This window comes from Bos grunniens, chromosome 3, assembly GCF_055505025.1.
Source record: "Bos grunniens cultivar Pamir isolate PY7600 chromosome 3, Bosgru_T2T1.0, whole genome shotgun sequence".
NCBI classification, from domain to species: Eukaryota; Metazoa; Chordata; class Mammalia; order Artiodactyla; family Bovidae; genus Bos; species Bos grunniens.
The window spans coordinates 501,633-572,141 of NC_141167.1; the positions used below are offsets into that span (position 1 = coordinate 501,633).

General features: G+C 49.9%; 2 protein-coding genes, 2 long non-coding RNA genes and 1 pseudogene across 5 annotated transcripts in view; 3 read left to right on the forward strand and 2 right to left on the reverse strand.

Moving 5' to 3' along the window:
* Positions 1-754: 754 nt before the first annotated feature.
* Positions 755-2,393, reverse strand: LOC147374750 (ubiquitin carboxyl-terminal hydrolase 17-like protein 6). Its single transcript, XM_086394020.1, has one exon. The coding sequence runs from the start codon at positions 2,391-2,393 to the stop codon at positions 792-794; it is 1,602 nt and encodes a 533-aa protein (XP_086250146.1). The 3' UTR covers positions 755-791.
* Positions 2,394-5,405: 3,012 nt separating this feature from the next.
* Positions 5,406-7,007, reverse strand: LOC147374751 (ubiquitin carboxyl-terminal hydrolase 17-like protein 6). Its single transcript, XM_086373837.1, has one exon. The coding sequence runs from the start codon at positions 7,005-7,007 to the stop codon at positions 5,406-5,408; it is 1,602 nt and encodes a 533-aa protein (XP_086229963.1).
* A 6,377-nt stretch (positions 7,008-13,384) lies between these two features.
* Positions 13,385-28,531, forward strand: LOC147374752 (small ribosomal subunit protein uS2 pseudogene; annotated as a pseudogene). Its single transcript, XR_015161693.1, has 4 exons — positions 13,385-13,588; positions 25,295-26,350; positions 28,320-28,410; positions 28,512-28,531. The product of XR_015161693.1 is annotated as a small ribosomal subunit protein uS2 pseudogene (transcript).
* An 891-nt stretch (positions 28,532-29,422) lies between these two features.
* On the forward strand, positions 29,423-38,603 carry LOC147374753 (uncharacterized). The gene is made up of 2 exons (XR_015154251.1): positions 29,423-29,528; positions 37,872-38,603. It is a non-coding gene; the product is annotated as an uncharacterized LOC147374753 (long non-coding RNA).
* Positions 38,604-66,431: 27,828 nt separating this feature from the next.
* LOC147374754 (uncharacterized) overlaps positions 66,432-70,509 on the forward strand; it is a 4,160-nt gene continuing 82 nt past the window's right edge. The window contains exons 1-2 of the long non-coding RNA XR_015154254.1: positions 66,432-67,795; positions 69,579-70,509. The exon at positions 69,579-70,509 is cut by the window's right edge and continues 82 nt beyond it. This is a non-coding gene — a long non-coding RNA (uncharacterized LOC147374754). The remainder of the gene's footprint in view (positions 67,796-69,578) is intronic.

A 70,509-nucleotide genomic window follows, 5' to 3' on the forward strand; every position in this document is an offset into this window, starting at 1 on the left:
GGTGGTGCTGGTGGCGGTGCTCATGGCCTTGTGGATCGCTTCTCCTGTTTGGCACTTGGAGCTTCTCCAGCGTACTCCTTGCACCGGACATGGAGCCCCAGGGACCTTTGCGGACGAGCGTCGTGCCGGGGACGCGCGCATCCCCGCCTCATTCCTGCCGGACCCTCCGCCAAGTAGCACGAGGCCTCCCAAGGACAGACACCCATAAAGGCTGCTTGCCCGTCTTCTCCCCGGACGCCTCTCGACGTCTGGGCCATTTTCGAGAGCCTGACCGGCCGGAAGGAGACGGTTCATGGACCTGCACCCGCTCTTCCCTGCCCCCCGAAGGGCTCCCGAGATCTTCTCCTTGCTCGGCGGGCTGTGAGCGCTCTGTGAGGCGTCTCCAGGCCGCGTCACTCACCCGAGGCCAGCGGTGCGGCCAGGGAACGGAGACGGGGAACGAAAGGCAAACCCACACCCAAAGTCCCATCCCGAGAGGACTCTCCCACCCTCGCAGAAGTGGGAGGCCCTCGGACCGTGCCCAGGCCCGCTCATGCACCCCATCACCCCATCCTCTCCAGCGACTTCCCAGCAGAGCCAGCCCTCGAGAGCTCAGCCGCTCAGGCACGAGCCCGTCCCAAGTGAACACCGAGACCCCGGGCACACTCCAGGCCCCGCTTCTTCCCAGGAGGCTGCATCACGCACACGGCCGAGAGGAACTCGCTCCTCGTCGGAACTCTTGGTGCGTCACACAGGGCGTGCCGCACACAGCGTGTGCCTGGGCGTCTGCACGCATGTGCGTCAGAGCCGACCTACCGCCACAGCCCCAGAGACGGCCGCGGCTTCTTGTTCTTCCCCTTGGTGGCTCTGGCCCTCCCGCTGGCACAAGGGCCGTTGCCCACGTTCTTCGGCCCCGGAGGCGGGGTGTCCGTGCTGGGACGGTCGAGCCGCTCGTGCTCCTGTTGGGGCGGCGTGCGGTTTCTCCCTCCTCCGTGTTTGGACTGGTGAATCACGACCGCGCCGGCAGGCAGGGCAGACTGGACCTTCCGCAGCTCCAAGGCCGGCTTCGGTCGGCTGTGTTCTTGCAGGCGTCTCCACTGCTCTAAGCTCATCCCTTCGACCTCTGTGTCCCCCGGGGACTCCTCCGACCCAGGAGCTCTGCCGCTGGCGTCTCCTGCAGGCTGCCCGGGGTCTGTGGGGTCAGCCCCGACGGGGGCCGCTGCCCCTCCCCCAGCGCCCCCTTCCCACGCACCCTCCCGGGCGTAGAACAGGACGTAGGCGCTCTGGCTCAGGGCAGCGGTCTCGTCACAGGCGGTCACCTTGGCATCGTCCATCTTATACCATTGGCCGTTGCCCGCTCGGACGTAACAGAAGTAGTGTCCTCGCTCACAGCTCCACCCGGAGTGCACCAGCACGGCATAGAGCACGTAGCCCAGTGGCCCTGCCTTCCGCTCAGACGTGTAGGGCTGCAGGTGCAAGCACTGGGGATAGCGCACCTCCTGAGCCCTTTTGGCCCCGCTCACCGGTGTGAACCGCTTCAGCACCAGCACCAGGACCTGGGAGGTGCTGTGCAAAGTCAACCTCTTGGTGGCAGGCACCTTCCGGAGACAGACGCCACAGTCATAGGCATTGTCCGCGTCCAGCTTCTCGGGCTTCACCAGCTCTCTCAGAGCTTGCTCCACACTCTGAGCCGCCGTGATATCCAGGCTGATGTCCAGATAAGGGTCGAACGTGTCCGAGACACCGAGGCAGCGGAGACACTGGATCTGAGACCTCCAGGTCCCGCCGAAGATCTGACGGATGACGGTGGTGTCCTCGGAGGCATGGCCCGACGGCTGGGATGCACTCAAGCACCCTTGCTGCATGGCATTCAGAGTGAACACCAGAAACTCGTGGGCATCTTCCTGCTGGTGTCTGTGGAAGCCCGCCAGCAGGTCCTTGCGGGGCCGGATCACCTCTCCCGCGTGAAGGAGGGCTCGGGTCACGTGAGCTCGCATGGCACAGAGCGTGCAGGCGCTGCGGGCCGGACAGAGGGTGGCGTGCTGCTGGGACACCATCCAGCTGGCCAGGGGCGGCGTGTGGCTCAGACACTGCAGCGCCGCATTCACGTAGCAGGTGTTCCCCAGGTTCTGAAGCCCAGCCCCCACCCCCCACGGCCCCTTCCAACTCAGGGCGCCTTTCTGGCCAGGCGTCAGCCCTGCTGACCCAGGAGCCAAGTCACCCCGCTGGGGACGCCCAAGCGCCGGCGACGGCCCCTCAGGCACAGAGGGTCCCCGAAGGGCATCCGCACCAGCGGCGCTGGGCCCACAACCTTGCCCTCCGGGGAAGACGTCGAAGGGAGACGGACACACACCTCCCCCGTGCTCAGAAGCAGCCCCCGGGGCTCTGCACACAAGGCCCACGAGGGTTTCCATCTCCTACCTGCAGCTGCACGCCGACGCCTCCTTCCCTCAGAGGGTCCGGCTCCAGAAAAGGGCCTGGGCCCCGCCCCCTCGGGCCTTTGGGGGCTTCCCCACAGCCCCACCCCCGCACGTGCAGGCTCCTCATTGGCTGAGGCGGCCGAGGGCGTGCCCACTCCCACTCCCGCCATCCAACCACCCACACTTTTCTCGGGGAATTCCCCTTGACGAGGCCCCACACGCACTTCCGACCTGACCCCCTGGACCAAAGGGCTCGGGATGCAAGTGATTCGGGGGCATTGGGCCTTCCAGCCTTGCCCGCTAGAGATTCACTGCGGGGCTTCCGAGTTCAGCACACAAATGCCGGCTGCACAGGACTTCCGTGGGCTCACCATTCACATCCTAACACACGTGTGGAAACATATGTCTGCCCACCGAACCTCTCCCCTTTAGGGGTCTCCCGACCCCAGACCCCTGCCTGAGGACAACCCCTCCCCGGACAACAATAAACCCTTGCCTCAACTTTGCGCTCCAGCGAGGTCCTCCCCAATTTCTATGCGTTCTCACTGGACACTCTTCTAGCGTTCAGGGTCCTAGCACCAAAAGATGCCAGCAGAGTGCCACATATGCTTTTCTCCCTTCAGGGCCGTTGCTCAAGACCCAAAGCGAGCTCATTTAGAAAGGCATAGGCTTCCTGCAACTTTGGATTCATTTCTGCAGCTCCTTTTCTCTCTCCGCTGCCCGTTTTTCTTCCTTTTCCTTCTTCCTTTATCATTTACTGTTTTTTTTTTTCCCTGCTTGGTGTTTTTGGGTTTTATGAGTGGTGTTTTTTTTTTTTTTTTTCCATTTATTTTTAAACTTTTTAAAAAAATTTTGTGTTCATTTTGTTATTTTTTTGTTGCTTTTATTCTCTTTCTCTCTTTTATATACACTAGTTGACTCATACAGTCGTCTTTCGAATTCCGGGGCTCAAAATGTGGTATAAATCAAGGTATAAAAAAGGTTTCCCTCCTGGAGGAGGATGACTGTTGCTTTCCTTCTCGGTGTGTGACATGTGTGTTTGTTTGCTCTCCCGTCCTGGACATTATGCTTGCCTTCCAGGACTATGGGGGTTTGACCGTCCACAGGTTTACCATAGCTGGAGTGTTGATTCCGTTGGTCCTTACTAGGAAAGAAGGGCCCTGACCCCGTTTTCTTCCTTAGCCTATTGCACCCCTCCCACCTCCCGCTCCCCCCATCCCATCCTAGGAGCCTACCGCTTTGTGCTTTATGATCCAAGTGCTCACACCCTTGCTGTCCTCTTACCTCCTTCCCATGGCACAGAGAAGCGAGATCAGCCAGGATTTTTCTCTCTTTTGCACGGATTTCGCCCAGCATAAGGCCACCTTCCCATTCCCTCTGTCCCGCCACCCCAATCGACATTCTCCTCCTCCTCCTCCTCCTCCTCCTCCTCCTCCTTCTTCAGAGGGTGTGGATGGGGCAAGCAGTAAGTCCATTTGAGACGATGGGGCGGAGGAAAGATGCGTGGTGATGATGAGGGCGGACTGTGGGTGGCTCCGCTTCCTCGTGCAGGGCACGCTTGTTCGTGTTCTCGGGGGAGGATACTGCTCATCATTCTTTGTCCTCTCTACGTGCGGAGGGCATGGTGCGGCGTAGGTAGCCATGCGGGGGAAACAAGCCATCGGAACGTTCTCTGTGCCTTGCCACGCCGACTAGCGCAGTCAGGAGCCAGAGTTGGCCCTCGAGGTCGGAGATGTTCCATCGCAAATTCCCGGTCTGCCAAAGTTTGATGGAGGGTTTGGGGTTTGAAGCCATCAGCCAAGCCAAAGAAAGAAAAACGCAAGAGGTGGTCGATAAGGGGCCTCAGGTGCCCCTCCAGCGGGTCACGGGCCCATGAGGCAGTCGAGAAAGCAGCTAGGGGAGGACAGCTTCCCCACCGCCCCAGGCACTTTGGAGGCCGGCCGCATCTCCTCGCGTCCAGAGGCGTTTGCCCGGGGCCCAGCTGGATGAGACTGCCAGACAGGACGGGCAGAGTCGGAAGTCCAGTTGTCTTGCTATCACAATCTAGGGTAGGCTCGGGTCTTTCCTCAGTGCGGGGAGGACCTTTGCTTTCAGAAATGAACGTGGCGCGACATATCTCCACTCAGGCACCGGTGCGATGCTGGTGGAGAAGTTTCTTTGGGACTGGTTGGGTTGCCTTTCTCCCCTTGGCCTTCGTGTTGGTGCTGGTGGTGCTGGTGGTGCTGGTGGCGGTGCTCATGGCCTTGTGGATCGCTTCTCCTGTTTGGCACTTGGAGCTTCTCCAGCGTACTCCTTGCACCGGACATGGAGCCCCAGGGACCTTTGCGGACGAGCGTCGTGCCGGGGACGCGCGCATCCCCGCCTCATTCCTGCCGGACCCTCCGCCAAGTAGCACGAGGCCTCCCAAGGACAGACACCCATAAAGGCTGCTTGCCCGTCTTCTCCCCGGACGCCTCTCGACGTCTGGGCCATTTTCGAGAGCCTGACCGGCCGGAAGGAGACGGTTCATGGACCTGCACCCGCTCTTCCCTGCCCCCCGAAGGGCTCCCGAGATCTTCTCCTTGCTCGGCGGGCTGTGAGCGCTCTGTGAGGCGTCTCCAGGCCGCGTCACTCACCCGAGGCCAGCGGTGCGGCCAGGGAACGGAGACGGGGAACGAAAGGCAAACCCACACCCAAAGTCCCATCCCGAGAGGACTCTCCCACCCTCGCAGAAGTGGGAGGCCCTCGGACCGTGCCCAGGCCCGCTCATGCACCCCATCACCCCATCCTCTCCAGCGACTTCCCAGCAGAGCCAGCCCTCGAGAGCTCAGCCGCTCAGGCACGAGCCCGTCCCAAGTGAACACCGAGACCCCGGGCACACTCCAGGCCCCGCTTCTTCCCAGGAGGCTGCATCACGCACACGGCCGAGAGGAACTCGCTCCTCGTCGGAACTCTTGGTGCGTCACACAGGGCGTGCCGCACACAGCGTGTGCCTGGGCGTCTGCACGCATGTGCGTCAGAGCCGACCTACCGCCACAGCCCCAGAGACGGCCGCGGCTTCTTGTTCTTCCCCTTGGTGGCTCTGGCCCTCCCGCTGGCACAAGGGCCGTTGCCGACGTTCTTCGGCCCCGGAGGCGGGGTGTCCGTGCTGGGACGGTCGAGCCGCTCGTGCTCCTGTTGGGGCGGCGTGCGGTTTCTCCCTCCTCCGTGTTTGGACTGGTGAATCACGACCGCGCCGGCAGGCAGGGCAGACTGGACCTTCCGCAGCTCCAAGGCCGGCTTCGGTCGGCTGTGTTCTTGCAGGCGTCTCCACTGCTCTAAGCTCATCCCTTCGACCTCTGTGTCCCCCGGGGACTCCTCCGACCCAGGAGCTCTGCCGCTGGCGTCTCCTGCAGGCTGCCCGGGGTCTGTGGGGTCAGCCCCGACGGGGGCCGCTGCCCCTCCCCCAGCGCCCCCTTCCCACGCACCCTCCCGGGCGTAGAACAGGACGTAGGCGCTCTGGCTCAGGGCAGCGGTCTCGTCACAGGCGGTCACCTTGGCATCGTCCATCTTATACCATTGGCCGTTGCCCGCTCGGACGTAACAGAAGTAGTGTCCTCGCTCACAGCTCCACCCGGAGTGCACCAGCACGGCATAGAGCACGTAGCCCAGTGGCCCTGCCTTCCGCTCAGACGTGTAGGGCTGCAGGTCCAAGCACTGGGGATAGCGCACCTCCTGAGCCCTTTTGGCCCCGCTCACCGGTGTGAACCGCTTCAGCACCAGCACCAGGACCTGGGAGGTGCTGTGCAAAGTCAACCTCTTGGTGGCAGGCACCTTCCGGAGACAGACGCCACAGTCATAGGCATTGTCCGCGTCCAGCTTCTCGGGCTTCACCAGCTCTCTCAGAGCTTGCTCCACACTCTGAGCCGCCGTGATATCCAGGCTGATGTCCAGATAAGGGTCGAACGTGTCTGAGACACCGAGGCAGCGGAGACACTGGATCTGAGACCTCCAGGTCCCGCCGAAGATCTGACGGATGACGGTGGTGTCCTCGGAGGCATGGCCCGACGGCTGGGATGCACTCAAGCACCCTTGCTGCATGGCATTCAGAGTGAACACCAGAAACTCGTGGGCATCTTCCTGCTGGTGTCTGTGGAAGCCCGCCAGCAGGTCCTTGCGGGGCCGGATCACCTCTCCCGCGTGAAGGAGGGCTCGGGTCACGTGAGCTCGCATGGCACAGAGCGTGCAGGCGCTGCGGGCCGGACAGAGGGTGGCGTGCTGCTGGGACACCATCCAGCTGGCCAGGGGCGGCGTGTGGCTCAGACACTGCAGCGCCGCATTCACGTAGCAGGTGTTCCCCAGGTTCTGAAGCCCAGCCCCCACCCCCCACGGCCCCTTCCAACTCAGGGCGCCTTTCTGGCCAGGCGTCAGCCCTGCTGACCCAGGAGCCAAGTCACCCCGCTGGGGACGCCCAAGCACCGGCGACGGCCCCTCAGGCACAGAGGGTCCCCGAAGGGCATCCGCACCAGCGGCGCTGGGCCCACAACCTTGCCCTCCGGGGAAGACGTCGAAGGGAGACGGACACACACCTCCCCCGTGCTCAGAAGCAGCCCCCGGGGCTCTGCACACAAGGCCCACGAGGGTTTCCATCTCCTACCTGCAGCTGCACGCCGACGCCTCCTTCCCTCAGACGGTCCGGCTCCAGAAAAGGGCCTGGGCCCCGCCCCCTCGGGCCTTTGGGGGCTTCCCCACAGCCCCACCCCCGCACGTGCAGGCTCCTCATTGGCTGAGGCGGCCGAGGGCGTGCCCACTCCCACTCCCGCCATCCAACCACCCACACTTTTCTCGGGGAATTCCCCTTGACGAGGCCCCACACGCACTTCCGACCTGACCCCCTGGACCAAAGGGCTCGGGATGCAAGTGATTCGGGGGCATTGGGCCTTCCAGCCTTGCCCGCTAGAGATTCACTGCGGGGCTTCCGAGTTCAGCACACAAATGCCGGCTGCACAGGACTTCCGTGGGCTCACCATTCACATCCTAACACACGTGTGGAAACATATGTCTGCCCACCGAACCTCTCCCCTTTAGGGGTCTCCCGACCCCAGACCCCTGCCTGAGGACAACCCCTCCCCGGACAACAATAAACCCTTGCCTCAACTTTGCGCTCCAGCGAGGTCCTCCCCAATTTCTATGCGTTCTCACTGGACACTCTTCTAGCGTTCAGGGTCCTAGCACCAAAAGATGCCAGCAGAGTGCCACATATGCTTTTCTCCCTTCAGGGCCGTTGCTCAAGACCCAAAGCGAGCTCATTTAGAAAGGCATAGGCTTCCTGCAACTTTGGATTCATTTCTGCAGCTCCTTTTCTCTCTCCGCTGCCCGTTTTTCTTCCTTTTCCTTCTTCCTTTATCATTTACTGTTTTTTTTTTTTCCCTGCTTGGTGTTTTTGGGTTTTATGAGTGGTGTTTTTTTTTTTTTTTCCATTTATTTTTAAACTTTTTAAAAAAATTTTGTGTTCATTTTGTTATTTTTTTGTTGCTTTTATTCTCTTTCTCTCTTTTATATACACTAGTTGACTCATACAGTCGTCTTTCGAATTCCGGGGCTCAAAATGTGGTATAAATCAAGGTATAAAAAAGGTTTCCCTCCTGGAGGAGGATGACTGTTGCTTTCCTTCTCGGTGTGTGACATGTGTGTTTGTTTGCTCTCCCGTCCTGGACATTATGCTTGCCTTCCAGGACTATGGGGGTTTGACCGTCCACAGGTTTACCATAGCTGGAGTGTTGATTCCGTTGGTCCTTACTAGGAAAGAAGGGCCCTGACCCCGTTTTCTTCCTTAGCCTATTGCACCCCTCCCACCTCCCGCTCCCCCCATCCCATCCTAGGAGCCTACCGCTTTGTGCTTTATGATCCAAGTGCTCACACCCTTGCTGTCCTCTTACCTCCTTCCCATGGCACAGAGAAGCGAGATCAGCCAGGATTTTTCTCTCTTTTGCACGGATTTCGCCCAGCATAAGGCCACCTTCCCATTCCCTCTGTCCCGCCACCCCAATCGACATTCTCCTCCTCCTCCTCCTCCTCCTCCTCCTCCTCCTTCTTCAGAGGGTGTGGATGGGGCAAGCAGTAAGTCCATTTGAGACGATGGGGCGGAGGAAAGATGCGTGGTGATGATGAGGGCGGACTGTGGGTGGCTCCGCTTCCTCGTGCAGGGCACGCTTGTTCGTGTTCTCGGGGGAGGATACTGCTCATCATTCTTTGTCCTCTCTACGTGCGGAGGGCATGGTGCGGCGTAGGTAGCCATGCGGGGGAAACAAGCCATCGGAACGTTCTCTGTGCCTTGCCACGCCGACTAGCGCAGTCAGGAGCCAGAGTTGGCCCTCGAGGTCGGAGATGTTCCATCGCAAATTCCCGGTCTGCCAAAGTTTGATGGAGGGTTTGGGGTTTGAAGCCATCAGCCAAGCCAAAGAAAGAAAAACGCAAGAGGTGGTCGATAAGGGGCCTCAGGTGCCCCTCCAGCGGGTCACGGGCCCATGAGGCAGTCGAGAAAGCAGCTAGGGGAGGACAGCTTCCCCACCGCCCCAGGCACTTTGGAGGCCGGCCGCATCTCCTCGCGTCCAGAGGCGTTTGCCCGGGGCCCAGCTGGATGAGACTGCCAGACAGGACGGGCAGAGTCGGAAGTCCAGTTGTCTTGCTATCACAATCTAGGGTAGGCTCGGGTCTTTCCTCAGTGCGGGGAGGACCTTTGCTTTCAGAAATGAACGTGGCGCGACATATCTCCACTCAGGCACCGGTGCGATGCTGGTGGAGAAGTTTCTTTGGGACTGGTTGGGTTGCCTTTCTCCCCTTGGCCTTCGTGTTGGTGCTGGTGGTGCTGGTGGTGCTGGTGGCGGTGCTCATGGCCTTGTGGATCGCTTCTCCTGTTTGGCACTTGGAGCTTCTCCAGCGTACTCCTTGCACCGGACATGGAGCCCCAGGGACCTTTGCGGACGAGCGTCGTGCCGGGGACGCGCGCATCCCCGCCTCATTCCTGCCGGACCCTCCGCCAAGTAGCACGAGGCCTCCCAAGGACAGACACCCATAAAGGCTGCTTGCCCGTCTTCTCCCCGGACGCCTCTCGACGTCTGGGCCATTTTCGAGAGCCTGACCGGCCGGAAGGAGACGGTTCATGGACCTGCACCCGCTCTTCCCTGCCCCCCGAAGGGCTCCCGAGATCTTCTCCTTGCTCGGCGGGCTGTGAGCGCTCTGTGAGGCGTCTCCAGGCCGCGTCACTCACCCGAGGCCAGCGGTGCGGCCAGGGAACGGAGACGGGGAACGAAAGGCAAACCCACACCCAAAGTCCCATCCCGAGAGGACTCTCCCACCCTCGCAGAAGTGGGAGGCCCTCGGACCGTGCCCAGGCCCGCTCATGCACCCCATCACCCCATCCTCTCCAGCGACTTCCCAGCAGAGCCAGCCCTCGAGAGCTCAGCCGCTCAGGCACGAGCCCGTCCCAAGTGAACACCGAGACCCCGGGCACACTCCAGGCCCCGCTTCTTCCCAGGAGGCTGCATCACGCACACGGCCGAGAGGAACTCGCTCCTCGTCGGAACTCTTGGTGCGTCACACAGGGCGTGCCGCACACAGCGTGTGCCTGGGCGTCTGCACGCATGTGCGTCAGAGCCGACCTACCGCCACAGCCCCAGAGACGGCCGCGGCTTCTTGTTCTTCCCCTTGGTGGCTCTGGCCCTCCCGCTGGCACAAGGGCCGTTGCCCACGTTCTTCGGCCCCGGAGGCGGGGTGTCCGTGCTGGGACGGTCGAGCCGCTCGTGCTCCTGTTGGGGCGGCGTGCGGTTTCTCCCTCCTCCGGGTTTGGACTGGTGAATCACGACCGCGCCGGCAGGCAGGGCAGACTGGACCTTCCGCAGCTCCAAGGCCGGCTTCGGTCGGCTGTGTCCTTGCAGGCGTCTCCACTGCTCTAAGCTCATCCCTTCGACCTCTGTGTCCCCCGGGGACTCCTCCGACCCAGGAGCTCTGCCGCTGGCGTCTCCTGCAGGCTGCCCGGGGTCTGTGGAGTCAGCCCTCAGGAGGGCCGCTGACCTTCCCCCAGCACCCCCTTTCCACGCACCCTCCCGGGAGTAGAACAGGACGTAGGCGCTCTGGCTCAGGGCAGCGGTCTCGTCACAGGCGTTCACCTTGCCATCGTCCATCTTATAACATTGGTCGTTGCCCTCTCAGACCTAACAAAAGTTGTGGCCTCGCTCACAGTTCCTCACAGGAACATAGTATTTTCAGTACTCTCTGCCTGAATTTTTCTTGAGAAATATAAAATTTTAGCAAATTTTTCCCAATGAAATAAATCTTTTTTAAGTAATATAAATCTGGCCATATTAGTCTCAATAATCTCAGAATAAACACAAGGACATCAAATATTTATTCATAATTAAAATTTTTTAAAGAATCAGGTCATTTACATGATATTACATCTGCATGACACATTGACATGTTTGATTCCAGAGTTGCATTTTCCCTTAGGATCAGGTGGTTGCTTTAGCCCCTCCTTTGTGTGTGTGTGTGTGTTTGTGTGGCTTGAATGATTTCATGCTTCCCTATTCTTGCCACCCTGGTGTTGCTTAGAGACCCTGGATATTTTATGAGAGCAATGGCCACACCACACTAAGAGGCCTAACCCTGTCTCTGTCTTGTGTCTTCAGGAGCTCAATGCATACAAAACGTGTATGAAAGGTCCAGATGTGAAAGCTCAGGCTTCCAGTTGATTCACACCTCCTATGTAAAGGGAATGGCCTTCTTCTACCCTCATGGGCATAATTGGGGCCAGATGTGAGGACAAAGTGTGCGATGGGTTCAGGTGCAAAAAGTCAGTTATCCCCTTGCTTCATACCTGTGGTGCAAAGGGAAAATCCTTCCTTTGGGAAAACAGCTCAGAGCTCATAGAGACAAGGGCTGCCCCCTGCAGAGTGGGGCCAGTAGCCTCTGGTGGGGAAGACTGGGGTGATGACTGACTGGCTGGGGGCTCCCAGGATGAGGCAAGAGGCTGAGGAGCCCAAGTCTGCAGAGCCAAGGTCATACAAACCCCTCCTTGGATTTGCTTCTGTCTGAGTGGAGCAGTGACTTTAAGGGGCTAGGATGCCAGCTGCCTGCCTGGAGGCCACAGGAGGAGGAGGCAGAAAAGCAGGCGGTGTGGCTCCTTTTGATTTCTGAAGACACTTCTTTCTGGCACCAGGTGCCAAGCTATGCGAAAGATTGTATTTTTTTATAAAACTGCTTTAGCTGTTCTAATTCATTTGCCTTTCCATCTCGGTTCATTTAAAGATAAATGTACAAATGTATATATTTTTTCTTTAACACCAGTGGAAATCCTATAACTTGGCTATTTTTATCCAACAATTCATCATACAGATCTTTCCAAGTCAGTACCGACACAAATTTCCTTCCTAGATCCCTCTTAATGGCTGTTTCCTGAATGTTCTGTTTTTATACTGAGTGATACTAATATCAACAATCTTAGTACACAGGTATTTGCACAAATGTCCCTCCCACGCTGAGTTGTTATCATTGGACCTTCCGTGTGGAATATGAAAAGGTGGATTTATGGCTGTTTATCATTCATTTCTTTGATAGCTTCTGGACTTTTTTTTTTTTTTAATGTTGTATCATGATTCCATTCTTTTTATTCCACAGAATAAAAATCATTCATACATGTTTTTACCCAATCATTTCGTGGTTTCAGTTTTACAGTCCCCACAGTCTAAGTTTCACTAAATTCCTAAGTCTGCCCGGGAGCAGGGATCTGCCCTCTGGGCCGCCTGGGTCCGAGCCTCGGGAATCGCTGAGGAGCGCGCCTTCTCCCGCAGCTGCCCGGGGAGGTCTTCCCAGCTCCCGTCCTCCCGTCTGTTGTCTGGGTCTCCGCGCCCTGCCGGGCCGCCGGGCCGCCGGGCCGGAAGCCGGCTCCCAGCCCGCCTGTCCCGGGCGTAAGAACGGCCCCCGCTGCGCTCTGGCGTCCCAAGGGTAGGGGTCCCCCCGGGGCCGTGTGCGCCGCCCGTCGGGAGCCACCCAGCGGCCGCCGTGAGCCGGTCCCTTCCTGGGGAACGTTGGCGACTCCCGCGAAGGCTGCGGTTCGGCCACCAAGCCCGGGGCAGAGCTCCAGAGGCCGGGGTGACAGCGGCAACGTTCCCGGTGTCATGAGACCCGGGAAGAGCCTGCTGTTGCCGGAGATTCGGGCTGCAGGTCGGCGGACAGGGCGGGCGGCGTCGGTCGGTGTCCGTCGGTGTCGGTCGGTGTCGCTGCCCGGCCCGGTGGACCAGCGCGCCGCGGGGTCCCTTCTGCCCGCGGGCACCGCCGGGGCAGCTGAGCGCGAGCAGGAAAGGGCATGGCGCCGGCGTCCGCGGGGTTACAGCCTCTCGATGTTTCCCACTCGCCCGGAGGTGCGGACCACACGGATGCACGCAGACATGTCCAGTCTTCCCAGCCTCCCCCATGGACACCGATAGTCCCGATTCACAAACGTGTGTCCTCTCCCCGGAGACGGCCGGCCCTGGTGTCCAGAACAGGAGGCACCGCAAGGGACCACGGGCCGCCCGTCCTCCTCCCCAAAGGGCGCCCGGAAGCGCTTCCTTGCCACCTTGGGGGAACGGTCGTCCCGCTGCCTTCGCGGCGCTGAGGCTGCTCCCAGGCGGCCTCGGTTCCCGGTGACGTGCTCAGGACTCCGCAGATGGGTTTCCTGCGGGTCGGGCTGCATCTATTCGAGGGGCGCCCGGCGTCCCTTCTATTCTCCTCGGGCTCAGGAGTGGAAAGGATGGTGTCTGTGTGGAGGCGCTGTGTTTCCCGGGTATGAGACGCGGATACATCTGTGTGAGGATCACAAAGCCGACAGATTGGTGGCTACTGTGGCGAGGTCGACCAGATGGCCTGATTCTTGTTAATATATGTACTGTAATGTAGGTATTCAATGAGAAATCTCGAAATTAATTCTAATGAAAATTACCATTATCATTGTAACTCAACAATAATGTAATTATTACCTTTGTTTGCAGTTAATTTAAGAAACAGTTTCAAGTTTATCCACAGAGTATCCAATTGAAGACGACCAGAGAAGGATATTGAAATGAAGAACTTTCTTCATACACTGTGAAGTTGGGGAACCTCTCCTTCCAGCCATGAGGCCCTGCCCTGCAACAGCCGACCTGGAAAGCCAGACCCCAGCCCCTGCAGCAATGGGCTCCAGGATTCAGTGCGTGGTCAGTGACTGCCACCTTTCTTATTTTCCTTCCTTTCAATTTAGTACCAAATGGGGGAAACCAAATCTGTCATCTAAGCAGTCACCTGGGACGGCCCTCTTCCTCCCAGCCTGTCTCCGGCTTCCCCACATTACACGCCCTGAGTAGGACATGCTTTCCCTCTTTCCCACCAGAGCGCGTCCCACTCCTCTGTGTGTCCTGAGTCTCAGCCTAGGCGAGTGGTGGTGGCTGACTCCTTGCTCTGGAGACAAATTCTGAAGAAACAGTGAAGGATCGGGAAAATATCCTGGAGTAGGAAACAGCCACCGCTCCAGTATTCTTGCCTGGAAAATTCCATGAAAAGAGGAGCCTGGCCATCTGCAGGCCGTGGGGTCACAAGGAGTCAAACACGACTGAGCATGCACACACAGACACAGGCACCTTTGTTTATGTCTACAGAGCTTAGAGTGAGAACCAAATAAAGCACTGAGGATAATATGTGGGTTTTGTTATTTTTGAAAAAAATCTAATTAATCATTTTAAGTTGAGATATATATCATATACCAAAAAATTCTCCTTTGAGAACTATATTTTAGTGATTGCCTATCTCTATAGTTGTGTAGCCATCATCACTATCTAACCCAGAATATTTTATATTTTATCTCCCTACAAAGACACCTAGTGTTCCTTAATCAGTCACTTTTAATTCCACATTCCTCACTCTTTCATCCTCATGGAATTGCCTATTCGGTGTATTTCAAGCACATGGGTTTGTACAACTGTGGCCATTTAGGTCCGGTTTCTTACACAGTGTCATGTTTTTGAAGCTTATTCATATTTTATCATGTGATCCAATTTTTTGTTTGGCTTCAGAATTTTCCTAAGTCTTTAACACATGCACACACACACACACACACACAGACATGCTACAGTTCTTTTAATGTGGAAAATACACAGAGGTCCAATGTTGCCATGAGAACCATTTTATGCAGACAGTTCCATGGCATAAAGTACTGCCTTCCTGTAGGCACTCAACCTGCCCACCAACCCACAGTGGCCAGCAAGCACAGAGGATGCCAGCCCAACTGTGTTGCCCATTGTCAGAACTCCCAACAGCACCCACCCAGGCCAAGACTCAACAATAGGTGCAGCTCCCTGTGGCCAAAGGAGAGCCCAACTGTGCTGGGGGGTGGGGGGGGGGGGCGGTGGTGGCAAAGGGAGTGAGAGATGAAAGGAGAGACAAGTGGGAAAGTCCACAGCACCTGGTCTTTCCAGGTGGTCTTGCAACCAAGTACTAATCAGGCTCAACCTTGCTTTAGCTTCTGAGCTCAGAAATTAACAGGGCCCTTCATGGTGGCATGGCCCTAGATGATGGCAGCCCCGACCAGGCACCCCAATACCCTGTGCTGTGGGGCCCTGCCATGCCAGCCTCACCAGCCCCTGTCAGAGCCCTGGGGTGCCCAGCATCTGTGGACAAACCGCTCCTGACACATCCTTCAGCCCTGTGGAGGCCCAGCCATCAGGCTGTGACTTGGAGTTCCCAGGAGATGGTTATCACTCAGGGTATGTGGCCAGTGGCAATAGGGCCTGACCCTCTGGAAGTGAGTGGAGAAAAGCCCAGTGCTCTAATTCAATGCTGTCCTGGCACCAACTGAGTGTCCCTCACTGACATCTTCACTGCTTCATCCAGATATTGCACGTACCACTCGTGTTCTGGCTGGGATTCTAGCGGCAGCCTTCACGGGGCTGCAGCCTTTCAGTGACCAATCCCAAGTGCTGATGCCTCTGCCTGTGGGCCTCACACAGGGAGTACCGCTGTCAATGCTTAGGGATAAAAACAGCAGATCTAAGACGCTGAAGGCTTGTCCTAGGTCTTGCAAACAGCTCAGAACTGAGGTCTGGTGGCCTTAATGCTGTGACCTAAGACCACACCATCTGCCAGCAGACATGTCAATCTCCAGATAATCAGGATCAGATTGATTAAGTACAAAGAGGGACAAGTGTGTCATGTTGGGAGGAGGGAGGAGGAAGGAGGAAACAACACCCCTCTGCCTTTGTCTCCCTCCTTCCAGCTGCCCAGGGGGCCCAGCCACCTCCTCAATATCCTGTGTTCATGTAGTGTTCTGTTTTGACTCAGACAACATGGAGGGTCCCTGCCCCTCAAGTAGTGATTCTCTCAGTTTTGAGGGGTACAGTCATGAAATGTCTTCCAGTGTAAAAATAAAGAAAAGATAAAATTCACCCAGACCACTGGAGTTCCTTATGAGGTGAGGGTGATATAAGGTCCCTTGAACTTCTGTTCTGGAAAGAGGGAGGGAGGAGGAAGAAAAAGCTGATCTTCAGTGAATGTAACCTTCTCATGGACTCTGTGTAGTCATTTTATCTGTACAGCTATTCAGTCATCATAACATTTACTCAAGGTCTTTTCTCTTTCTGGCCTGATGTTCTCATGGAGCTCACAGGCTGAAGAGGTGCTCAAAGTGAGAGAGTCAGTTACTAGGCAGGTTGATAAGAAGTCCTGGGGAAGCCGAGGAGAGAGGGGTCTGGAGTTTTCAAGGAGGAGGAAAAGACAAACATCTTTTTTTCTCTACATTCTTTGTCTTAGTTACTTAAGACATTTGTTTTGTTTTGTTTTGTTTCTTTCTTTAGGCCCAGAACTGATGATTACACAACTCAGTTTAAACTCTGAAAGAAAGTGAAGTTGCTCGGTCATGCCTGACTCTTTGCAACCCCATGGACTGTAGCCTACCAGGCTCCTCTATCCATGGGATTTTCCAGGCAAGAGTACTGGAGTGCGTTGCCATTTCTTTCTCCAGAGGATCTTCCCAACCCAGGGATCCAGCCCAGGTCTCCCACATTGTAGGCAGATGCTTTACCATCTGAGCCACTTAAACTCTGTACTAAGGATCATATAAGAACAATGTATCTTGCTTGAGGACAGTTTCTCCTTTCTGAAAACATTCTGATTAATCCTGACATCTTAGAATGTATATTATGGGAATGGGTCTGCTAGGATCTTTCTGTTAAAATCTAATCCTGTTATCCTAAAATGCTAATTGTGGGAGTGGGTCTGGTAAAACTTTCACAAACTTGAGACATTCTTTTGATTTATTGTAGTAACTAATTTAAAAAGTATATACCTCCCTTGCTAACACTAGCAAGGGGGGCACTCTCTACCCACTTCTGCTGTCCATGTCAGAAGCTTTCTATGACTTTTTTCCACTGTCATAAAACTCTGCTACACAAACGCTCTTGAGTGATCAATCCTGGTCCCTTGCCCTGAAGCTAAATCATCTTTGGAGATCCTGAATCTGACATTATTCACTGTAAGCTCGATTGAATCTATAACAATCTCTTAAAAGCCAAATATAATCCTAAAATAAGCTATGCTGCTGCTAAGTCACTTCAGTCGTGTCCAACTCTGTGCGATGCCATAGAAGGCAGCACACCAGGCTCCCCCATCCCTGGGATTCTCCAGGCAATAGCACTGGAGTGGGGTGCCATTGCCATCTCCAAAATAAGCTATATGCCCTATTAAAATAAAATTCAACTGAGTAAAATTTAAAAATCTTAGCGCCTTTATTTAAAGATTAATGAATCAGGCAGCATCCAACTTAGCAGTTAGAAACTCTGAGGAGTTGCACAAAATAAAAGACTTTTATAGGCATAAGGGATCGGGAACAAGGACGTTGTACTGGGCAAAGAATCCAAGTGATTACTTCGAGGTTACTTTCCATTAGAGGCTGGAAAGCTTTCTCAGGCAGATGACTTAACTAGTGATAATCAGAAGATTCCTGGCTGACTGGTTCAAGATTTCATTTCTAGAAGAGCCAAAACTGCATTTATGTCGTCTATTTTGCTAGCATGGTTCCTAACTAAGCAACTCCTTTGGGGCTGTTGTTTTGTTTGTAACAGTTTCCCGGGGGCAGCAACAGGCTTACCACTGCTGGTTCTTGCCCCAAATGCTGAGAGCGAATGTGCTCTGTGCCAGGCCTGTGCTGGGGGCAGGGATCCAGCCACAACACCTCACAGTCTTTGACACTCAAGAGGAGAGTAAGACAGAAAACCACCACACTTTAAAAAGAAAGGATTCTGCTGCTCCCACAGAGCTGACACTGTGGAGCGAGACAAGGAATAAACAGAACAGCTTGTAGAAGAGTCAGCTCCATGGAGTGAAGGGCGGGACACGGCACAGCGGGAAGGGGGGAGCTGGGGTGGTGGGAGGGTGGGGAGGAAAGGAGTCCTGGGACAGAGGACGGATGGGTGACGAGCCCCAGCGGGTGCAGACAGGGCCAGCCCTGGTGCCGTGAAGGACCGAGGTGGTAAGGGCAGGAGACATGGGGGAGCTGTCACCACAGATGCACATGGGGACATGTCTCTGAGGAGGTGACATTTAAGCTGCGCTCTGAGCCACTGTCCCCTTCCCTTGTTACCCAGAGGCAGACACTGAGAATGGCCGCTAACATCATGCGCACCAGCCAGTCCTGAACCTACGCACCCAGCTCACTGTTCCTCCTGAGGAGTCACAGTAAAGGCCCCTGTACCTAATTCCCCTCCCTCAATCTGCGGACAAGTCCGGTCCTTTCCTGTGTGGCCCAATGGTGTGACCTGTCCCTCCTCTTGGGAACTGTAAGTCATCAACTCTTTTTGAGGACAGTTATCTCCTGATCTGTTTGCCTTATTATGCCTGCAATTTCCTACTAATACACTATATTTTAAATTAGCCAAGAATGACAGCACACTCTAGACACAGAGTGTCTTAACTGAGCACACTCAATTAAGTGTGGACAAATGGCAAATGATCTAGGACACTTCCCGCAATGTCCTCAATCAGTTTAATGTTTGATTGTGTGTTAAGTGGTGTTTTGTGTTTTCCCGCCTGGTTAGTTTCCTCTGGGTCAGCTGTGCTTTCTTTCACCAACTCTTTCTCCTGGCAAAATTACTTGCAAGCACAACTGAAATTCAGAATATGTTCAAATTGTTCCCTACAGGGCAAGCATCTTAGAGCAAAACTTAATGCAGCACTGATAAGGCGTCATGTCTTTCTCCAAGTTGGCTAAGAACGAGCAGAGTAGGACTTGTGTGGTTAGTCCCTCTGTTGTGTCCAGCTCCTTGTGACCTGTCCTTTGAGAGGAGCCTGGCAGGCTACAGGCCCTGGAGTCCCAAAGAGTTGGACACGACTGAGCAACTATATATTCTTCCGGATTCTTTCCCATTACAGGTCGTCACAAGATACTGAGTACAGCTCCCTCACTACACAGCAGCTCCTTATGTCACCTGGTGTACATACAGAAGTGTGTGGGTACTGACCCCAAACTCCTAACTCACCTCTCCCCACACCCCCGTTTCCTCTTAGGTAACCATAAGCGTGTTTTCTATGTCTGTGACTCTACCTCTGCTTTGTAAATAAGTTCATCTGTATCATTCTTCAATATTCCACATATGTGATGTCATATGATGCCTGTCTCTTTCTGTCTGACTTCACTTAAAGTGAAATCACCATGTTCATCCATGTTGCTGCAAATGGCGTTATTTCATTTGATTTTATGACTGAGTAAATTTCCATTGTATATATATTCCACATCTTCTGGAGCAAGCACTTCTTAGACTGTACAGCTTGACTTACTTTAAAGGAACAAAAACTGTGAGTAAACCTAAGTTTTTTTAGAGATGGGGAATTTCTCTGCAATGATTCATATGTCATTAATTAGCATTTAATGGATTAGGAGACCAAGAATAGTAGGTAAAATTGGTGTGTGGTTTTGTTTTATGTCACTTATGTCAAGTTCTCATGCTGCTGCTGCTGCTGCTAAGTGGCTTCAGTCGTGTCCGGCTCTGTGCGATCCCATAGATGGCAGCCCACCAGGCTCCCCTGCCCCTAGGATTCTCCAGGCAGGAACACTGGAGGGGGTTGCCATTTCCTTCTCCAATGCACACAAGTGAAAAGTGGAAGTGAAGTCACTCAGTTGTGTCCGACTCCTATCAGGGTTAAATTATGTTCACAAAATACAGATTTCTTCTGTTCCTCTATTCTTGATTCTCTAAAATTATGTGGTACTTTTGTAGTCAGTTGTTCTTTGTTTGCATAGCCTTCACATGATTTTCAGAACTAATTCTTGAAAAAAAAATTATTTTATAGCCTTCCTTGCTTATTTTTCTTTTGTTACAACTGCTTTAAATATTGGTCTTGAGAATTCATATTTTTCCAGAAAGTAGTCAATTTCTTGAATATTCTTGTATATTTGCAGTGTATATAAAGGGGTTTATATTCATTTTTGTGGGTGGGTATGAGGTAATATGAAATATACATCAGACCTCTTGTTTGACACAGGACCCCTAAGTGTCTTGAAGTTTCCTGGGTGATAGAAATGTCTTTTGGCTTGTTTTCTTTGTATGATTCCTGAAAGTGTTAATTTTGTTTTTTCCTGGTAGGAAATGATTACCTTCATAACAGACACATTTGAGGATTATTGCTAAGGTTTGTTAGTACAATTCTATGTGCCCTTTATTTTAAGGCTTGTGATTAGTTTCATCTCTCTCTCTCTTTTTTTTTTTTTTTTTTTAGTTTCACCTCTAATATATGCATTTTCTGTCTCAGTTGAATGCCCCATATATTCAAGGAGGTTTCTTCACTCTGGCTGGTGAGGATTCTCAGCCCCACATGAATGTTGCACATTATTCAATGCATTCAGTTCAGTTCATTTCAGTTGCTCAGTCGTGTCCAACTCTTTGCAACCCCATGAACCACAGTGCACCAGGCTCCCTGAGTTCACCCAAACTCATGTTCATTGAATCAGTGATGCCATCCAACCATCTCATCCTCTGTCATCCCCTTGTCTTCCTGCCCCCAATCCCTCCCAGCATCAGAGTCTTTTCCAATGAGTCAGCTCTTCACATCAGGTGGCCAAAGTATTGGAGTTTCAGCTTCAGCATCAGTCCTTCCAGTGAACACCCAGGACTGATCTCCTTTAGAATGGACTGGTTGGATCTCCTTGCTGTCCAAGGGACTTTCAAGAGTCTTCTCCAACCCCAGAGTCCAAAAGCATCAATTCTTCTCTGCTAAGTTTTCTTTATAGTCCAACTCTCACATCCATACATGACTACTGGAAAAACCATAGCTTTGACTAGATGGAATTTTGTTAGCAAAGTACTGTCTCTGCTTTTTAATATGCTGTCTAGTTTGGTCATAACTTTCCTTTCAAGCAGTAAGCATCTTTGAATTCCATGGATGCAATCACCATCTGCGGTGATTTGTGAGCCCCCCAAAATAAAGTCAGCCACTGTTTCCAATGTTTCCCCATCTATTTGTTGAGCTATTTCAAATCCTAAAAGATGATTCTGTGAAAGTGTTGCACTCAATATGTCAGAAAATTTGGAAAACTCAGCAGTGGCCACAGGAATGGAAAAGGTCAGCGTTCATTCCAATCCCAAAGAAAGGCAATGTCAAAGAATGCTCAAACAACTGCACAATTGCACTCATCTCACACGCTAGTAAAGTAATGCTCAAAATTCTCCAAGCCAGGCTTCAGCAATACGTGAACCATGAACTTCCTGATGTTCAAGCTGGTTTTAGAAAAGGCAGAGGAACCAGAGACCAAATTGCCAACATCCACTGGATCATCAAAAAAGCAAGAGAGTTCCAGAAAAATATCTATTTCTGATTTATTGACTATGCCAAAGCCTTTGACTGTGTGGATCACAACAAGCTGTGGAAAATTCTGAAAAAGAATACCAGACCACCAGACCTGCCGCTTGAGAAACCTGTAGGAAGCAACAGTTAGAACTGGACATAGAACAACAGACTGGTTCCAAATAGGAAAAGGAGTATGTCAAGGCTGTATATTGTCACCCTGCTTATTTAACTTATATGCGGAGTACATCATGAGAAACGCTGGGCTGGAAGAAGCACAAGCTGGGATCAAGATTGCCAGGAGAAATATCGATAACCTCGGATATGCAGATGACACCACTCTTATGGCAGAAAGTAAAGAGGAACTGAAGAGCCTCTTGATGAAAGTGAAAGAGAAGAGTGAAAAAGTTGGCTTAAAGCTCAACATTCAGAAAACTAAGATCATGGCATCTGGTCCCACTCAATGCATAGCTCTCCAGTAATAATTCTTTCCTCAAAAGTTGTTCCTGCCCAGCCTTGTGGAATTTCACCTGCGTGTGATCAGATGACAGAGACTCAGTGGGCTCATTAGGCACTTGTAATCATTCTTTCTGTCTGAGTAGCTCTCTCTTTTAGATGCCCTGCCCCACACATATCACCTTCTGCACCTCCCTGGCTCACTTGTGTTCTCAGATCAGGGCTTTGCTGGGCTGCATCTGGGTTCCCCTCCCTGTACCTGCAACATGGAAATTGCCTGAAGGCAGACAGCCAGGAGTTTTCAGATGGATTTGTGCATCCATCTTCACTCTAGGAACTTAGTCCTGCATGGCCTGCTGTCCAGGATCTGAAAACAGTTGTTCCCAGTATTTTGTTCAGCTTTCTAATTACCAGTGCCAGGTGAGGAAGTTCAGATACTGTTCCTCTTAAAGCTGGGAGTGGAAGTCACATTTTATTTTTACAGACACTCTTTGAATCAGTAATTCTAAATCAGTTAACCATATATGTTTAAAAGTATCCTTTGCTTCATTTTCTCTGTTTTGTTCTTGCAAATGTAAAAACAAAACCAAATATCAAGAGACACATTAAAACAGGTTTTGTTTTCTGCTTTTCCTGGTTGAACTTTATGCCAACAAATCCTAGGTAAGAACTTAGGAAGCTGCAGTAAGTCAAGGCACCAGCAAGATCACAGGATCCGCAATCAACAGGGATATTAATGGTACCAGAGAGCCTTTTTTTTTGCCATGCCATAGGAGGTGGATGCAGTAGTTGAGGGGCTAGAGGGATCCCAGGACCTTAATGACACCAGTGAGCCAACTAAAATACAGGAGGCTGAGGCCAGGTACAGCACGTTTGGCCAATGTGAGCTGACACATATTTAATTCTGAATTTCCAGATCAATTACCTCAAACAAAATGTTCACCTTCTTCTGATATTCACATAGAAAGATTGCATAGAATTTTTTGCCTAGAAATTCTACTTCCATGGAAGAAAGCCACCAGGAAGATTGCTTGGAGAATATAAGGGATGTGTGGTTTTTAGGTGGAGAAAGAGGAAGTGAGTAAATGGCAAGTGTGGTTCAAAAATGGAAAGGGGTCTGTGCAAACCCAGCAGGCTCTCTTTGGTGGAAGGCAGGCCATGCACTCACTGCTCCTTCCCCCTTTTGCTGAGATCACTTTTATCATGTTTTAGGTAGCTCCAATGAAAACTTCAAGTACAGGGGCTTCCCTGGTGGTCCAGTGGTTAAGAATCTACCTTGCAGTGCAGGGGACACCGGTTCGATCTCTGGTCCCCAGAAGATCCCACATGTCACAGAGAAATTAAGTCTGTACACCGCCAATACTGAGCCGAGGCATCCTAGAGCCCAGCACTCCACAGCAAGAGAAGCCACCAAAGCGGGAAGCCCAACCACCCAACTAGAGCACAGGCCCTGCTCGCTACAAGTGGAGAGAGCCTGCAGGCAGCAAAGAACACCCAGGGCAGCCAAAAAGAAATAAAAATTATATTTAAACAAAAACCCCTTCAAGTACAGTGACTCTCAATGGCTCAAGTAACTCCTGCTCGATGTTCTCAGCACACCGGCATGTGGGGTCTACAGGAACCCCCTCCACCCATGAAGGCCCAGAGTCTCCATAGACCACGTGTCTCCACCACTGTGCTGTGCCGTCTCCCCGTTCTCCTCTGCACAGAACTGCTTCTGATGGTGTCACTCTTTAGGCAGGGGAGTCATTCTTGTGAATCATCATCTAAGAATTAATATCATCTCACCTGCAATTTTATTTCTGTATTCCTTAAAAGCAGTTCCTTAAAATCCCAATTGTATTCCTTAAAAGAGTGTTTTAACAAAATCTTGATTTGAACACGTATGTTTTTATTTATCAACTTTCATGTCTCCTTCATTGTGTCCTGTGCTCTGGCTCAGCCTCTCTTGGCCTCTGCTCTTGGCCTCTCAGGAAACAGCGTACAGGATGTGTTAGTTGCATCCACCCTCCCTCTCACTGGCTCTTTTCCATACTCCCTCATCTCTGTGATACGTGTAACTCTGTGCACATCACTATCACCGTGACACCCTCCCTCCCTTGGAAAGCCTGTTATCACCTTCCTGCTCCTTTCTCTGCTGCCCCGTGTGTGTCCCTGCCTGACACTCACAGCAGCCTCACAGCAGGCACTCTCCCTCACTCTTCTCTCCAGAGTTCCTGCTGGAATTTCTGGACACCACCTCCCAAGTATTTACCTCTGACTCTGACTTCTCCTTCCCTGGTGGGCCCTGTAGCATCTTCCCCTGAGTGAAGAACACAGATAAAACCTAAATTCTCCTTCTTCCCCAGCTACCTTACACTCCCCTGTGGATGTCTCCTCATCCAGGCTCAGTGATTCAGTATCATCCATAAACCATTTTTCTATACTCAACCATCTATCTGGCCGTATTGATACCATCTCCAGGGGAGTGGGTGGAGCAATGATGGGCAATGTTGAGATGGCAGGTAGAGTCCAGACCAGGCAATGAGGGTGTGAGAATGAAGGACAGTGCTAAGAAGAGGAGCAGATTGTAGAGAAGTCACAAGGGCAGAAGAGGTTGGAGAATGTTTTTGAAAACAGATCAGGGAGAAATCTGGGAGAGGAGAGGTTGAGTCTTAAGGAAAGAGAAATGATCATTGCATAGCTCCTCAGGGGGATGGGGTGGGGGTGGGGGGTGAAATCCAGCAACGTGCTAGTTTATCAGCAGAATCCTATCAGATGCTACATTTCAGTTAGAAATACTTCAGGCTACAAATCCATTAGATTTGTAGAAATTCCATATGCATTAGAAATTGATACATTTTCCTGCAATGGAATAAATTAGGCTAAGGTTATGCATTACATAGTTTTTTGTGATGTCAAGATGTCATTTTATATTAGTGTTTAGTCCAATGTGGACCAGTATTATAGTACATCATCTATTCAGTGGACTGATTTGTGGAAAATAGTGTTCCAAGAGAGAATATTCCCCAAGATATTGTCAGCTGAATATAAGCAAGATACCATAGAACACTGTGCAGAGTATGTGACCATGTATGGTTTTAAATGTGGTTGTGCTCAGTCACTCAGTCATGTCCCACACTTTGTGACACTATGGACTGTAGCCCATTGGGCTCCTCTGCCCATGGCGATGCTCCAGGCAGGGATACTAGAGTGGGTTGCCATTTCCTGCTCCAGAGGATCTTCCAGACCCAGGGATTGAATCTGAGTCCCTTATGTCTCCTGCATAGGGAGGTGGGTTCTTTACCATTAGCACCACATGTGGAGTGAAGAAGAAATAGATAGTCATAGTTGCTTGTGTATCTATAAAATGACATTCTGGGCCTTCTCTCTTGATCCAGGGGCTAAGACTCTGCACTCTCATTGTAGGGGCCTGAGTTCAATCCCTTGTCAGGAAACTAGAACCCACATGCCATACCTAAGAGTTCCCATGGCAAAGGTCCCGCGGGCACAGCCAAATAAACACTTAGAAAAAATAAATAAACCTCCGGAAGCTATTCCTGAGAAACAAAACACGTGGCTGACTGTGGAAGCAGCAGGGCCTTGACAAGAAGGGAGGCGGTAGGAAGAACAATGTAATATGAAGTATTTTATATTTCTAGGTTCTTGAATCTTGTACATGTATTATAAGTTTCTCAGAAATGCCAAGACATTATAAAAGAATTTAAACCTCTAAAGAATAAAACTCACAGCGTTATTTCTACAAACTGAATTAAAGTCAAGTTTGTTTTATCAGAAAGATTATCTGGCTTCTCTAAAACATCTTCTCAGGCTTTTCCCAGCCACCCACACAGTGGTCCATAGGGCACTGTCTGGATTCTTGTCATAATGTGAAGTGAATCTTTTACACTATCCTCGGTCCCTGATGTCCAGCAAATGAAGGACGACGTCATCACGTTCCTTGCAGCAGGGGCCCACTTAGGTAGCACGGACCTTTACTTCCCAACGGAGCAGTACATCTACAGAAGGAAAAGTGACGGCATCTACACTAGGAATCCGAAGAGAACCTGGGAGAAGCTTCTGTAGGCAGCTCATGCCATCGTTGCCACTGAAAACCCAGCTGCTGTCCCTGCTGCGTCCTCCAGGAACCCTCGCCAGCGAGCTGAGCTGCAGTTTGCTGCCACCACTCCTCTGGTCAGCCGCTTCGCTCCTGGAGCCTCCACTAACCAGACCCAGGCAGCTTCCAGGAGCCAAGACTCCTGGTGGTTACGAGGCCAGGGCTGACCGCCAGCCTCTCCCAGAGGCATGTATGTGAACTTCTTACCATCGGTCTGTGTGACACGGACTCTCCTCTGCACTCTGGAAAGGACCCATTCCCGGCAACCAGGGAGCTCAGTCCGTGGGTCTGACTTGGCGGATGCTCACCTGGGAAGTTCTGCCTGTGCGCGGCATCGTTTCCTGTGAACACTCTTGGGAGGTCGTGCCTGATCTCTACATCTGCAGATTCTGAAGAGATTAAAAGGGAAGAGCAGGTGCCAGCTGAGCAAGCTCTGACCAAGAAGGACTTCACCATGAATGGGTCACTTCAGCAGCTGAGTGCAACGCTACTGGATCTGAGGTGCTGGCCTAGTCCACAGGTGGGCAGCGAGCTCACTGCCTACTCCGCAGTTTCCCCTGAAGGCTGGCCTGCAGTGCCCACTGCTCAGGCCACTGGACGGGTAGGCACAGCACTGGGTGCGCTTCAGCTGTTCTTTCACAGGCTCTTTTCTTGGGTGGGGGCTGTGCTGCGTCCTTGCTGCTGCACAGGTTTGCTCTGGTTGCGGTGAGCGGGGAGCACTCTGGTTGTGGTGCCTGGCCTTCTCGTTGCAGCAGCTTCTCTTGTTATGGAGCGTGGGTCCCAGGGCCCCCAGGCTTCAGTGGTGGCAGAGTGTGGGCTCAGGAGCTGTGGCCCCCAGGCTGTGGAGCACAGGCTTGATGGTTGTGGTGCATGGCCTTAGTTCCTCTGAGGCATGTGGGTTCTTCCTGGACCAGGGATTGAACTCATGTCTCCTGCATTGGCAGGATTCTTTACCATGAGCCATTATGGAAACCCCACAAACTCTTAAAATGGAAATTGGTTGACAGAAAATAAGCAGTTTCTAAATAAATAAATATGTCTACTCATGAGAAAGTTCTGTGGCTTTTGCTTTCTTCCTTTCACATAAGAGGAAAATTTCCTAATTCATAGTTCATTATGTTCTTCCCTCAAACAACATTTGCAACCGCTAATTTTATTAGCTAAGCTTGATCCAATTTTTAAAACACTTTTCTCCCACTTTCCCCTATGCACTGTACATTCATTATCAATTGAGATAATATTTTATCATTGTTCAGTCACTCAGTCATGTCCAACTCTTTCCGACCCCATGGACTGCAGCACACCAGGCTTCCCTGTCCTTCACCATCTCCCAGAGATTATATTTATATACTTCATATGGATAGGAGGATAATCAGTTGACTTCATCCTTGAATTATTTCTCTGAATCTGACATATTAATATGCTGCTGCTAAGTTGCCTCAGTCGTGTCTGACTCTGTGCAACCCCGTAGACGGCAGCCCACCAGGCTCCCCTGTTCCTGGGATTCTCCAGGCAAGAACACTGGAGTGGGTTGCCATTTCCTTCTCCAATGCATGAAAGTGAAAAGTGAAAGTGAAGTCACTCAGTTGTGTCCGACTCTTTGCAACCCCATGGACTGCAGCCCACCAGGCTCCTTCGTCCATGGGATTTTCCAGGCAAGAGTACTGGAGTGTGGTGCCATCGCCTTCTCCGATTAAAATGCTAGTAAGATATAAGACACTTGATTGACTTCAGCATAATAAAAAATAACAGAATCAGGTGACCATATCTGAAGACTGATTATAAAAGCAGCAGCCATGTTTATGAGGAGCAGTGACACACGGGGGGACATTTTATGTGGTGAGAGAGGGGCGCTGGCCTCAGGGATTTAAAGGGCTGCTTGAAAACAGACGAACTCGGCTCAGTGGATGGACCTCCTGGGAGTCACTTCCCAGAGACACACGGGACAGAGTCCTGAGCATCCTGAGTGCCCACAAGGTGGTCTGAAGCGGTGGCCAGGGCACCCCTCTGGGTATCAGTGGAGATGGTAGCTGTGTTGTGTGTCTGTACGAGTCTGTATAAGGTGACCCTGCATGCAGAAAACCAAATTTGACTAAATGGCAGATGGCCTCAGCTCTAATAGTAAGATCTTTTCTTAAATCAATTTCTTTCTCCTCTCAGCTTCTCCATCTGAAAGGAGTTACTCTTCATGAGACCCATTCTCTTTTAATTCCCTTCTACAAAGCCTCAAATTTTGTAGCTTTTTTTCAGTATCTTTCCATGTTTTTCCTCAGACAAGATAAGCATATAGTGCCAGATTACAGGGCTGACAGCGCGGAAAAGACAGTTTATTGATGGTAAAAAAAAGATCTGCCTTCTGACCAGCAGCCGCCGCTCACGGTGAGGCAAACCGGAAGTGCCTGCAGACGCAGAGACGCGTGCACAGGGAGCGGGACGCTTTAGCCACAGCCCTTATCAGCGCAGCTGTCAGAAAGGGGTCCTTCCTTGACCTGACTCGTGCTTCCTGTTTCTTTAGCTCCCTGTGCTTCGGGGCTGCTCTGCTGAGTTGGACTCCCCTTTGCTTTTCCTAGATCTCCTTGGGGCCTTCTCACAAGGCCCGGCAGCAGGCAGGAAGCAGCAGCACCATTGGGCAGGTCTGCTCCTGTAACTCCTCTGGCAGCCGTGCGGCTGGGACAGCGCTGAGCGTCCACCGTCCCTCTCATGGGACCAGAGGTCGGAATGGGGAAGATGGAAGGGCTGCCTTTGCTTTCTTTCACTCCCAGGCCAGGAGCTCTTCACCTGAGGGATCTGGAGAGCCCAGGGAGCCTGTGGCCTCCCTGAAGTGATGCTTAAAATGTGTCTGTGCACAAGCTTTTGTTCAGATAAGAGTAAATGCCCTGGATTCACCCCTTCAGAATATTTTATCTTTGTTCCTAGTCTGTACAGATCCTGTGCTTTGAAGCGCAACACCGCTGCAGTGATTTCATCACACTTCCACTGCTGCCGGTCCCTAGGAAACCCAGCTTTCAGAATCAAGAGAAGCTGGTGGCTGACAAGGCTTAAAAACATCCTTTGAAGTACCTAGAATCAAGAGCACTTGACTGTACCGGAACATTTTAACGTCTAGTAGTTTGTTTTTCGCTTGTGAACAGCTAGGTCAAATTGTCCCCACACAAGAAAACCGAACTAAAGTCTATGTGTCTGACCAGGGTCACAGGACACAAACTACTTTAGGGCGGGTCCCAGGTCAGCCTGAGATTCTGTCATTACCAGGAATCAAGGTAGGAAAGAGCATCTGTGACACAAATGCTAAAAGCGTTTTATTACTGGATAATTTGGGTTGGGACGGTCCCCTAGAGAAGAGAATGGCAACTCACTCCAGTGTTCTTGCCTGAAGAATTCCATGGGCAGAGGAGCCTGGCGGGCTACAGTCTAAGGGATCCCAAAGAGTCGGACAGGACTGAGTGACTTTCACTTTCTGTTTTCAGTTTGAATCTACGGAGAGGTAAAGTCTTTTCTGTGGATATTTGTAAATGCTTCCTACAGATCCAGTTATATGGCTTTGTGTTCTTCTGGAATTGCTCCCATGACATTGATCTGGACTTCATACACTTATGTACCAAATTACTCTGTTTTCTGTGCAATGGTGGTAAAACAGTTAAAAAGCAAGTAAACAAGCCAAAGCCCGAGAACTGTTTCAAACAGGCTGAAAGCGCCACCTACTGTCCAATCTGCAGAGGTGCCCGAGGAATGTAGTCTGAGCCTTATGGACTGAGAGCCACAGGAACTAGGATATTAAGGTAAGTTAGACTCACATCTGACTATACTTTCTACTTATATGCTATTTATAACGAGTATGTAGTTATATTTATGCTCTCTCCTGAGCATTCTCAATCTTTTGTTACAGAAAGTAAGATATTGAAAATCACTGAACTGTGGCAGATGTAAGAAACAGTATCAGGCTATCATGTGCTTTCCATGGGTCCCGATTATCCCACACCAAAATGCCTTTAGAGTTCTGGAGCAAAAATGCTCTTTGCCACTTTTATTCCTAGTAAGGACTGAGGCCCAGAGCTCCCTGAGTAGCCCCTCCTGAGGGGACTTGACTGTATTTATTTTACATGTTTAAGAGATGACAGAAAAAGAGAAAGCTCTAAAATGGCAAAAGCTTTCAGGTACACCAAAAGGGTGGTTTTTAATGTTGGTTTGAGTGTTTTGTTTTTAATGGAACAATCCATTATAGAACGGGCCAAAATAAGTTTAGAGAATAACATTTTCTACCTCTGAGACCTACTAAATAAAAATTGTCTTTACTATGGGCCTGGCATCAATTCAGACTTGCCTTGGACAGGTGACTGACTTCCAGGCTGCCTTAAACCCAGCCAGTGTTCAGGGAATGACCCAGTGACTGGAGGGGACAGCAGCTTGCAGCCAGCATTTCACTGTTTGTGCTGCTCGTGTGCTCTTTCTGTCTCTAGCCCTTCAGCAGATATTCACTCTCTTCTACACAGCTTATCATTTGCTTGACTCTGAAATACATTGGTTCGGTTTTTATGATAAGCTGGTTCGGTACAATCGTATGTAAAGTATTTATTTAAATACAAACAATATACACTCTTGTTCAAGTTCCTCCTGAGTTAAAAGTACACACACACACACACAAAAACTGGATAATTTAGAGTAAAATAGAATTTCTCTCTCACCCTTATCAAAGTATCTGTGGTTCATTTGTATATATTCCTCCAGTTTTTTAAAAAAATTTTTTTCAAATATATATTTATTTACACACAGATAACATAGGTTCATTTTTAGTTCAGTTAGACAAATAATATGTGTGTTGTTTTACAACTTGGTTTTGTCATGTAACAGTATGACTTTGAGGTGTCACCATTTCCTGTTTGGGGGGTTTCCAGTGGTTTTCAATAGGAACATAAAAATCTTTCTTTAGAACAACATGATTCTGCTATAAGCAAACTAGGTTCATCTAGCATCCACCTTCAGGGAAATTCAGAAATGGCTTTAGTTGCCCTGCGCATCCCACCATCAGGAATGGAGGAAACTGCGAGCAAGGAAAGTCTCAGTAATGAACACCAGGCACCCCGTTAACCCAGCGCTAAAGGAGGAGGGTGGGGCGAGGACAGCTCATGGGCTGCAGGGAAGGTCTTGTGATGCCTGTGTCTCCAGCCTGGCCGGTAGCAGCCCAGAGAATCCAGGAAAGAGAGACGGTAGGCCGGGAACAGTGGAGGGCAGGAAATGGGCCTCCTGGCGGCAAAGCACACAGGTCGCAGCAGAGCCTGGGGAGGATGACCGGGTCCGCAGAGGACCTGGCGGAGAGACACCAGGAGGAGGCTCCCTCCCGCTCACCCCACCCCAGAAGGTGCCCATTACCTGGGTGCGGGGTCGCATCCGCTCCCCTCACTAAGACTGTGCACTTCAGGCTGGTCTTGGGAACACACTTCTTGTTGCACTTGAGTGATTTAATTATGCCTCCCTGTAATTTCAGGTTGGGTCTTCTCTGCCTGCCTTCCCCTCACTTTTCACTCTGGCCTCAGTCTTCATTTTTTTTCTGGCAAACAATATATGGTCAGCAGGCAGAGTTGACTGCATAAAAGTCAAAGATCTGCCTCTGAGGAGTAATATATACTCATATCACTATGCTAGTTTATTTATATTTATTAATTTAATTTAGTACAACATAATGCTACATAAATATATGCATATAATGTAAATAAATATTAAATGTTATGTATTATTGTTATTTTAATATAATATTTACTTATCAATAATATATGTTAATATTAAAAATATAGGCTGATTTAGTTAACAACACCCCTGGTGAGAAGACTAACGAAGACTAAAGAAGTCAGGAAAAAACAGAAATTTGAAGATCTTTGCAAAAACTCCATGCTCAGGATGTAAATGGCGAGATGTGCATGAAGGTTCTTGGCCAGGGCTCCTCACAGGCTTCTCCAGGGCCCTGTTATTGTCAGCAGTGAGAGAGGGAGTGAGGGTCCCGGCAAAGCCCCCAGGCCGAGGCTGGGCCGAGCCCCGTGCCAGTCTCCTTCCTTCTGTCACGTGCGACACCTCCTCACTTACACTAGTGTAAACGAGTGTTATCACTTCTCCCACAGAATGAAGGGTGTGTGTTGCAGGAAAGCTGGAGCGAGCTCACTGGTGACACGAATCTTAAAATGATAGAGAGAGGGAGTTGGAGGGAGGGAGACAGATAAATAGACATATGTGCCCTGGCTTTAGACTGTAGTGTGAAATTTATGATATTAAAACTGGTTAGCCTTTAGCTTGTATTTTTGTCAGTGTGTGTATTAAACAACTGATCAGTCACCTAAATATCATAGATTCTAAATCATAAACTAGGATTTTAAAATACTGTAGTTTTCTGTATTACCAAAATGCACTTTTGAAGCCAACGTTCAAGTCATTCAGTGTCTTCTCTTTGTGTTTGGTCACACGTTCTCTTTTTTAACTTTATTTTGTATTTGGGGTGTAGCCCGTTAACAAACAGTGTTGTGACAGTTTCAAGCGAACACCAAGGGGAACAGTTCAGCCAAACACACACACGCGTCCTTTCTCCCCCACACTCCCCTCCCTTCGAGGCTGCTACATAGCATTGACATCCGTGTGCCAAACAGGGAGTCCTTGTTGATTCCGAACCAAAGTGGACATTTGTTGCATCATCAGAGACTCTGTCAGAATGTTTCCCAGAGGTTAGTGAGGAGTTTCCTGGAAAACACTCAGCCCACCCCCTGTTGCCAGAGGAAGAGTGTTTATACACGGATGTTAGTTTCGGGAGAATTTGGTGAACTGGACCAGCTCGTACAGAGATGGAAACAGCTTGTCACCATGAACACTGTCACCACTCCCCAGTAGGTTCAGCCTCCCCCAAATGCGCCCCGAGTCCTGACTGCTGAGCAGGCCAAGCCCGCTCTCAGCTCGCAGCACCTCCTCCCACAGGGCCCAGCCCACTGGAGTCGGAGGGACTGACCGCTCATCCCCTCCTCCCCCTACGCAATCCTCCCCCTACCCAAGGGCCTGCCCGAGCCAGCTCCCTGCTCTGGTTGAAGGAGGAAGAAGGCCCAGCAGCAGCCCCAGAAGAAGTGCACAGAGGCCCCTCCATTCCCAGGAGTGCAGGCTCATTGTGCAGGGCCTAGGGGACATGGGGGTGGGAGGAACCTCAGCGCTGGACACTGTGGGAGCTTGTCCACTGAACAGACTCAGGGACTGTCTGTTGGCCATGGGATCTGAGGAACAGGAGAGATTTTCATGGACTGGGGCTAGCTGGGAGGGTTTGCCATGGTCTAAAGCACAGGCTGTGTCTCTCTGGGCTGAAAATGTTAACCACTGAGCACTAGCTCCCACCAAAAGAGGGTATTGGTTAGAGGTGTCCTGAGATGTAAGAGCTTCTTAGGGAGACAAGAGGAGATACTAGGAGGATGTGAAGTGCCTTATAGAGCCTGAACCACACGCCCAGCCTTCTGACCCCAGTTTTGGGAGGTAGCAGTTTCTTATACATGTCCCTGGTTGCTCAGATGGTAAAGAATACACCTGTAATGTAGGAGACTTGGGTTCGATCTCTGAGTCGAGAAGATCCCCTGGAGAAGGAAATGACACCCACTCCAGTATTCTTACCTGGAAAATCCCATGGACAAAGGAGCCTGGTGGGCTGCAGTCCATGGGGTCACAGGGACATGATTGAGAGACTAACACCCTTTCAGGTGAGGGCAGCTGGTTTGCTTGGACCTGATCAAGGAGGGGCACAGGTGAGTGTTGCTTCTGACAAGTGAAAGAATCTTTGGGCCTAGAAAAGGAAACAGCAGTCTCAAAGGCCCTTGCTGAGTCATCTAACTTTGGGGAAAACAAAACCAAACTTTAGGTCCTGCCCTGATGCTCCAGGCTGGTTGCATCCACCTGGGACTTATCACCCCTTGTCCAGAGGATTTATCACCCCCTGCCCAACTACAAGTGCCATCTCAACTAAAGAATACCCAAAACATCCCGCCTGACTAACATTTCCCTTATCACTTCCACAAACCTCCCTTTAAATATGAAGCCTCCCTGATCCCTCTCAGGCTCAGCCTGGTCACTAGGCCGACTGCCGCCCCTTCTTGCCTGAATAAAGGTCACCTACTTCTGTTGAGGTTGTCTCTCCTTTTCTGCCTCAGCCCAATCTATACCTTACAACAAGCACTGTCCGAGAGAAGAGGGCAAACAGGTGCCCCCCGGGAGTCAAGACACGGGCTGCTTAGTCAGCAAGATAGCTGTGAGGAAGTGGAGTGGGCACCCTGCGGAGCCTCTCCCGCTGTCCCTCGGTGGCCTGCAGTTCCAAGCTTTGGCCTGAAAACGTCATAGAGAAGGACCCTTTGTATCCTACCTATTAGGAGTTAACCACTAAAGGAATGTTGCCTATAAGCTTGTACATAAAGTCCCATCTCTGGGAGCCCTGCATCCCAGGTAATGAGCACCAAGCTAAAATAATAACTTTGTTTAATTCAAAGGAAACTTCATGACCAGACTCACCTGTGAATCATGACAGGGAGGCAGACATTAACACATCTCCTCTGGAGCCTGATGAGAATGAGGAAATATTTGACTTTCCTCCCCCACCACCTTTGAGAATTAATATAAAGGAAGCCTGAATTCTAACTCAGGCAAGATGTGTCCTGGGACAAGGGTCCTGGGCTTCTGAATAAAGTAACTATTCCTTGTCCCAAGAACTCATCTCTCAATTTATTGGCCTGTCATGAGGTGAGCAGGACAAGATTGAACTCAGTTACAGAAGAGCTGACAGTCTTGCTCTTTTTGGGGAAGATTTCCATTTTCATTCATTTAGTCATTCATCGTGTATTTAAGTCCTGCTCAGAGCCAGGCCCTGCCGAACTCACCCTTGGAGCTCAGACTCACCGGGTCCACGACACCTTTCTTGATACCATGCTCTGCCCGCACCATTTTCTGCCTTAAACAGGAGCCCTCAAGTCTTTAAGCACACTGCGGTGAGCTCTCCAGCTTGTGAGCCCTGTGAGGACCTCGAACAGATGCAGAACGGGGCTCAGGAAATGTGATGATGACCAATAATCAAATCAATGAGCTGGTCAAACACAAACCAGGCTTAGGTCACATTCACCAAAGGACATCTTCTTCTCCCTCCTTCCAGAGACAGAGTTTCAGAGGGACCTTTACCAGGAGCCCAAGGATCTTCTCTGACACTAACCTCATCCAAAACATTAATAGTCTGGGTGGATTTTATTTTCAATTTTATTTCTTTTTACACTTGAAGTCACTTCGTGACTATTCCACTGAACACTGAGTAACTTAATGATCACTTCTGTTGTGTCTGGGCCAAGAAAACCCAATACGTGGGTAGGACACTGAGGAGGAGAAAGTCAGGGGAAAGCGGGGGCCAGGGGGTGAAACAGCAGAGGCAGGAGGCCCCCACCCCCGTTCTCACTGCCCTCCCCACCCCCTTTGTACTTAACCAACCTGACTGTGATTACCGGGGTCCAGATGTCTCCTTGCTAGATGTTCTGTCCTTTAGAGCCAGCTGTAGAGGTCACAGTACAAATCTAAGTTCTGGGGCCCCTGAGTGATCCAGGAGCAGTCACCTGTGCCTTCAGAGAGTCAGTTTCTGACCCACAGTGATGCGCTTCCAGAGTCGGGCATGAGTTGGTGGCCGGCCCTGCTCACTGTGAGACGCTGCAGCTCTTGCTCTGCCCTAAAACCCCTCCCTGCAGCCTGGCTGTGTTCAGGGAACACCTGGACAAAACAGGCATGAGCGAGTAGGAGAGAGTGGGCACTTCAGGGGCAGAAGAGATGCAGAGAAACTTGATTTCACTCTGGCCACTTCCAACTGGTCCCAGCCTAATGCCACTTGTCATACACCCTGAGTGGACACGACCTCCTGGGAGCTCAGAGGACTCTCCTGAGAGCTGGGATGTGGAGCTCTGGAGGATGGGGCTGGGAAGCCCTCCACATGAGGCTGGGGCTCTGGGGTTCTGAAGCTGGCCCAGGGAGTGGAGCTGGGCCTGGCAGGTTTGCAGTGTAGACTGTCAGGTGTCTGGTTGAAGCTGCTGACATCCGTGGTCACAACTCCCTCAGCCATCTGACCATTTCTGATCCCAGCAGTTGAGCAGGGCTGGTCTGGCAGGCATGCAGCTGAGACAGGAGCTCAGTGTGGGCGGCTCCTCTGCCTGCCTCTGCTCTCCTCTCTCCTGGTCTCTCCCCTTCTCCACCTCTGCGCCACTCCACCCACCCCCCCCCCATGTAGTTCTCTTCTTAGGCTGCCATGGGGAGGCCCACGTGGAGTCTGGGTCGGGTGGGTGGTCCAGAGGGTCCCGAGAAGGGGTGTCATGGCTGGGCTGGTTTCTCTATGCTCGCTGGTGGCTCAGGGTCCATGAGGCAAAGAGGGTCCCTGCACAAAGACGGTTCCTAGTGAAGTAGACTGAGTGACAATGGTAATTTTATATGCTGTGAGTTTTTCACAATTAAAAAGAAAAGAACTCGGGGGTGTGTGTGTGTGTGTGTGTGTGTATTATAATGGCCTAGAAAGGAAAATTCTCAAGTCAAACAGAGGAATGAATCGTGTGCTAAACATAGATGAGTCTCAAAGACAGCACCACGTGTAAGAAACCAGCATACGTGGCCACAGTTGTACAAATCCATGTACTTTAGATATGCAGAATAGGCAAATCATTAGGGTCAAAGAGCACACAGACAATTGCTGAAAGCTGGGGGAAGGTGGAAGGGGAAGTGCCTGTTTGGTGGGTAGTGGCTTTCTCTGTGAGGAGATGAAGTGCTCTGATTTAGATAGCCATGATAGCAGCACAGCTTTGCACACAGATGATGAATCACTGAGCTGCACATTTTACAGAGTAAATTTTATGATATGTGAATTAGATTCCAACTTAAACATTGTGATTGATAGAGGATTGGTTGTTTTTTTTTTTTTTTTTTAAGAATTCACACAAGAAACACATCTTATCCTGAGTTTTGTTTGGTTCTTACCCTTCTAACGTCTGTAGGCAAACAAACATCTGGACAGGGATGAGGATTCAGGTTTCCTCCTTCAGGGACTGACTTCTCTGAGCTTCCCTTCATCACCAGACAATGAGGATCCTCAGCCTCTGCAGCAGCTGCTCTCCATGTTCCTACCATCCCCTCTCCTTCACCTCCCCCTGCTCTGACAGGCTTCCTCCCTCCAGCTCCGCCTCCTGAGTTCAGTCTGGGCTCCTCTCACCAGGGCTCTTGCTGGGCTCCTGACCCCCCTCTGACTGCAGCCTCTCTGCCCTCCTGTTCACTTTCTCCCTGTGATAACTGATCTGCTTTAACTGCAGTTCTGAACATGTGCGTTCTCTATTCACAGCATCTGAGTGGCTCCCACTTCCCAGGAAGGATAGTGGCATCCCAGGCCAGGTTCTAAATGCCTTTCACTCTCTCTCCCCTGCCCCCTTCCTCTGCCAGCCCTCACCCCCTGCGTCCACCCCGCAGTCCACACCAACTTTGACATCATCCAGGAGTTGAGATGAACGCTCTGCCTTCACATCTGCCTTTCTGGGGGAACTGGCTCTCTGTTGCACCTACCACTGGCCCCGGCTCTGGATTCCTGGCTGCTGAACTGCATTCCTCTGAGTCCTTGGCTTGAAAACCATCTGCTCTGCTGATTTTCCTGACTCCCTTGGGCTGTGTTGTAACTCCTTGTCTTTCTTCTGGTCCTGTGTGCCTCTTCTCGGTGAGCATGTGCCACATGGTGGGGCACTTCCATCTTGTCTGATGCCCCTCTTAGGCCCAGGGCTTCCTGAGGACAGGAATCCAGGCCCCACGACTCTCCACGACTCTCTGAGGCCCGGAGGTGCTCACTGCTCACCTGCACGGTGACTGGAGGCTGTGGCTCCCCCGTCAGGCTTGCAGGGCCATCTGGCTCTCATCTCAGGCACTGTCCGTGCTGTGGGGGAGCAGCTTTCACTCCAAGAAAGCCCCCCGCGCTCTTGTTGCAGAGACAGGCTCTGGGAGGCCCGGGCGTCAGGGGTTGCGGCTCCGGGCTCTACAGGAGCAATGGTCGTGGTGCGCGGACTTAGCTGCTCCACGGCGTGTGGGATCTTTCTGGATCGAACCTGTGTCTCTTGCGTTGGCAGGCAGATTCTTTACCGCTGAGTCAGCAGGGATGCCTGAGATTACACATTTCTGACTTCTGCCAATTTTGCTGAGGCCCAAGGACCGTTGAAGAATCAAGAAACACCCAAGAGCAGCCGGGCCACTCGTCTTACACACGTGGAAGCCGACACCAGCGGAGCGCACAGACGGTGTCCCTCGGCCCGTGGCGCACCTCGGGCCGGGGTCCTCACTCCACGTCCAGGGTCTCTCCTGAGCCCACCGCTTCCTCCCCCAGGTCAGAGGAGAGCACCGGGACCCACATCAGGCCTCCCAGGGCCTGTGAGCCCCGGGAGGCATGGCTGAGTGTCTGGGGGTCAGACAGAGCCTTTATCAGAGGGGCTGAGAGGGATGGGAGCTCGGCAGGCTCCTCTCTTGTGGCCCAGCTGTGTCTTCTACAGGCTCACTTTCTACTCCTCATGGTGACCAAGAATGTATAGCTTCCCAAGGAGGGCCCTTCCATATTTTAACAAGTGTAGTGAAGGGTCCTTCCTGTCATTGTATATTTTATTTGCCACCAGAGCTTTGAACAAGCAGTGACACACTCCGTCAAGCCCTCATGTAATTGTAGACACTTCCAAGAAGGGTTCAAGATAAAACTTAAAAAAAAAAAAGCTCCTAGGCAATTGAACCACTTGAGCTGTGACATAAAATCATTTCCTTTAATCTAGTTTATTCATTGTGGATAGCACTCCAAAATAATACTTTAAAAGTCACCATGGTCTTTTGGCCTTTATTTCTGAAGGTCTTTGCTGGTGGGCCCCATTTGTCTGAGGAGATCAGTATATGAACATGAAACAGCATCATTTCCAGTCTGATGAAAGTTGCCATTTTCCTCTTCTCTGCAAAGGAAACACCACCTCGGCTCACCCCACAGCATTTCACAGTGTCAGAAATGGAGACCAAAAAAGCCCCTGTGCTGTACTCATAAGTGTAACTGGATCCCTTAGAAACCAGCCAGCTAATCTCCACCCTCAGGAGCATTAATACCTTGCTACTCAAAGTGCAGCCAGGGGTCTGCAGGAATTGGCATTTCCTGGGAGCTTGTGAGAAATGCAGAGCCCCAGGCCTATCCCATCACTGCGTCCAAGGCCATAAGTATCCTTTACATCCCTGAGAGGAAGGGAGACTGCAGACCCTGAGGCAAGCTCAGTGCTTCACCTTTCTCAGCAAATGTGAGAGCGCATATCGTCCTTCCACCATTTTCTTTTTTTTAACTGATGCATAGTTGACATATCCCTTCATATTCATTTTGGATGTGCAACATAATGACTCAATATTTGTATGTACTGTGAAATCATCACCATGATGAGTCCATCTCATGCCCATCATCTCACATTGTTACATCTTGTGTGTGTGTGATGAGGACTTTGTAGATCCCCTCTTTTAGCAACTTTCAAATATACAAAATAATTTTTTAAAATAGTATTATTAGCTATAGTTGCCATGCTACACATTATGATCCCATGAGTTATTTTTCTGTAATTGGAAGTTTGTACCTTTTGACAACCTTCACCTACTTCACACACCCCCACAGCCCACCTTCTGCAGCCACCAAGCTGACCCTGTATTGAGGACCTTGGTGCTTTGCTTCTTATTTTATTTATTTATTTTTTTAAGATGCCACATGTAAGTGAGCTCACCCTTTTTCTGTGCACCTGTAGGACTAGTGCAGGTCTTAGTAGGTCCTGGATCTGTTACCCTCTCAACATTCCATGTGCAATCTTGGGCTGCTGTGTGAGAATGATCATTCAGTGGATGGTAAACTCGGTAAGATGGGAATGTGATCTCCTCCCACTGCCTGTCATGGGGCAGATTCTCCCAGCCCTGGTGTGTGGCTCTGGGGCACTTCCACTCCACATCAGTAAAGTGTGTGGTCATTCAGTAATGACTCTGTTTCCAACAATCGTGATAATGGACATCACCTTTGATAAACGCTTCATTAATTAGAACAACTGCTGTTTGGAAACACAAGTCCAGGCTTGAATCTCTCCCTTTGAAATATCAAACATCCAGCAGCAAAACTCTAAGGGGTGACTTGCTACAAGAGGGTGCAGCGAGAGCAAAAATGCGGTACAGGATGAAGATTACGTAGAATTAGGGGCTTCTGGTTACAGACACTACAGGTTAGTAACACTTCAAGTAAAACTAGGAGCGAATAACTCTGACCACCGGTCATGTTTCTTCTCTAGGCTTCGCTTGTTCTCAGGAGAGGAAACACTTCGTTTCTATTTTTGCTACAACAACCTCATCTGTGCGTCCCCAGCCTCCAGCAGGGAGTGAAGCTGTCCTGTCCCGTACCCCTTTCCTGCTGCGCGCTGGCACCCATCGAGTTTTGAGTAGCAGTTACTTGCTGGGCACAGTTCCTCGCCCATCAAGTCGTCAGTACCTACTGAGGCTCCCAGAGGGACAGAAGCCGCCTTTCCAGCCCCAGCCCTGGAGCTGGAGTCCAGTCCTGAGTGTCTGCCTCTCTGGCGGCTGATGACCAGCCAAGGCCGGCAGTCTTCTGTGCTCCGCGCGCCCACAGAGGGTCGGGCTCAGACCTGCCCTTCAGGCTCACCGCCAACAGTGCGGGTGACGGTGGCGTTTCAAATCATCAATCGGCTTATTTTGGCCGGGGAAAGAACGCCTTCTGCAAAATATTTATAAAGAACATTTCTTCCGCCCAGGGCGGGAGATCTGGGTTCTTCCACACCAGAGACATGGATCAAAGAAGCGGCGCGCATGCAGTTGACCCCAAGTCGTAGTTTCGGGGCCGCCCCTGCGCTCCGCGGGCAGACGGCGAAGCCACCTCGCTTGGTGTCCCCCAGCCCTCGGGCTGCAGACGGGGCGGCCGGCGGAGCCAGAAGCCCAGGCGGCCCCGTGTCCCCGTCCGACGGCGCCTCCAGCGGCTGCATCTCCCCAGCTGGGGCTGCCGCTCGGCCGGCCACTCCGGGAAGCCGCGCCCGCGGAGCAGGCGACGCGCACGGAGGGCCCGGGGCCGGGCGGGGTCTGGGGTCCCGTTCCCGCAGGAGCTCCGGGCCCCTGGCCGCCGCTGGAACCCGGGAGCCGGGTGCGCCCCGAGACGCCGGGAGGCGGCGAGGAGAGAGCGGGGCGGTCTCCGGGCCCCGGAGACGGTTCCGATACCCCGTAGGCCGGAGATGTGGAGGAACCGGTGACCCCGCCGGCGGCACAGCGGCCCCTCCGCCGGGCTAAGGGCTTCCGACCGACCGGGCTCGGCCCCGCGGGGAGAAACTGCGCCCGCTCCCCGCACGCGGCCACCGGCGGGGCCGCGCATCCCTGCCCGCTCGCCGCCCCGGGACCGACCCTGGCCCTCCGGCCGCTGCGGGAACCCGGAGAGGAGGACCGGGAGAAGGGGCGCGCACGGCACATCGGAGATCGGTCGCGGGGCCCAAGGCTCAGACTTGCGGGCGCCCGGGCCCCTCTCCAGAAGAGGACCCGAGCGGGAAGCTCCGGGGCTGGGGATCACCGACAGGGCGGGGCGGAAGGAGTCTCCCGGGGCTCCGGGCTCAGCAGCGCTGCTCTTTCTCAAGTGCTTCTTGATCTCAGCGGTCCGAACCGCCCTCTGCAGTCCTGCCACGCTGCTGTTACCACGCTGTGCTTTTGTGTTGAATGGACGCTGTAGATCAGGACATCACGGGGGAACTAGGAGTTAGGGAGGGTGGGCACTTGCACAAATAGGTGGTGAGAAGACGCGGCATCTCAGGGACCCCCACACACGCAGCCACATCCTGCCCACCCAGCTCCCACCCTAATGTCTGGGGCTGCTCCTGCCTGAACCCTGCAGAGGCCTAGCTGTCCCTTGGATTCTGTGCCTGTGTTCACCGGGACCTCTCCAAGCTCAGCCCTGTCTGTGCAGACCCCACCCACCCTCCCCGACCTCATGCTTCAGGAAACGACCCTGACAGGTGTCACCCAAATACAATCTGATCGTTGTTTCTCGCTGGTGAAAAATTAGGAAAGCATTCTTCTAGGCCTGTTTATTGTGATCCACATTATGACCCAATTGTTGTATTATCTATATATCATATTTTCGTAGGTGATTATACTCTGAGCTGTTGTGAAGGTACTTTGCAACTGTTTAAAGTAATTTTCTCTCAAGTTGTGCAGAAAGAGTAGTGTGACCAATAGTTTCCCTCCCCCAAAAGACATCCGGGTCCTAATCCCCAGGACCTGTGACTGTTAACTCACAGGACAAAAGGGACTTGTGTGGGTGTGGTTAAAGAAAGGATCTACACCCGGAGGCCCTCTGGGTTACTGGTGAGGGTGCAATGTAGTCCCAAGCATCCTCAGAAGTCAGAGAGGGAGTCAGGAGGGTCCCTCAGCTGGTGGGAGACATGAGGACATGAGCCACAGAGGGGCTGAAGTGGCTGCTGGGCCCACAAGCAAGCCGTGCAGCGACCCGTAGAAAGAACACCCCCAGATCCTGCAGAAGGAACACAGCCCCGCCGACACCTCCATGTCCGCACAGCGAGATCCACATTGGACTTCTCCAGATGGATGAGAAAGTGAACTTGTGCTCATTTGTTATACCAGCAGTAAGAAATGGATACAGGTAGGGAAATGTATCTTTTTTAAAGACACATGGGTCCCTACTGGTAGGAAGAATTTCTTTAACATTTAAAAGTGTTTTCTTTAAAAAATGTATCTTTTTAAAAGATACATGGCCCCCCTACTGGTAGGAAGAATTTCTTTGTATCAGGGAGTTAGAATGAGGAAAGGTAATTTGATAATATGTATCCTCTGAAAAGCAATTCAGAAGCCACTCTCCTGAGAAAGAGGGAAGGGAAAATGTGGGTAGATATGAAAGGCCCTCCCTGGGGGCAGAAAGGGACTGTGGGCAGAGGAGCCTCAGGGAAACAGCTGGGAGGGCTGGACTCAAGATCTTACTTAGATCTGGAGATGCTCTGGAGACAGCTGAGCTGAGAGAGGGTGATGCACAAGGGGCTCCTGGGGCCTTGCACCTGCATCTTGACCACCAGGTGAGCGCCGTCCCTCAGAGATGAGCATCCAGAACCGGGGAAGGTGGGGGGGGGGGGTCCCACTGGAGGGAAAGAGTAACCAGGGGAAAAAATGACCTTATATCACAACATGCCCCATGGAAACTTAGCTTTGCATCTTTCTCTTCTGACACCTAGCTGAAAGTGACAGCGATATGTTATCAAATGCTGAGGTAAGAAGCCAGGCATTCTCAGTGCACAAGCCTGAAGTAAACTGTGCTTGTGTGAGTCGGGGGAACACGAGTTGGCTGTGAGTCACACAAACATCCACATCCTATCGCTACCCCTGTCTACTTGTGTGATTTTGGACAGGACACCTAATGTCTTTAATCACCTGTTTCTTTACTTCTAGAGTAGAAATGACAATCCTATTGCATCATACAGCTGTGTGGAAAGTTACATGAGATAAGACATGTACTGACACTTATATGAGGGTAGCTCAGTTCAGTTCAGTCACGCAGTCGTGTCCAACTCTCTGTGACCCCGTGGACACCAGGCCTCCCTGTCCATCACCAACTCCCGGAGCTTACTCATGTCCATCAAGAAGGTGATGCCATCTAGCCACCCCATCCTCTGTCGTCCCCTTCTCCTGCTTTCAATCTTTCCCAGCATCAGAGTCTTTTCCAGTGAGTCAGTTCTTCACATCTGTGAGGGTAGCTAGCGATCCCCCCAGATCCCAGGGAATGACTCATGATACTGAGCACAGGGGAATCATGCTTAGCAGCCTCTGGATTCTGGTCCTGCTTTGGATTATTTCCATCCATCTGGCCTGTTTCTGCATTCCCCTTGGTTCAAAAGACCTTATTACTCTCAACTTTAAAAATCTACTTTTCACTGTACAAGTTTGGAGAAGTTGGTGAGAAGCAGCCCTTCTCTGTGCCCACTCTGAGCCCTTTGAGTTCAGGAAACAAGGTTCTGAGGCAGCTGAGAAAACTCAGACTTTGGTACTTTTAGAAAACCAGCCAAGATTAGAGCAAGTGAGAGTGACCATGATTCAAATGCAGAGGCGTCCTGTCCCTAGGTCTCAGACCCACAGGAGGTCCGCTTCCCATTCTACTCAGATCGCCTCAGCAATTGCTTTCATGTTTCTAACTTTATAGATTTCCTGAGCTTCCCTGGAGGCTCAGCTGTAATAAATCTGCCGGCAGTGCAGGAGATATGGGTTCCATCCCTGAGTCAGGAAGATCCCCTGGAGAAGGAAATGGCAACCCACTCCAGTATTCTTGCCTGGGAAATCCACGGACAGAGGAGCCTAGCAGGCTACAGTCCATGGGTTCACAAAGAGTCAGACACAACTTAGTGACGAAACCACCACCACATTATTATCAAAGTAATCTATCACAAATTTAATTTAATTTATCACAACTGAAATTGATCACATTTTAAATGTTCGTTGGACTTCCATGTTTCACCTTCCATGCAATGCCTGTTAACGTGTTTTTGACATCTACTTTAAAAAAAATATTTATTGGTGAAAGATCTTTACACTTGTTGCACATGTCACTTCCCACTCCCTGGCTTTTGCTTTCCTCATTTTGTGATGTCTTCTGATGAGCAGCAGTTGTTACTTGTAACATGATCATATTTATCCATCTTTTGCTTACCTGTTTGTTTGGCTTTTTAAAGAAGTTCTTCATCCCCCAGACATCATAATAGCATTCTGTTAGGTATTATCCAAAAGGTTTCATGTTTTTTGTCTTTCACACTTAATGTTTAATTTATTAATACCTTCAATTTAAGTTTCAATTTACCTGCAGTTTATATTCATGCCTTGTCTCTGAAGAAAAACAGCTTCTTCTCCAGCAAAGCCTGTGGAGAGAAGATAGCACCCTACCCTCTCCCCACATCTCCCTTCACCCACAGCCCCATCCCTAGAGGCTGTCAGAGATGCAAGAAATAAGAGAGAGAGAGAGAGCAGGACGAGTGGAAGAGAAGGATGGCGCTGATGCCCTCCATGTGAGGTGTGGGATCTCTCCCCCCGGAGGGAGCATTTAAGTAAAGGCCTGAAGCCAGTGAAGGAATGAGATGTCTGTCGCTGGAAGAGAAGTGTGTTTCAGGGGAATCAGAGAGAAGGGAAATGCTCTATGACTGAGGGGGTGTGGGGATTTCAAAGAACAGCCCTGGGTGCTGTGTGGTCCAGCACCTGAGAGGAGAAGGGGGGAATGAGGTTCATTTTCACAAACGTTCCCGTTCTTCACATGAGCTGCCTCCACCTCCAGGTAAAAAAGTCTCACTTTTAAAGACTCACCTGAACCTCCTCTGCCCTGTTGGACTGTCAGGGCCCCCAGACTCCTGGGCGGAGCGAGTGGACTCTCCACTGCCCTGTGATGGGGGTTACTTTCTGTATTACCAGCAGAGAATGAGCATCTCAAAGGGAGATTTTATTCTTTATCACTAGTGATAAAAATGTCCAGTAAATATTGGATGAATTTACAAATGAATGATGAAGGAATGACGCTAACATTTTCTTCCATCTTCACCTTGGCCCATTAGAAACTGGGTATAGTAGGAACCCTGGGCTTCTGTTAAAAAGAATCTAGTAACGATCAGGTCAGTCTTTAACCTTGTAGGTACGTCCTAGGAATGAGACTCAGGCCAAAGCTTCCCGCCCTCCCCTTACTGAGAGTTGGTGACCAGTCAGCATTTCTCTCTGTGTTCCGCCCAGTGGGTATCAAAGTCTGCAGGCTCCATGGGCCGATCTTCCTCCTGGCTTGGCTCTCCTTGGCCATCCCAGATTCACAAGTGCCCATGTGATACAGGGACCAAGACGCTGGTGTCATTACCTGCTGTGAGTCACAGCCCTGGGCCCCTGGCTGATTCGCATTTGCTTCTGGTGACAAGGGCGCCCGCCTGTCCCTGAACAGAGGGGCTGGCCATGCTGCCCTGGTCAGCTTCCTGCACAGACAGCCTCCTCTCGTTTCACCTTGATTCTGCCTGTCCCTTTGTCTTATTGGGACGTCCTGCCTGTCACAGCCACTGCTGTTTCTCACCCTGAGTGAGGAATTAGGTAAGTTCTTATGACCCCAAGAATCCCCGGGTGGTGAGTTATGTGGCCAGCCCTGGCCTTCACACCCCAGGATGATCACCGACCTAGCCCGCACTGAATGCAGTCGATTCGTTCTGCCTGAGAGAGAGGAGGAGAGGGTGGACTTGGGGTGAATCCTGAAGGTATTTACTGAGTCAGAGATGCTGAGATCAGGCCTGGTTTTCCTGATGGGGAGTCTGAATCATCATTGAAAGATGGCAGCCTTCTCCAGCAGTCTGGGGGCTCAGGAAGCCCAGCCAGCCTGTGGGTCCTCTGCTACCCCAGAGTGAGCCCGCAGACAGCTGCTCTGGGGTCCATGGGCTGCTCTCCTTTTGGGGTTTTCTGGTGGTTTTGGTTCATTGCTCCCCTCACATCTCCTTGGACTATTCAGCACAAGTGATGTGTGCCTGTTCCCTGAGATGCTGAACACTGGAAATTCCTCCTTTTCTGTGACCTGGAGTTTTGTAAGCATCCAAAATATCTAAGAGAATCAGGTACAAAATGTGAGAAGAATCAACATAAAGAGAAGTGAAATGTCATTCTCTCTCTCTCTCTCTTTTTTTTTTTTTTTTTTTTGCTGGACTCTGTCTTTTAAAAATTTAACTGATTGATTTCTTTGGGCTGCACCGGGCCGTCACTGCCGCACACCCACTGTCTGCAGTGTGGCCTGCAGAGGCTCCTCTACTGCGGCGCCTGGCTTCTCACCGTGGCGGCTTCCCTTGCTGTGGAGCAGCCGCTCCAGGGTGCGCACACTTCAGTGGTCGGGGTGCACAGGCTTCGTTGCTCTGTGGCTTGTGGGATCCCCCAGACCAGAGATCAAACCTGTGTCCCCTGCATTGGCAGGTGGATTCTTAACCACTGCAAGTCCAGGGAAGTCCCCGGACTCAATCTTTCTGAAAGAACTGAATTTAGTTTCAGGAGGGAAGTATAGCAGTGGTCAATGGTGGTTGGGGGATCTTTAAAGAACTACTCTAAAGGAAGTCCTAGGATGGCTGGAAAGAGCACTCGTGGTAAAAAAAAAAATGAAACCAGACCCAGAATTAGAGCTGCTGGGGACAGAATGGGGCAGTGCTGGGCCTCTGGACACACTCTTCTCTTTCACATCAGCTGCTGCCCACAGATGTCATTTAGGACAATAGCCCTGAGCGGTGGGGACTTGGCAGATGAGTTGGGGAGGGAAACCAAGGTTTCTCACCACACTGGGGACAGCTTTTCATGCTCCCGGGGCCACTATGTCATCTGAGGTATTTATTTCAAAGGCTGAATTTATGACTGAGGCTTAAGCTCTCTTTTGAAGACAAGAGAGTAGGTGGGACTTGTACTCAGAAGAGGCACACCCTTCTAGGAAAATGGGAAACCTGGAGATGAGCAGGGTGAAATGAAACAAATGATTATATTTCTTATCTTTGAAGAAGATGGAGAGTGTCAACTAAATGTCAGAATATGTTTTGAGTGAGCACACAAATTTGTTCGATGAAGAAAGTAATTATTTTAATTTTCCTTCCTTAGAGACAAATACCTTCCTATACAAAAATTATGAAATGAAGAATGTTTCTGCCAATAATATTTAGTAGGACAGAAATCCATGTAGTATTTCACCATGCCTCTGAAGGTGTCAACTAGATTTTACCCCAAAGTAAACTTCCTCTGCATTTGATGAGCATGTCTGCCCTGTGGGACTGTGACACCCACCGGGGGACTCATGATGTATGTGCTCCTGCTTCTTTCCTGTGCAAGGGGGTTTAAGAGCTTATTTATGCGACCAGAGTGCCTGATCTTCCGCCAAGACATGACCCCTTAGGTTGCTTCACCCACCACTGAAAAGGTTTACAGTGGCTTGGCCACATATCTGAGGCTATGATAGAACTAAGGTTAGGGCTCCAAAGTTGCCTGATTCCCACATTGGGAGGACTCAAGATGACTGAAGGCGCTTGCATCCAGAGGGTCAGGGGAGGGCACAGCAGGAAGGGTGGGGACTCTAAACCACTTCAGTGGGTATTGGAGAACAAAGCCTGATGCATTTGATCAAGAATTAGTTATGGAAATGTTTGAGAGTGGTTGTTCTATGGAGTCAAGATTCCCCAAGTGATCACTGTGAGGGTTTCCTGGGATTTGATGTAAATCATAGGAATTGAATATTCATTAAATAACTCTGAACAAGTAGGTCTAATCAGAGTATAACAGCTCATGACTTTCATTTTTTTTCTGTGTAAAATGGAAATATTACTACATTGTTTATGTGGCGAGTAGCCCATAGTGCTTTGACCCCAGAGAGGAGGGTTCCCCATATCTCTGCATGCCTGTGGTTTGGTAGGAGGGGTCACCCCCAGGTGAGTGGTTGGGGACTCATGCCTGGAGTATCTAGCAGGGCTTTAGAGGCTTGGATCTCATGACTTCTTTCCATCTCCTCAGCTTTATCTGGTCAGTTTCAACCGTCCTGCGTGAGGATGCAGAGGAGGACAGTGGTGGCTGAGTTCTTGACCTTGAAACAATGAGAGGGACTTGCTCTGGCTCCTGGTTTGATCTGTGTCTTGCCAAATTGTCCGGTTTCTCCTTTCGGCCTGGATCTTCTAACACCACCCAGGAAATATTAATGCCAGTAACATCCACCACTCTGTTAGGCATATGGCAGCTCAGAGACTGATATGGAAACACACTCTTTCTGTCATTCACACCCACTTGTTACAGGATCCATAAAGGTTGTGCCTTTAGAGGACAGATGGGAGAGGTTTCTATTAGAAGAAAAAAAAAAAAAAATACAACCCTCAGGCTCACTAGAGAAAAATCCCCTGATTTACCATGTGGATGGCTACAGTGGCCTCAGGTGTGTAGTGAGCATAGAGGACAGTGATGAGTGTGAAAGAAGTCTCCAAACCAGGAGAACAGGCGTGTCGTCAGGTGAGCCCAGTGTGACAGAAGCTGGGGCAGAGGTGGTGATGGGCAAGAAGGAGTAAGGAGGGATTATTTACTTTTCCTAATTTTAAAAAATATTAAGCTTTTATAGACTATATTTGAACATTTTGGTAGCTGCAAAAAAGATAAATAAAATTTCCTCACTACCTTCTTCACAATAACCCAATTTCTCTCTGTTCTTAAACTTTGTTCAAGTTTGAAAATTGAAATCAATGTGTGTCCATTCTTATTTTTAATGGTGACTGTGCATTGAGGAGAGAGGGTAGAGTGGACTGAATAAAGCACAGGGCGCTGGACAGCAAACTGCAGACTAGGGCGCTCCAAGCCCTCACTCCCCACAGTGAAGTCAGCAAAGCAACCAGAGTCTGCCAGCACAGAGGACCCGGGAAGCAGCAACAGTGATCTCTTTTCTGCTCCCACCACTGCCAGCCCTAGCAGGAGTCCAGATTAGCTCCTGGGGTGTGTGTGTGCCTCTATGTTTGTACATGGGTGTGTGTGCGTGCGTGTGTGTGTGCGCACATGTGTGTGTGTACTTAGTATTTCTTCCTGCCACATAAGTGAGTCTGGATGCTTCTAGTAAGCAATGGCCATACCATGCAAACAGCACAGTGAAAAGGGTAGTGTCTTTGGGAGTTGAGTGTGCACACAGAGTTTGTATAATGAGTCCAGGTGCAAACTTCCGGTTGTTCCCGTGGTTCATACCTGTTTTGTGAGGGGAATGGTCTTCCCTTGGGATATCAGCTCAAAGCTTATGGAGAGAAGGACTACACAGGTGTATGTTAGAGCCAGCAGCTCTGGGCATGGATGATTGGGCAAACCAAGTGAATTGCTCGAGGCTCCTGACATGAAGGAAGAGACTGTGGACATAGGGACCCCAGGCCTGCAGAGTCAGAGTTCTGATTGCCTGCAGGGGCTCTGAGTGTTAGTGGAGCAGAGAGATGCAGGGGCTGAGATGCCAGCTGCCTTCCCAAGACTATAGTAGGAGGGAGCAGAGAAGCACGTAGTGTGGCCCATCTTTGTTTCTGGCACATCTTTCTGTCCAGACACCAGGCTATAGGGAAGACTTGATTCTTGCTCTTTAAAACCGCTTTAGCTATTCTAACTCTTCATTTTTCCGCTTCATTTTTTAAAAATCACTTCCAGTAGTAAGTGCTAAAACTTTGTGTTTTCATTTGACAGTTTGCCATCGACATCTTTCCAAGTCAATACCTATGGATCTAACTCATTTAAACAACAGCAATAAACCAAAAAGCAAAGTGATAGTCTTGTGTTATGTGAATGCACTGAAAATTTACTTAACTGGTCCCTTGCCGTGTTTTCTACATTCTGTTATTATGTAATCCTGATACCAACGTTCTTAATATATATGTAGTCGCACAAACATTCTCACACACCCATTTCTTGTCACCTGCCTTTGCTTGGTAAAGACTAAAAGGCCAATTACATAGTCACGTTTTCAGTCGTTTCCTTTATGGCTTCTGAGCCTTGTATTTTTAATACTTGAGTAACATCTCAACTCTGTAATGACAGAATAAGATGTCTTCCGTGCTTGCTTGCTTTCTGTTTTACTTTCGCTGTTTCAGCTCACAGTTCACACAGCCCAGCCCCCTGCAGAATCTCCCTTGCTCAGGTTGGCCTGCAGCCCTGCAGTCTCGCGGGGAGGGCCTCTCCGCCGCGGCCTCCCGCTCTCCGCCCGCCCTCGTCTGCCGCCTTGGCCGCTCCGCGACGCCGCGTCGCGCTGTCCCGAGCGGGGAGTCCCCTCCGAGGCAGAGGCCCCGGGCGAGCTCGGGCGTTAGGGCGTTCGGCGCGGCTGCGGCCTGCAGGCGACTCGTCCTGGGGACCCTCGAACCGGTTGTCGGGCGCCCCTGGCGGCCGCTTTCAGAGCGTTCCTTTCCTTCGGCGACCTTCCTAAGGGCTGAGACTCAGTCGGAGAATAAGGCGCAGAGCTCCAGAGGCCGGCAGCACTGGTGGCAATAACCATGGTGCTGCGGAGACCTGGGCATGCCTGCTCCTGCTGAAGATTGGATCTGCAGGTTTTCATGAAGCGGCCTGGCGCTGCGGCCTTGGGAGGTGGGTTGCCGCTCGCTCTGGTCGACCAGCATCTCCTCGTGGTCTTCCATCCGCGGAGCCTCGGAGCGAGCAGAGAAAGGGTCTGCGGAGCCGGAGTGCCTGTGGCTCGTGGGCCAAACTCCTGGATCACCGTTAGGGGCCTTCGTCTCCCTCCGGGGTCCCCACGCTCCAGTCTCTGGTGCTTGGCCAGACCGGCCGAGTATGGGCTCGCAGGGCTCGTTGGCGGGCGCGCCTGGGCCCCGTCTCCGGGCCTGGACGCGTCCTGCTCCCTCTTGAACGGTCAGGCTTGCGTGGCGAGCACGGGCCGTGTCTTTAGAAGCTAGACGGCGATCCGGACGTTTCCTCCGCCCGCGGGGCCGCCTGGGGTACGGCTCGCAGCCAGGAGAGTAAAGTGCCCCGCGCGGTGTCCTGGATCAGCATTTTTGTTTTCCCGCCTCGGCTGGGAGTAGCCGTGTGTCTCCGTCGGCGGAAGGCGCAGGGTTCACGCCGGCCGTCCCTGGATCCTGGGCGTCGTCCCCCGGAGTGGAGCTTGACCGGACACGCGGAACAAGGCGGCGCTGGGCTGCGCGCCCGGCCCTCCCAGCGGCACCGCGATCCCCAGGCTAGGCTCTCCCAACCCCACGTCCTGATCGCCTGGGGGCCCAGGTCCGCACCAGGGCTGGGCGGCGGGGGAGCTGCTCTCCGACGGCCGCTGTGGTGTCAAGCTCTGCGTTCGTCGGAGGCCCTGCTGCGTCTTCGCGGGGGCCGCCTGTAGTCTTCTGTTCCCCTTACGGGCTCGAAAGTTGTGTGGACCACACCCGAGTCCCTCGCCACGGGTGACAACAGGGAACGCGGTGGGCGAGCAAGGAGGTGGCCCAATGCGCGGCTTTAGTCCTGCACAGGCTCGGTGGTCAGAGGCGCCAAATGTTTGAGATCCAGAAAACGGCCCGGGCCCTCCGCTGAGGGTACAAACGGAGACGCGAGCCTGGCGCGGTGTGTAGTCCTGGAAGGGCGTCTGAACACGCGCGGACGGGAGAACGCTTAGGGAAGAGAAACGAGTGCGGAGTGGTGGTGCTGTGCCTTCTCTGCCCTGCGATCCGGATTTGTGGTCATGTTTGGTTGTAGTCAGGTGAGCACCGCCGACAGGTCGACCAGATGGCCAGACAACTTTGGTGCTCTATAATTTGTAGTAGTGTGGGTTTTAGTAGATGAGAAATATAGAAATCTGTAATAAAAATTACTATTATCGTTGTCTGTAATTAATAAAATTCACCCACAAAATAGCTAACTGCTCAGTTGAAGATGACCAAAGAGTTTCAGTATATCTAAATATTTGTTTAAAAGCAGAGGAAATGCTCTACAACCCACGAGGCCCTGCCCCCTGCCCCGCAGCAACCACTGTGGAAACCCAGACCCCCAAAGTCTTCAGCACTAGGCCTCAAAGTCCGGTCTTGGTCAGTGACTGTTTCCTCATTTATCCTTTCCATTAGAAACAAATCGGCGGGAATATGTTCCTCTAAGCAATCCCGTGGGCACCCCTGTTCCTGTCAGCCTGCCTCCAACTTCCCTACATCACAAGCTCTGAGCACAATGTGCCTTCCTGTTTTGCTACCACTCAAGCGTCCTGCTGCTGCTGCTGCTAAGTCGCTCCTGTCATGTCCGACTCTTCGACCCAATAGACTGCAGCCCACCAGGCTCCCCCGTCCCTGGGAGTCTCCAGGCAAGAACACTGGAGTGGGTTGCCATGTCCTTCTCCAATGCGTGAAAGTGAAGAGTGAAAATGAAGTCGCTCAGTCGTGTCCGACTCTTAGCTACCCCGTGGACTGCAGCCCACCAGGCTCCTCCATCCATGGGATTTTTCAGGCAAGAGTACTGGAGTGGGTCGCCATTGCCTTCTCCACTTAAGTGTCCTAGTCTCAGCCTAACGCAAGTGGTGCTGGCTGACCCCTTGCAATGCAAATAGTAGCTGCTCAATGCACTCACTGATCTGTATTTTTAAATCTTCATAAACATCATAATGGAAGGATAATATTGAGTTAGGAACATGTGTGACATTGTTAACGATTTCTTTAGTATTTAGACATTAAATGTTGGGCTCCTGATAACTTTTCCATCTTAAAACTAAAGCTATTGAAGGAGGGGAAAGAAGCTCAAGAAGCGAGAGATATAAATATATATACATATATATATAATTATTGGCTAATTTGTATTGTTGTATGGCAGAAACCAACACAAAACGGTAAAACAATTTCCACCAATTAAAAAAAATTTAAAAGAATACTAAAGCTATTCGAATGCCTTTTGTATGCAAAGACATATTGCCACATTACTTTTTTCACTTTTTTAGAATTCTAAAATTAGAATGACAAGAGGTTTGTTGACATCTTTAAAAAATTGCTTTCTACAAACTTATCCATTTATGTATGTGTGTACTACACACTGCTACTGCCGCTAAGTAGCTTCAGTCGTATCCGACTCTGTGCAACCCCAGAGATGGCAGCCCAGCAGGCTCCCCCGTCCCTGGGATTCTCCAGGCAAGAACACCAGAGTGGGTTGCCATCTCCTTCTCTCTAGTACTGCACACTAGCCTTCATTTAATTGCCATATTTTGAAAAAAATTTAATGTAGAAGAAATTGGTTTTTTGCTTGTGAGACCAATGTTTTATGTTTTTGTGTTTTTGTTCATTATGGAATCTCACCTGTGTGTCCTCATATTGATATTCAATAAAGACTTAAAGGGATCATTAAGCAGTTGTGGAACATTTTCTCTGAGTATCTCCCTCCTCTTTGATGCCCTGCCACACAGGGTATAGCCTCCGTGGCCTCCCAGATCACCAGTGTTCTCAATTCAGATTTTTGCCAGAATGTTTATGGCTCCTCTGCCTGCAGCTGCAGCGTGAAAACCCCCTGAAGACAGAGAGCTGCGGAGTCATCAGGTTGATGTGTGTGTTCACCTTCACTCAAGGAACCTATTACTGGAACCCTAACACTGCCTGCTGTTCAGGTTCTGAGAACCATTTCCTATTTTGTTCAGCTTTCTAATTCCTAATAGTAGGTGAGGAAGTCTGGACGCTGTTGCTCTTATCGTTGCAGGAAGGGGAACCCTTCCCAGGGCCCTAGAGTGGGCTCACACGTGCTGACAAAGCAAGAGACTTGATTGGGAAGGGCAGGCAGGAGGACAGCAGCAGGGCGAGGAAGCCCAGGGGACTTCTCACCACGTGACCTGCAGTCTCAGGTTTTATGGTGATGGGGTTGGTTTCCAGGTTGTCTCTGGCCAAGCATTCTGACTCAGGGTTCATTTCATGGATTTTGTTCAGCTTTCTAATTACCAGTAGTAGGTGAGGAAGTCCGGACACTCCTTCTTGTATTTAGAAGCAGAAATCACATTTCATTTTAAGAGAAAATTGTACTTTTGAATCAATAATTTTAAATCGCCTAACCACACTGGCTTGAAGGTGTCTTTTGTTTCGTATTTGTTGTTTTGCTCATGAACATGTTAAAATGAAATATCAGGAGACACACTTAGATGGCTCCCCCCTCCCCCGAAGACCTTTATGCCAATAAATCCTGGGTAAGGCCTTAGGAGTCTCTGAGTTTGAATCCTTCAGGTATATCAAGTCACTGGGGCCATTTTTGCTCCTGTTTTCATAAGATCTGTTGGTCTAATAAGTCACACTAAATTTCCCACGGTTTATATTGTGGAGAATGTTTTTCACCGGAATCCCAGTGTCCATCTTCTTTTTCAGTCACTAGCAGTTCATTCTGCTCTAAAGTGTGCAGTTCACTATCTCTGGATTGGCTTGAGGTGACCACCTGTGTGACACTTGGTAGCTCACGTCTCATTTCTAATCCATGAATTTGAATTAAAGGGACCTTAAGGCTCTTGTATTCATTACTCAATAAATACTTATCAATTGAGAATTGTAATCACTGGAGACACGTTAATAAATGAACAGATAGGGACCCTGACCTCATGTGATTTTCTGGAGTACACAGACTCATAAATAAAAATTTTAATTGGGGAAAAGTTTTGATAAGCATTATAAAGAAAAAACTGAGCTTTCCAGGTGACTCAGTGGTAAAGAATCCACCTGCAAAGCAGGAGACATGGGTTCAATCTCTGGGTCAGGAAAATACCCTGGAGAAGAAAATGGCAACCCACTCCAGGATTCCTCCCTGGGAAATCCCAGGGATAGAGGACCCTGGCAGGCTGCAGTCCCTGGGGTCACAGGAGTCAGACGTGACTTAGTGACTAAACAACACTGATGGAAAACATCAGGGTCACGAGGGATGGTAAAGGGGAAACACCAGCATTAGACAGGCTGGTCCAAGAATGCCCATCCGAGAGGTTAATATCTGAGCTGCCATCCAGGTGAGCAGAAAACAGCAGCCACTTTAAGCTCTAGGACAATGGCATTCTAGGAGAGGGAAGAGCAGGGACAAGGGTCCTGAGATGGGCACCAACTTGGAGGGTGGAAACACATCGGGGCTGAGTTAACGTGAGTGAGCGCACACATGGTGACGGAAAGGGGGCGGGGCGGGGGGCGGAGTCAGTGCTAGCTCAGTGCTGCCAGTCCCTGATCCCGGGATTTGATCCTGCTCTGAATACTTCTCCATAAATACAGCACATTGATGCCATGTGCCCACACACATGGATGACACAGGGCCCTGGCAGTCAGACAGAGTGCATGCAGTAGTCAAGGCACCAGCAACATCACAGGATCTGAGATCAGCAGGAACCTTGATGGTACCAGAGAGCCTATTTTAAACTCAGGAGACTGAGGAGCAATTTTTGTAGTCTTGGCCAGTATGGACCAAAATAAATTTATTTCTACAGTTTGCAATTTTTACCTCAAAAAAATGTTGGGCTTTTTATGAAGCTTATGTGGAAAGGAAACATAGAACCCATGCCTAGAAATCCTACTTCCATGGGAGAAAGCCTACCAGGAAAACTGCTTGGAAAGTTTAAGGAATGTGACTTTTAAATTATAAAAGAGAAAGACACTAAAATACAAGTAAAGTTCAGAGACAAAAGGGGTTGATCCAAAGCTGGCAGGCTTTGTCCTGGTGAAAAACCCGGCACACAGCACACTTCCTCACGTTGCTGGGTTTATTCCTACTATGCTTTCCCATGGACTATAGCCCACCAGGCTCCTCTGTGCATGGAATTCTCCAGGCAAGAAAACTGGAGTGGGTTGCCATTTTCTTCTCCAGGGGATCTTCCTGACCCAGGGATCAAACCCGTGCCTCCCGCATTGCAGGCAGATTCTTCACCACCTGAACCACCAGGGAAGACATTGCACTTTACATGGTGCCAATTTAAAATTCAGTTTAAGTAATTTTTTTCAGGTTAAGTAATTCCTAAGACCCAAATAGCTCCCCCTTGATGTTATCTACACAGTGGCACATGTAGTCTGCAAGATTCCCTCTTCCCTGAAGCCCTCCAGTCACCAGCCTTTTCCACACGTGTCTCCCATCACATCTGTCCGCCAGTGTCATGGGCTCTCTGCCCAACTCTGCACAGAACTGTTGCTGATGGCATCTCTTCTAGGCAGGGAATCATTCTGTCAGCCATCACCTAAACTTCAACGTCCTCCCATCTGAGACTGTATTTTTATGTTCCTTAAAACAGCATTTTAACAAAATCTCGATTTGAACATGAATGGGTTTTACCTACTGATTTTATCTGTTTTTCATTGTATCCTATGGTCTGATTCTGCCCTTAGCCTCTCATGAAGCAACTTGCCAGGACTTATGAATGACTTCTGATCCCTTTTCCATTTACCGCCACCCTTCTGTGGCACATGCTTCTGTGGCATGTCCTTATTGCCATGACACTCTCCCCTTCCTTTTGGAATGCCTGCTGTTGCCTTCCTGCCTCTCTGCTGCATCCTGTCCCCGTGTGTGTCTCTCCCTGGCACTCACAGCAGGTTCACAGCAGACTCACTCACAGGCTGTTCCCTTTGGAGTCCCCGCCTCCCATCTTAGCTGTGCTATTTGGGTACAAATTCCCAAGCACAAATTCTCCAACCAAGATTCCTGCTCCCATGTCTGGGCTCTGTAGAAACTTCACCTGAAAAATTACCATGGATCAAACCTAATACACCTTTCCTTCTCCCCAGTTACACCCCTTATGGACACTCCCTCTCTCCTGGGCACCAGGCTCCCTGGCTCAGATCATCCATGAGCCATTTCTCTACACTCAAGGAGTTATCTGGCCATGTTGGCTCCAGCTCTAAAGCAGTGAGTTGAGCGTGATGGACCCAGAGGAGAGTGGAGACAACAGGTACGTACCCGGAGAGGTTGTAACTGCACTGAGAATAAAGGGCAGTGCTGATGATAGGAAAGACTGTAGAGGGTTTCTGAAGGTTAGAAAGCATTGGAAAGCAGTTTTAAACACAGGTGGGGGAGTTGTGTGATAGAGAAGCTGCAGTTTAAAGACAAAGGCTCATTGATGGCTCAGAAGGATCTTAGTGGTAGCATCTTATCAAATGCTCTCTCAGTTACAAATACTCCAGGTTACAAATCCTTTAGAAATATATCCTACACTTGCTAGCAGCAGAGGACCACAGGTCAGTTCTCCATTGCAGCATTATTTGTAATATAAACAGATTGCTGCATATCAGTGTTCATCCCAATGTGGATGGCCAAGAAGGATTATACTACTACATCATCCACTCAGTGCACTGCTCTGCAGGAAATTATGTCCTGATAGAGGACAACTTCCAAGGCATTGTCAAATAAATAAAAGGAACATGTAACAAAACACCATGCTTAATATACCACTATTTGTGTTTTGAATTGGAGCATGAAGGAGAAATATATTTTCATGTTTGCTTACAAGGAACTCTAGAAGGACCTGTAAGAAACAAAATATTACCTATGGAGGCCAGATGGCCCTGGACACACAGGCTAAATGACAGGAGGCACAGATTAAGGCAAAGCATATTTTCAGTATCTTGAATCATGTACCTGTATTATAACCTCTTTGGAATTTTCAATAAATTGAATTTTTTAAAAACCTCCAAATAAAATGCATTTTACTGTTTTTATTTTACTATATTATTTTACTGTTTTTACCAACTGAATGACTTTCTGGTTGTCCTACCACGGTTGTTGTTTGGCTTCTCTAAAATGTCTATTCATGAGTCTTTTCAGTTGGTTTTGACGTTCTTATTTTAACTTTGGTAAGAAACAAAGAAAAAGATTTTTCTCAACACCCTAGGTAGTTCATCCTTTTCTCTTTTCCTCCTTTAGGATACTTTATATACTTTGTGGGTTTGGGCACTGTTTTCATAACTTTTATTTGCAAGAAAGAGGATAAAGCTGTGCTAGTTTGCTAGGGTTGCCAGAATAGAATACCACAGACTGAGGCTTAAATAACAGAATTCCATCAGGTTATCCAATCTTACAGCGCTCAGCTGCTCAGAGTTCTCCCTTGCTGTGCTACTTTCTGATATCAGTAGTTATGTTTCCTATTTGTTACTGATTTTAGTTGTCTTTTTTCTTAGTCGGTATAGCTAAAGATTTGTTACTTCTGTTGACCTGTTTGAAGTAACTTTTGTTTAAAATTGATTTCTTTGGTTTTCCTCTTCTGTATATTTATCTGAGAGCCAATATTTACTATTTTCATTCCTTTTTCTAGCTTTGAGTTTGGTTTGCTCTCCCTTTTCTGCCTAGGTGTAAAGACAGGTCGCTTATTTGAGCTTTCTTTTTAATGTTTGCATTCACAGCTTTACATTTCATTGTTGGTGATGTTTTTGCAGAATCCCATACATGTTGGCATGTTCCATTTATATTTTGATTTGTCTTCAGGTATTTTCTAAGTTCCTTTTCATTATTATTTTTTAGCCTGCTGGTTATTTAAGAGTGTGTTTAATCTTCACATAAAAGTGGATTTTCCCACTTTTCCTTCTACTATTAATTTTTGTTTCATTGCATTGTGACAGAAAAACGTTCCTTTGTATGATTTGAGTCTATTGGAGGGATTAGGGGCAGGAGAAGGTGATGACAGAGGATGAGATAGCTGGATGGTATCACCAACTCGATGGACGTGAGTCTGAGTGAACTCTGGGAGTTGGTGATGGACAGGGAGGCCTGGCATGCTGCAGTTCATGGGGTCACAAAGAGTTGGACACGACTGAGCAACTGAACTGAACTGAACTGATAGTAGACTTATTTTCTGGCCTAACATATGGTCAATTTGGAGAATGTTCCCCATGCACTTGTGAAAAGTGTGGAATCTATCTCTGCCCAGGTCATTCGGTGCCCTAGCTGCACGGTTCTTACGGATCACCTCTCACTGTCAGGCGAGACTGTTGGGTCCCTCGGCCATTTGCGTGCATTAGTCACATGAGGAGATCAATGGGACAAAAGGGATGCCTTTCTGTCAGCCGGTGACTCTCAGTAGCCCATTCTATGGCAGATAGGCTAAGAGTGAGCTCTGGTACGTCCTGGGAGCCTCTCTCAGACTCACCCATTGGCTACATTCTCAGAAACTGGAAAATTTAGCCCTGCAAAAGGCCTGGCGCAAATATAAACTCAGTTCAGTTCAGTCGCTCAGTCGTGTCCGACTCTTTGTGACCCCATGAACTACAGCATGCCAGGCCTCCCTGCCCATCACCAACTCCCGGAGCTTACTCAACTCATGTCCATTGAGTTGGTGATGTCATCCAACCATCTCATCCTCTGTTGTCCCCTTCTCCTCCTGCCCTCAGTCTCTCCCAGCATCAGGGGCTTTTCCCATCAGGTGGCCAAAGTATTGGAATTTCAGCTTCAACGTCGGTCCTTCCAATGAACACCCAGGACTGATCTCCTTTAGAATGGACTGGTTGGATCTCCTTGCAGTCCAAGGGACTCTCAAGAGTCTTCTCCAACACCACAGTTCAAAAGCATCAATTCTTCGGTGCTCAGCTTTCTCTATAGTCCAACTTGATGTTCGCTCTTGCCATCTCCTGTTTGACCACTTCCAATGTACCTTGAGTCATGGACCTAACATTCCAGGTTCCTATGCAATATTGCTCGTTACAGCATCAAACCTTGCTTCTAAGACCATTCCCATCCACAACTGGGTGTTGTTTTTGCTTTGGCTCCATCCCTTCATTCTTTCCGGAGTTATTCCTCCACTCATCTCCAGTAGCATATTGGGCACCTGGGGAGTTCATCTTTCAGTGTCCTATCTTTTTGCCTTTTCATGCTGTTCATGGCGTCCTCAAGGCAAGAATCCTGAGTGGTTTGCCATTCCCTTCTCCAGTGGACCACATTCTGTTAGACCTCTCCACCATGACCCGTCCATCTTGGGTGGCCCCACAGGGCATGGCTTAGTTTCATTGAGTTAGACAAGCTGTGGTCCATGTGATCACATTGGCTAACTGTCTGTGATTGTGGTTTCCATCTGTCTGCCCTCTGGTGCCCTATCTCAGTGCCTGCCATCTTACTTGGGTTTCTCTTACCTTGGACGTGGGGTATCTCTTCATGGCAGCTCCAGCAAAGCACAGCCGCTGCTCCTTACCTCGGATGTGAGGTAGCTCCTCTCAGCTGCCGCCCCTGACCTTGAACATGAGGTAACTCCTCACAGCCACACTCCTGTGCTGTGGGGAACCCCAAAAATGGCCTCTGAAAGGCACACTAGCTTTTGCCCAAAGCAGTGAGAGAACTCAGAATCTCCTTACTTTCAGTCCTTCGGGGCCCTCAGTCGGAATCCGGGTCTCAGGGACCCATGCCGCATGTCTTCCTGTTGCCTCCCTGTCTCCGGTCCCCCTCTGTCTCTCTCCATCAGGTTTCCTAGACGACCCCTACTCGACCTTTCATGCCCACATGATCTCTTGGAGAGGATTCTGAGGTTCCCTTTGGTCCAGGTCTTTCTCCTATATTCAAAAGCCTGAAGGATCAAAAGCTCTCCTAACATTCTGAAGCTCCCCTTCTAACTATGCTTATCTCTCAGGTGGGGAGAGAACCAAGCTTCCCCCACCCCTGAACATCCTAAAGAATTCCCTTGTAACTACTCCTGTTTCTCAGGATGGGGAAGGACCAAGCTTCCCCCACTCCTGCAAATTCCCTTAACCCTTCAGATCCTTCTCATGGGACAAAGACCTCCCAACCAGAGGTACAATCCAAGATTTGTATCAGCTGATCTGCCTCTGATAGCAGAGTCAATTTGAGCACCATTTGGCCTATAATTTAGATATAAAACTATGACTACAGAAAGGAAAGGTGACTTTCTGACACAGGATGACCATGATATTCTTTAGACTCTGGAGAAAATTGGTTAAACTGAAAAAAATTTTTCTTGGAAATTGCAGAACCAGTTCTTTTTGCATATGCAATTAAAAACAACAAGTTTGTTAAAAAGACTGCCTAAGGAAAAGCTTGAAGTTAACCCTTTTCGTGTCCCTGAAATACACAGCCCACTTTGCCTGAGACCTCAGCCTTGGGCAAATTAGAACTTCAAAAAAATGGGTGGGGGGAGGGGGTGGTCAAAGAGACCTTTTAAATGTCAAGTGGAAAACTATGAGATTTCTGTCTGTCTGTCTCGATGTATCTGTCTCAGTGTGTGTCTTTTGTTTGTTTCTTTTAATAATATTGCCAAAATGGTAAATGAGTTCTAATTTAATTGGCCTAAAGAAAAGTTGAAGAATAAAAGTTCTTAAAGTAAGGGTTGGGGGAGTTGGTTGGTTTGTTTCACTTAACGTGTCTCTAGTTGTTCCACCACCACTTGTTGAAAAGACTGTCCTTTCAGGATGCTTGTTGAAAGCCAGCTGGCCATAGATTTGAGGGTCACATTTCCCTGGTAGCTCAGATGTTAAAGCATCTGCCTACAATGCAGGAGACCCGGGGTCAATCCCTGGGTCGGGAAGATCTCCTGGAGAAGGAAATGGTAACCCACTCCAGTATTCTTGCCTGGAAAATCCCATGGACAGAGAAGCCTGTTAGACTACAGTCCATGGGGTTGAAAACAGTTGGACACAACTGAGCGACTTCACTTCACTTCACTTCAAAGAAAAATAAGTACTTACAAATCAGACAATTCTAAATACAAGAGAAATTAACCTAAAAGAATATCAGATTCACGTGAACTGGGAAATATTCAATATGAAATATCTAGTATTAATGTTTCTTTGCTAATCTAATATAGACATGTCTAAGAGTCGTTAACATTAAGCTTAATATTTTCATTGTGCCTAGGTTTATTATAAGTTAAATATTGTTATATTGTTATATCTGTTACACGTTTGTCAACAAGGAAAGTACCTGTAGAAAAAAAAACTCATAAAAAATGTAAATGAGATATAAACTATTAAGAATAATTATATTTTAGGAATGTCTGTCTAAAATAGTGTTTCCAGATTTGGTAAGTTGAATTTCTGCTGCTGCTGCTAAGTCACTTCAGTCGTGTCCGACTCTATGCGACCCCATAGACGTCAGCCCACCAGGCTCCCCCATCCCTGAGACTCTCCAGGCAAGAACACTGGAGTGGGTTGCCATTTCCTTCTCCAATGTATGAAAGTAAAAAGTGAAAGTGAAGTCACTCAGTCATGCCCAAATCTTAGTGACCCCGTGGACTGCAGCCCACCAGGCTCCTCTGCCCATGAGATTTTCCAGGCAAGAGTACTGGAGTGGGGTGCCATTGCCTTCTCTGAGAATTGAGGTCTGGTGACCTCTAAATCTGTCTCCAAAAGACAGACCATCCAAGGAGAGACCTTGAATTACAGCTGTACTCAGCTAATTGTAATGAGGTCTGTTGGTTAAGTCCAAAGAGGGAGCAAGCGTGTCCTGGTGGCAGAGGGTAAAGACTGTTTCTGTGTCCCCACTTCCTGCTGCCCAGGGGCCCAGACAGCTTATGTTCCCAGGATGTCATCTTTTGGCTCGGGTATCTGGAAGGAGTCCTGCCATTTGTTTCTCAAGGACGTACAGTCATGAACTTTCTTTATTCAATTGAAAATAAAAATCCTGCTAACTACTGAAGTGTCAGATGAGGTGAGGGTGAGACACGGCCCCTCAGCTCCTGGTCCCAGAAAGAGGGAAGAGAAGAAAGAGACCTTTGATGAACTCACATGCGGTGTGTTTCTTTTACTGCTCATTGAGGCATCATCACAGTTTGAGTTCCTTCCTCACAGATCTCACAGGCTGGAGAGGTAATCAAGCATGATCAGAGCCCTGGGGAGTTTCAGATGAGCCCAGATGCACCAAGAAGAAGGGGTGGCCATCAGCAAGTCTTCCTGGAGTGGGCAACTTCTGAACTGGGTCTCTAAGGGTGAGTTAGTTATCTAGCTGAAGCTTGGCACTGGGTGCAAAGACAAACACAAGATGAGTGAATGAATGGGGCATCCCTCTAACACAGGAGGCAGCCCACCAAGACGGTAGCCTGAGATCACAGGCCCCCCTGGGGAACTGGGGGAAGGGGCTGCTGTGTGCTGCCGGCCTCAACCCTTGTGTGAACTTTGCTGCCACACTGGCCTGTTTCTACCTGCTCAGGGAAACCTTTCTGCCCTCTGCTCTGGCATAGCTCCTCTTTACGGGCAATGACCACACATGGTGTTCTGTGTGCAATTGCCCTCCGCTTGAGGGGAGTGGCTTGGTGCAGAGGTGAAGGTCAGTGTGCAGTCTGAGGCTGGAGAGAACAGTGGGGAGCCCTGCAGTGGTGGGATCACGGTGGGAGGTGCTTGGCTGTGACGAGGCAGATGCCACTCCTGGGACTTGAGGGCAGGGTGATTAGTGGCTACCCTTAAAGGGTGGACTCATTTGGGGCTGCATTGCCTTTGAGCAGTTTGGTGGATCTTCGGTTAGAAACATCTGGAAGGAATTACAGAGGATAAATATATGAGAGCATTTGGACCAGAATTCATGACCCAGGTGAGGTGAGGAGAAAGTGGAGTGAAAGGGGCCTCAGGACATGGTGGAAATTCATTGACCAAGGTCATCAAGGGGGAGACCTTCATGTCCATTCCACAGCCTCCTGGTTACTCCCAGAGTGCCGGGCCCAGGGAGACCACTCAATAAACAGGTGCTCACTTGATCCAAAATCACTGAAGCTTTCACTTTGACTCACCACAATATAATATGCTGAATTCAAGAAACTGGTGCCCAGGTTTATATTAATGAGCTAGAAAAGAGAAAGGAAAATAGACTCAAGAAAAATCAAAGAATCCACACTATTAAAACCCTGAACATGCTTTCCACTGTGGCCTCAGGGTCTTGGCACTTGCTGCACTCCCAGCTCAGAACACTCTGACATCCCCATTGATTACTCTCTAAATACATTCTGAAATTCACCTAAACTTCCTGATTTTATTTTTCCCCAAGATACGTATTACCATTGGACTTTGCATACATTTTATTTTTTCTGTCTCGGAGCCTGTTAGTTTCATATAAGAATTGGGGTCTGCAGCCTCCTGCTTGACCTACAGCTGAGCCTGTGTCTGGAATGGGCCAGGAACAAAGTGGGCCTCCATGAACGTGCTCTGGGGAGGGAGCCCTCAGTGTGCAGTGGGGACAGCAGGTGTCATGAAGCACTGTTCCAGGCTGTGAATGAAGGAGTCAGAGGACAACCTGACGAAGGTCTTAACTCTCATTTTGCATCTGTCTTACGTAATCAGGATTGAACATCAGGCCCACAGAAGGCAGCTGCTCTGACCTGGGGACAGCTGCACACACAGAAACCCGTAGCTCCTGTGCTGAGATCAAGAAGGATGGATGTCAGGTCCAGGCTCTCACCAGGAGCTCTCCTTCTCCACCATCTCATTTCTCTCTAAGAAACCTACACTCAGGACTGGTGAGTCCTGTCCAAGGCCACAGAAGCCAAGCCCAGGACCAACGACACTTCTGAAGGTAACTCAGCCCTTTGTAACCATTGCCAAAACCCCCAATCATCACTAGTAAGCTTCCTGACTCCCAGTTAGGCAAAGATGCCCACTCCAGTAAACACCCCATAGCACCCTAATCAATCACCCGATGCCAGCCCTACAGCAGGAATTTTCTTTGTCTTGAGGCCATAAAAATTGGTTATTAAACCCACAAAAACTGCCAAATCTCCCTGGTCTGCCAGGAGGTCAGCCCACTGTGCTGGCAGTGCCCACATTATCTCTTTGTTTGTAATCAACCCACTGCCTTCTGAAATGCTGTGCCTGGAGATTCCTTTCCAGCCCACGCTCAGACTGCCTCAACAAGGATGCCAACCAATCCCTCCATTTGATGGGCAGGTTCTGAGCGGTCCATACTTCCAGCTCAGAAAAGACATGGCCTGTGCTTTGCAACTTAGAAACCCCTGCCGTCCACAATGGACCCACTCGAGTCTCACCTGCCCCACAGCCACCCCACTTCCAGAGGCATTTGCAGTCTTTGTTCAGCGGGTGAGAACCCAGAGGGCAGGCGCTGAGGCTCCTCCAGCTGCCAAGACCCCCCTACACCTCCGTGAGGAGTCCTGAGCCTCTGAGGGGATGGAGCCTCCTCCGTGGGTCTCCCTGGGCTGTGACGGAACCTCCTTCCTCCTGGACCGGCACAAGGATGACTTGTCCATACCCGTGAGGGGTCAGGTAGGAGTGCAGAGCGGCCCCGAGGGTCTAACGCCCTGGGATCCTGGGGATGGAAGCGGTGAGGGAAGGGGCCAGCAGGGTGGCTCGCCCAGCGTGAGGGCCGGGACGCCAGGCTGCTTCCAAGTGGCCGCACCAGCCACAGACGCTGATGGGGACAAAGTGCTCCGTGTCTATGCGAGCCAGTCACTCAGCGAGTGCTCTCAGAACCAGCGTTTATGGTTAAAAAAAACACCTGTGCTGATTGGCACAGGAGAAGGGATTGGCAACAGGAGAAGGGATGACTGTGACCCGGGAAACTCTCACCTAACCTTCAGGAAACACTCTGACAGGGTCTCTGAAGATGCAAAAAAAAAAAGTCTGCTTTGGTTAAGAAGACATGGGAGGAATTGAACATTGGCTGCAAAGGTACATTTTTGAAAAAGTAGAAAACAGCATTATTTCTAAATTAAAAGCCTATGTCTAGAACAAGATTACTTATGACTAATTGTATGATGCAGGCATTGGTGAAAATAAAAGCTATGTTATAAGCTGTTTTAACATCAATTTGTATTTTCCTAAATTTCACATTAGTCTAAAGTTGGGTGTCACTGTTTGGGAGGTGCTAGTTCTCCGCCAGTGTGCTTCAGTCTTTAGGAGAAGTGATAACACCTGTTTACACGGGTGTGTGGCATGGAGCACAGGTGGCTAGGGCCCCTGGGCTGTGGAGACAGAAGGAAGGGGGTTGGCCAGGGAGGGTGGGTCCTGCCCTCGGGCTTCTGTTTTGCCCAGACACTCAGGGTCCCCTGGTTCATTCTTGACCTACTAATGGGGGAGACAGACAAGAGGAGCCGTAGGGGGAGCTGTAGTCGGCGCCTTCCATGTACTCTCCATTTACATCTTGGGCATGGAGCACTCTCGAAGCTCTTCAAAGGTCTAGGCTCTTTTGATGTCTCTGGTCTTCACTAGTCTTCTTGTTAAGGTATCTGTGTGCATACATGCTGTCGCTTCAGTCAGGTCTGACTGCAACGCTATGTACTATAGTCTGCTGTGCTCCTCTGTCCACGGGGTTCTCCAGGCAAGAATACTGCAGTGGGAGCCACTCCTCTCTCCAGGACATCTTCTCCACCTGGGGATCAAGCCTGGGTCTCCTGCACTGCAGGCAGACTCTTTACCATCTGAACCATCAGGGAAGTAATTACTTAATTATAGTTATTTTCCTACAACACTATGTGGGTGTTGACCCCAAGTGTATCCCCGTGTTTTCCTTTCCCCTGTGATTTGATGCCTCTGCTGACACCTTGGTGCTCCCACTGGGTACCTTATTATTCTTCGCCCACACTGCCTGCCCCAGTGCCACCCTTGGCCAGAGACACTCTGTGAGTTAGCAGTGGAGTTCAATCAATGGCCTACCAGCAAATCTAATGAGAACCACCCATGAACTCGTGATTTTCAGCCCATTCCTGAAATGTGAATGGATGCAATTTGAAGGACAAACTCTCATACAGCAAGAGCTCTGGGAAGGGCGTGGGTAGAGGGAACATGGCAGACATGCCCATTTGGCTCCTAGGAGTCTGGTCACTTCTCTCCTAGGGTGATTGCACACTCAGTTTTGAACTGAGCACATGGCTGCCCGAGACTACAGACATTCCCATCATCCTCTGAAGCTGGGATGCTTATGAGACAAGCTCTCCTTCCAGGATGGAGGGAAAACAATTTGTGCAACTTGTTGACTATTTTCTAGGTGAAAGAACCTGGCTCTTCTTCTCCTGCTGTCTTGCTGCTGGGAACGTCATCCTAGAAAGGGAGGCTCCATTCTGCTCCCTGTCCACCCTGGAGGGAGCAAAAGCCCCTGGGATGACAGAACAGTATTCCTAGGATGGGAATGGAGCTTTCTGGGACAGCCCTGCCAGACCAACCCTGGGCTGCCTCCCTCCGCATCTAAATGGGAGACGGATGCACACTTCTCCTGGCTGTAATTTTGTGGGGACTTTTTGTTTTTGTCCACAACCTTGACTGGCACATCAGGCTTTGAGGGGGGTTTCTGTGCAGCGGCCTTGTCAGGCTGCTCCAACGTGCAGTAGTCTGGTATTTTCAGCTCTCCTTTCTGTGGGAGGACAGCCAAGCTCAGCGCCAATCCGCAGTCTTCGCCAGCTGCGTCTCTGAAAATCTATGTGGAAAATAGATGCTCCCAATTCAGTGAATCAGGACTTGATTCCTCTACCTTCCAGGGATATGGACTTGTTCCTTTCCCCGCACCTTGCACCCTCTACTCTCTCCTAAACACATAACCTGCTTTGAAATGTGCGCTCTTTCCCTGATAATATGGGCAGTTTCTAACTGCACAGCCTCAAGGCACAGGCATCTCGTGGGGGTGTAACTGGATTATTGCAAGAAAGATGAGTTTCACTCTGGTAAGTCCCCTGCTAAACTGATGCATTGAAAAATTTAATTGGAAATATCACTAAAATCCATTTTCAGTATTAAGCTAAAATATGGGAAGTTGCTAAGTTTTGCCCTAAGCTCTCAGTTCAAGGAGACAGATATTTAGGACTTCCCAGGGCTCTGATCTTGTTTATGTAATTTCTTAGATGTCCTTCACCCTTATGGAACTTGCTAGTTTATAGAGGAAAAAACCCATATAGTGAAATATTAAACTGCTTGAGAACATTGTAGTAAGTTTTATAATTCATTTATTCATTTGTGCTTGTCTGAAAAGTGTCTTCTCTTTCAGGGCTAGTTTAAAATAAAATTTGTTAAAAATGTCCTTCAGGTAAATGTGAGCCTTAGAAGAGGTGGGGGGTGGGGATGAGAGTTGACTCCGGCCAAGCTGCTCTGGGTGATTCTCTATTAAATGGTGACAGTCTCACCCACAGATGACTGATGTTTCCAGCATCACAAGACAGGGCTGGCCTTTTTGGATGAAGCTCACAACCACATCCTTACAGGTCACTGATTCCTGAGAACAAAGTGGGTGTTCCACATCAGGTGTACTGTTGCAGGAAGGGGGACCCTTCCAGGGCCCGAAACTGGGCTCCTGTCGAACACTCGGAAGTGAATTGTCTGAGGAGACACATGTCTGACAAAGCCAGAGATTTTATTGGGAAAGGGCACCCACATGGAGAGCAGTAGGGTAAGGGAACCCAGAACAGCTCTGCCACACGGCTCACAGTCTCGGGTTTTACGGTGATGGGATTAGTTTTGGGGTTGTCTTTAGCCAATCATTCTGACTCAGAGTCCTTCTTGCTGGTGCACATCTTGGTTCAGCCAAGATGGATGCCAGAGAGAAGGATTCTGGGAGGTGGTCGGACCTGTGATGTCTCCTTTTGACCTTTCCCGAACTCTTCCAGTTGCTGGAGGCTTGTTAGTTCCCTGTTCCTTACCAGGACCTCCTGTCATAAAACAACTCATGCAAATGGTTACTGTGGTGCCTGGCCAGGGTGGGCGGTTTCAGTCAGCATGCTTCCCCTCACAGTTCCACTGTGGTTTTATAGATCAGGCCATAGCATCCTACATCCCCTGGGTCAAATTCTACCACAACCTGTGCTGGTTGGACCTAAAAGCTGAGAATGATTTTTATTATTTTAAATATTATAAAGTTTTGTGAGACATATGAATTATATGGCTGTCAAATTTCAGTGTCTATAAAGATATCTAAGACTGCTTTCCTGCTGCAATAACAGAATTGAGTAGATGCAGCAGAGGTCATATGACAGTCTAAAATATCTACTATCTGCCCTTTAGAAAAACTTGCCAGCTCTGGCTCAGGAAAGTAGTATTTTAATTACTGTATGCTGGAGTTTTACTTGAAGAAAAGTAAAGTTTTATTAAATTTTGCCCCATGAAATAAATCTTTTTTAAGTAATGTAAAACTGGCCATGTTACTCTCAGTAATCTCAGAATAAACACAAGGACAGCAAATATTTATTAATAATTGAAAATTTGTTATAGAATCAGGTCATTTAGATTATCTTCTGCATAACACATTGACGTGGTTGATTCCAGAGTTGCATTTTCCCTTAGGATCAGGTGGATTCTATAGTCTCTCCGTGTGTGTGTGTGTGTGTGTGGCTTGAATGATTGCATGCTTCTTTATTCTTGCCTCCCTGGTGCTGCTTAGAGACCCTGGATATTTTATGGAAGAAATGGCCACACCACGCTAAGAGGCCTAACCCTGTCTCTGTCTTGTGTCTTCAGGAGCTGAGTGCATACCAAATGTGCATGAAAGGTCCAGATGTGAAAGCTCAGGCGTCCCATTGACTCACACCTCCTATGTAAAGGGAAGGCCTTCTTCTACCCTCATGGGGATAATTGGGGCCAGATGTGAGGACAAAGTGTGCGATGGGTCCAGGTGCAAAAAGTCAGTCATCCCCTTGCTTCATACCTGCGGTGCAAAGGGAAAATCCTTCCTTTGGGAAACAGCTCAGAGCTCATAGAGACAAGGGCTGCCCCCAGCAGAGTGGGGCCAGTCGCCTCTGGTGGGGAAGACTGGGGTGATGACTGACTGGCTGGGGGCTCCCAGGATGAGGCAAGAGGCTGAGGAGCCCAAGTCTGCAGAGCCAAGGTCATACCAACCCCTCCTTGGATCTGCGTCTGTCTGAGTGGAGCAGTGACTTTAAGGGGCTAGGATGCCAGCTGCCTGCCTGGAGGCCACGGGAGGAAGAGGCAGAAAAGCAGGCAGTGTGGCTCATTTTGGTTTCTGAAGACACTTCTTTCTGGCACCAGGTGCCAAGCTATGCGAAAGATTGTGTTCTTTTTATAAAGCTGCTTTAGCTGTTCTAATTCATTTGCCTTTCCATCTTAGTTCGTTTAAAAGATAAATGTACAAATGCATATATTTTTTTTTCTTTTAGCACCAGTGGAAATCCTATAACTTGGCTATTTTATCCAACAATTCATCATACAGATCTTTCCAAGTCAGTACCGATACAAATTTCCTTCCCAGATCCGTCTTAATGGCTGTTTCCTGAATGTCCTGTTTTTATACTGAGTGATACTAATATCAACAATCTTAGTACACAAGTATTTGCACAAATGTTCCTCCCACGCTGAGTTGTTATCTTGGACCTTCCGTGTGGAATATGAAAAGGTGATCTATGGCTGTTTATCATTCATTTCTTTGGTGGCT

What these genes read in the sequence shown, in the direction of transcription:
- LOC147374750 (XM_086394020.1), bottom strand. Translation starts at nt 2,393, where the DNA reads ATGGAAACCCTCGTGGGCCTTGTGTGCAGAGCCCCGGGGGCTGCTTCT.
- LOC147374751 (XM_086373837.1), bottom strand. Translation starts at nt 7,007, where the DNA reads ATGGAAACCCTCGTGGGCCTTGTGTGCAGAGCCCCGGGGGCTGCTTCT.